Below are 67268 nucleotides of genomic sequence, written 5' to 3' on the forward strand. Positions count from 1 at the left end.
TCGGGCCCGACATAACAACGGGGTCAAAGGGCTGGGGAGCAAAGGGAGGGTGTGTGTGGTGATGAGGGGGGGGAAAGTAGGCGGGGTTCGGCGACGGTGGCCGCGGTGGGACACGGCGGGACCGCGACCGGAGGAGGCGGGACCGCGGGAGGCGCGCGCGGCGGGGCTTGGGCTTGGTTTGAAGGAAAACAAACCGCAAGGGCTGCCGGGAGTTGTAGTCCTTTCCCCCGCTCCCCCGCCCATGCCGAACTACAGCTCCCGGCGGGCCCCGCCTGCGCCGCGCGGCATGCCGGGACCGGCCGCTGCCTTCCCCCGCCCCTCATGGCCGCCGGGGCCGGGAGGCGGCTCCGTGAGCGGATTCCAGCAAACCGGGGCGGGGGGCGCAACGGCTGGGAGGAGCGGGAGGAGGGAAGATGTCGGCTCCCGCCGCGGCTCTTCGGGTTTCAGGGCCCTGAGGTTACTTCCCCGAACCGCCATGGGGTAGAGGTCAGGGGGATTATAGAATCATAGAATTTGGATTGGAAGGGACCTTAAAGATCATCCAGTTCCAGCCCCCCTGCCCTGGGCAGGGACACCTCCCACCAGACTGTTAAGAACCATGAATGTTTGCCCAAGATTAACTAGACAAGAATGAAGGCCTGTGTGATGGTTACGAAATATTTGCTTATCTGCTTTAAGAACAATCCACGTCTAACGACTTGCAAATAATGTGGTTTTGCTTATGGGAACATGAAGGGTAACTTCCTGGAAACTTACAAATACGGACAAGAGGTTATCTGTTGTGTAACTAGCCAATAGAATACAACCATATGAATTATAGACCATATATGGTATCCAGCAAGGTGAGGTCAAGAAGAGCGCAAAGAGGAAGACTACTTACTTCAACCCCTACGACCACCAGGAGGCAGAAGAAGACCCCCTAGCAACCGTCGGGTCATGCGCCGAGTACGGCTCAAACAGGAAGATGGAAAGTCACGTACGCGGAAGGACTGACCTAATAAAAAGCCCGTGCATCGGGTGAAAGGCGCGGCAGGCGGTAGACATAAGGTCCCCTGTTCGCCTCCTTGCTTCTAGCTTGCTTTATATGATCAATTGAATAAAACATATATATTCATACGACATAACGATTAGAGTCGTGGATGAATTAATAACAATCTGGTGCCATGACTCGGATGGGAAGAGGGACCGGGGTTCCGAGGGTCGGGGAGGCGCCCCGCCAGAAAACTGGCGGCCTCACTCTCGGTCCCCTACCGACGATCCGAAATTTAGAAACAGGGAGGCAAGGACTTTTATGCACAAAAGTCCGGACGAAGACGCAGGACGCGTAAGTAACTGCCGTAAGGCAGGGTTCATCCGTTCGGTCGGGGTCGGGTATCCCGGAGTGTGGCAAGTGTGTGTATGTGAGAGGGGGCCGGCAGCTCGGACCAACCCAAGCGAGTGTGGACCCTTTAGTAGTGCTGCGAAGTCGTGAGCCACGAACAAGGGGAAGCGATTGAAGCACACACGCGGTTAAGTGAAGGCACTCCGGAAGATGGGACAGGGGAAGAGCAAGACCTCTGGAACCATAAAACGCCCTCCCATCCCCAAGGACTCCCCCCCTGGCATTCATGTTAGAAATGTGGAAATATTATCCGGGGACTGGGAATAAGAGTAAGGGCAAGATGATTCATTATTGTGTAGAAGTGTGGGGAGACCAGAAAATTGGTCCAAATATTTGGTGGCCGAAATTCGGATCCAACGAGGATTGGGTACAACAAGAATTAAACCTTTGGGTTAATAATAAAACTCCCTTCAGCCAAGAAGAGAGTGAATACGCAGCTGTATGGGTTACACGCCCAGGGGGACCAGGGGTCTCAATTTTTAAATTATCAGAGGTAGATCAGAGACCCGAAAAACAGAAAACTCGGAAGGAGGAGGAAATTCCCGTAAGCCCCCCACCATATATCCCACCACCACCCGTAGCTCCTCCTCTCCCGCAACCTGAGGTAAATGAACAAAATAATCTGAATAACCAGGAAATAAATAATGATCTGGGTCCCCAGACTAGGAGGAGGACCCGACAACAAAATCTATATCCTCTACGAGAGGTCCCTATGGGGGGTCCTAACCTGCAGATGGGATTCATCTCAATACCCCTGAGCTCAGGAGATGTCAGAGAGTTCAAAAAGGAGATGGGTAAATTACTGGAAGACCCATTGGGAGTTGCGGAAAGAGTAGATCAATTTTTGGGGCCTAACATATATACCTGGGATGAAATACAATCTATTTTGAATATTTTATTTACGACTGAGGAGAAACATATGATTAGGACTGCAGGAATGAGGATTTGGGACGCTCAACATGCCCAAGGGCCTCGGGCAGATGCAAAATGGCCCCTACAAAGACCCCAGTGGGACCATCAAGACCCAAACCATCGGGTGGATATGCAAGATTTGCGAAACATAATCATCCAAGGAATTAGGGAAGCGGTCCCTAGAGGTCAAAATATCAATAAAGCATTTAATGAAAGACAAAAGAAGGAAGAGTCCCCTAACGAATGGCTAGAGAGGCTACGTAAAAATTTACAAATGTATTCGGGATTAGACACTGAAACCCCGTTGGGCCAAGCTCTTTTAAAAACGCAGTTCGTGGCCAAGTCTTGGGATGATATACGGAAAAAAGTTAGAAAAGATTGAGAATTGGCAAGAAAGGGGAATGGATGAACTACTTAGGGAAGCCCAGAAAATTTATGTTCGGAGAGATGATGAAAACCATAAGAGACAGATTAAAATGATGGTGGCTGCTGTCAGAGAAAGCCGAGAATTAGATAAACAGGAGAGGCGACCATTTCAGAGACCCCACCCAAATCAAGGGCAGGGCGAAAGGCCCAGAGAAAGAAAGGAGGAACGGAATTGTTTCTATTGCGGAAAAAAGGGTCATCTAAAGAAATACTGCAGAAACAGAATACAAGATGAAAGGATGTTCAAAGAAGATTAGGGAGGTCAGGGGCTTTACCTTTTGGGGACTCAGAAACACCGTGAGCCCTTGATAAAAATAAAAATAGGTCCCCAACGAGAAGCCGTAGAATTTTTAGTGGACTCAGGGGCTGAGAGATCCACGATACAACGGCTACCCTCTGGATGTAAATTATCCGGAGAAACCGCCCTAGTAGTAGGGGCAAAAGGGGAGCCCTTTAAAGTAGGAATTGTTAAAAATATAGAGATAGAAACAGAACATAAAATAGGATTGGGAAATTTCTTAGTGGTACCCGAAGCTGAATTTATTAGGAAGGGATTTAATGGTAGAATTAGGAATAAATTTAGAAGTAAAGAACAGGGAGATCAGAGTTAAACTTTGCGTATTGAACATAGAGGATGAAGAAAAAATAAATCCTGAGGTATGGTATTCGGATGAGACTGTGGGGCGTCTAGAGATACCCCCCTTTTTAGTAGAAATCAGAAACCCTGAACTTCCTGTTAAGATAAAACAATACCCAATTTCACTGGAAGGGAGAAGGGGCCTCAAGCCGGAGATAGAGAGACTCATAAAACAAGGGCTGTTGGAGCCTTGTATGTCTCCTTTTAACACCCCGATATTGCCAGTTAAGAAGCCTAATGGCACATACCGGTTAGTGCATGACCTGCGAGAAATAAACAAAAGAACAATATCTCGCTTCCCTGTAGTCGCTAACCCATACACACTATTGAGTAAATTAAGTCCTGAAAATTTATGGTATAGTGTCATCGACCTAAAAGATGCGTTCTGGGCCTGTCCCTTAGACAAATCTTGTCGGGACTATTTTGCCTTTGAATGGGAAGATCCGGACACCGGGAGGAAACAACAATTAAGATGGACAGTCTTGCCGCAGGGTTTCACGGAATCCCCCAACTTGTTCGGACAAGCCTTAGAACAAATACTACGGGAATACCGACCAAACCCAGAAATAACTCTCATTCAATATGTTGACGACCTCTTAGTAGCAGGAAAGGAAGAGGAACAAGTTAGAGAAGAGAGTATCAAACTCCTTAACTTCCTGGGGATAAAAGGCCTCAAAGTCTCAAAGACCAAATTGCAATTTGTAGAAGAGGAAGTTAAGTACCTGGGTCACTATATAAATAAAGGGGAAAAGAAAATAGATCCAGAAAGGATAAAAGGAATATTATCCCTACCACCCCCTCAAAATAAAAGACAGATAAGACAGATTCTAGGGCTAGTGGGATATTGCAGGCAGTGGATTGAGAACTATAGTAAAAGGGTCAAATTTCTATACCGAAAATTAACCTCGGAAGGGCGAGTAATCTGGGATAAGAATGACAAGGTAGAGTGGCGAGCTCTACAGGAAGCCTTGGTCAATGCCCCTGTCTTAAGCCTACCTGATCTCAAAAGACCCTTTTATCTATTTGTCAACATTGAGGATGGCACGGCATATGGCGTCCTAACTCAAGAATGGGCCGGGAAGAAGAAGCCTGTGGGGTATTTTTCAAAATTATTAGATCCAGTAAGTAGGGGATGGCCCACATGCCTGCAGGCAATAATAGGTTGCGCCCTACTAGTGGAAGAAGCTAGGAAAGTTACTTTTAATAGCGACATAAGAGTATTGTCCCCTCACAACATTCGCGGTGTTTTACAACAAAAAGCTGAAAGATGGATTTCAGATTCTCGATTATTGAAATACGAGGGCATCTTGTTAGAAGCCCCAAATTTAACTTTGGAAACTACTAATCTACAGAATCCCGCCCAATTTTTATATGGCCAATCTGAGGAGCCGCGACTACTGCATGACTGCTTCCAAACCATTGAAAGCCAAATAAAGATCAGACCAGATCTGGAGGAGGAAGAATTGGAAGAAGGAGACAAAATTTTTGTAGATGGATCTTCTAGAGTAATAGATGGGAAAAGGAAATCAGGGTATGCAGTGATAGATGGGAAGGCACTGGAAGTATTAGAATCCGGCCCACTAAACCCCTCTTGGTCCGCTCAAGCCTGCGAACTATGTGCGATTTTACAGGCCTTGAAACGATTAAAGGGAAAATCGGGAACGATATACACTGATTCTAAATATAGCTATGGAGTTGTGCATACCTTCGGAAAAATTTGGGAGGAAAGAGGATTAATAAACTCACAAGGAAAAGATTTGACCCATCAGGAATTGATAAGAGAAGTTCTACACGCATTAAGGGGACCGTTTAAGATAGCTGTGGTACATTTGAGGGGACACCAGAAAGGGACTGATTATAGAATACGGGGAAATAACTTAGCAGATCAGGAGGCTAAAAAGGCTGCACTACGCGTGTTGGTACTAACAAAGGATAAGGCACAGAATATAGAATCCAAAACAATTCCCCTCGTGTTCACTCCTAAAGAGGAACAAAAACTCTCCCAAATGAAAGTAACTAAAGACGAAAAAGGTAAATGGTATCTGCCGGATGGGAGGGAGGTTTTACCAAAATCAATAGCTTTTAACATTTTAACAAACCTACATAAACAAACACACTGGGGGAGCCAAGGCCTTGTAGACCATTTTGCCACCAAATATATGACAATAGGTGTGCATGATCTAGCAAAGCAAATTACCCAAGGATGTCCAACATGTCTAAGAGTAAACAAGGCTGTGCAAAGGCGATTGCCTATGGGTGGGAGACCTCTAGCAACAAGACCGTTCTCTAGGATCCAAATTGACTTTACAGAACTCCCTAAAGTAGGCCGCTACAAGTACGCTCTGGTCATCGTAGACCACCTCACTCATTTTATCGAAGCTTTCCCCACTACAAGGGCCACCGCTCAGACGGTAGCCAAAATTCTGTTGGAACATATCATCCCCAGATATGGAGTTACTGAAGTCATCGACTCAGACCAGGGCCCTCACTTTACATCTAAGATTATAAAGAACTTATCAGAAGCCCTAGGAATAAAATGGGAAGAACATACCTCTTGGCACCCCCAAAGCTCGGGGCGCGTAGAACGAATGAATGGGGAGCTAAAGAAACAACTATCAAAGTTAACCCTGGAAACCAAGCTTTCATGGGTAAAGTGCATTCCTTTAGCATTATTAAACATCAGAGCGCAACCTAGAGCTGATCTGGGAATCTCACCCTTCGAAATGTTATACGGAATGCCTTATGATGTAGGAACCCCTAAAGATCACCCCAACATCTTAGACAGGACCGTCAATATATATATCAGCGAATTAATGAAATATAGACAAAAGTTATGGGAAAAAGGACAAATAGTCCAGAGACCCCCTCTTGACATAATGCTACACCAAATCAAACCTGGAGATTGGGTTCTTATAAAGTCATGGAAAGAAACAACTTTGCAACCCCGTTGGGAAGGGCCTTATTTAGTCCTCCTAACCACAAATACGGCGGTCCGAACTGCGGAGAAAGGGTGGACACATGCTAGCCGTGTTAAAGGACCTGTGGACAATAACGAATGGGAAGTTGTAAGCCCCTCGGGGGACCTAAAGGTAAAGTTGACAAAGAAACAAAAGTAGAAAATTCTTTTCTTTTTCCTAGGCGTATAAGTAACGCGTATCATAGAGTAACTGTGGATGACACAGACTCGAGAGGGAGTGAGGAGAAGTTTATATAATTGGTTTCAAATATCTCCCGGAGACACCATACGGAAAGTCACCTTAGCTCCTTGGATTGTGGGGCGAATACCCAGACTGGAGGGAGTGGGTTGTACAGAATAACAGGAACCCCCCAAACTTACCCTTTTTGTTGTGAAGTGGAAGTAGGAATACCGCAACTCGACTGGACGGAAGACATCAGATATATCCCCTGTTTGAAACATCCTAATTTGGGACACTCGAGCTGGGTCACTTGTCAATGTTTAAAGTGTGATAAATCTTGGTCTTGTGTATCCTTTAACAGACAATCATACTGTATGAAATGTCGCGAAGACTTAGGATATAACTGGGGATCGAGAGATCAAGTAAAAATCAGTAAGCTATTCTGTGGATGGGAACTATCAATACCTGAATTGTGGGAAGTATATGAAACCGACTGGTATAAGATTTTAAGACACTGTACTATAAAATTTGCTTGGAAGCGGAAACAACGACTAAATAAGTGTAAAAATATTTAAAAGAAAGTTAATCCCTTGGTAAAGAGGCTCTTGTGGATAAGTGCTTTGGTAGTCCTAAGAAAATCTATTAGCAAATACAACAGACTCTGTAAAGGAGAGACTCGCCTTCAAACAGGCCGCCTGCTGCCGAGAAGATGAAAACCCCTGTAGCTGGCTGCAACCCAGTTGACAGGCGAGGCAAAGACGAGCCCCAGGGGAAGGAACGAGGTCTGATCCCAAGAGCAGTTGTCCTCATCTGCACATTTGTCCTACTCCCAAGGACGCAGGCCACTAATCCACATGAGCCTATGTTATGGGAACTATACAACATACAACAACCCGAATCCCCCTTAAGGAGCAGTAGAAATCAAACTCATGTAAGTTTTACTGTCTCTCTAAAGGACTTAATTACGGGACACCGTGTAGATAGAGCGGACAGATGTATGGGATTCTACATTTGTCCCGCCTCGAACAGAGGGAGGAATTATTGCAACCTTCCCAATCATTATTATTGTGGGTATTGGGGGTGTGAAACCTGGGCCTCAGAGTGGTCCGTAAACCTCAAAGATCCAGATATACAGATAGAGTGGTTCCCTCCACGGTGTAAGCGACCAACTATAGGAAGAGACGGGCATGTTTATGGACACTGTGAAGCAGAAGGATATTGTAAAGGGATTAATATAAAGATCCAAAATCCCATGAGTGAGGCTTGGCTGGTAGGGAGAATGTGGGGAATCAGATTCTGGGAGCCAGGACCGGATAGGGGAGGGATTTTCCGGATAGCCAAAAGGCACATGCCTCACGACCCACTGCCCGTGGGCCCAAATACGGTGCTAGCACCACCTCTCCCTACTCCCACGAATACCAGCCGAAGTCCACCCATCAGTAATATAAGCCCAGGCTATGAACCAGCTCAGCCCCCGCCTGCACTTAGAGATCCACTATAGGGAGTGATGCAAGCAGCATATGTCGCCTTAAATAAAACACAACCAAACTTAACCGATGAGTGCTGGTTGTGCCATAGTGTAAAACCCCCGTATTATGAAGCAGTAGGTGAATCAGATGAAATTACATGGAAGAATGGGTCGAACCCCCAGGAATGTCCATGGAACAATAATCTTACCCAAGGACTAACAATACAACATGTTACAGGAAAGGGAAAATGCGTTGGAACTGTGCCAACACAATATAAAAGCTTGTGTAATAACACAATCTCTAAGGAGGAAATAACTCGTAGGAAAAATATGTCGCTCAGTTGGATAATCCCTACAGGAGGTGCAAAGTGGGTATGTTCAGATACTGGAATGACGCCGTGTATATCTATGGAAGTATTCAATATATCTGAGTTTTGTATACAAGTTGTAATTATTCCTTGGCTAATGTCTCGCCCTGTCGAAGAAGTTATGTACTATTTTGAGGGGGACAGCCTGATCAGACAGAAAAGAGAGCCTATAACGGCAATTACCCTAGCGACCCTTTTAATTGCTGGGGGTGTGGGGGCTGGAACCGGCATCGCTTCGCTCGTCAAAAATAACGAGATACAAAGCTTACAGCAGGCTGTGGATGAAGATCTAGATAGGATAGAACAATCAATTAACAAATTGGCAACCTCCGTCAAATCATTATCAGAATTGGTCTTACAAAATCGGCGAGGATTAGACCTCCTATTCCTAAAGGAAGGGGGATTATGTGTGGCAATACAGGAAGAATGCTGCTCATTTGTTGATCACACCGGGGTAGTTAAAGATTCTATGAGTGAACTCCGCAAAAGATTAGAGCAGCGAAAAAGGGAAAGAGAAACGGGGAGATCTTGGTATGAAAGTTGGTTTAACGTATCACCATGGCTCACTACACTGCTGTCTGCTCTGGCTGGACCCCTAATTACAATTATTCTAGGACTAATATTTGGACCATGTATCATTAAAAGCTTATTACAATTAGTGAAGAACCGATTTGATACCACCAAATTATTAATCTTAACACAAATGAATACATTGAAAGAAATAGAGAAGGTATAAATGAGCAACGGGCAAACATTGAGGGAGAAAAGAAAAAGGAGGGATTGTTAGTAACCATGAATGTTTGCCCAAGATTAACTAGACAAGAATGAAGGCCTGTGTGATGGTTACGAAATATTTGCTTATCTGCTTTAAGAACAATCCATAGACCATATATGGTATCCAGCAAGGTGAGGTCAAGAAGAGCGCAAAGAGGAAGACTACTTACTTCAACCCCTACGACCACCAGGAGGCAGAAGAAGACCCCCTAGCAACCGTCGGGTCATGCGCTGAGTACGGCTCAAACAGGAAGATGGAAAGTCACGTACGCGGAAGGACTGACCTAATAAAAAGCCCGTGCATCGGGTGAAAGGCGCGGCAGGCGGTAGACATAAGGTCCCCTGTTCACCCAGCGCTGTATTGCCTCCTTGCTTCTAGCTTGCTTTATATGATCAGCGCCTCCTTGCTTCTAGCTTGCTTTATATGATCAATTGAATAAAACATATATATTCATACGACATAACGATTAGAGTCGTGGATGAATTAATAACAAGACCAGGTTGCTCCAAGCCCCTTCCAACCTGGCCTTGAACCCCTCCAGGGATGGGGCAGCCACAGCTTCTCTGGGCAACCTGGGCCAGGCTCTCACCACCCTCACAGGAAAGAATTTCTTCCTAATACCTCATCTCGATTTCCCCTCTTTCAGTTTAAGACCTTTCCACCTCATCCTATGGCTTCCCTCCCTGATCCAGAACCTTTCCACCTCATCCTATGGCTCCCCTCCCTGATCCAGAGTCCCTCCCCATCTCTCCTGCAGCCCCTTGTAGGGACTGGAAGGGGCTCTAAGGTCTCCCTGGAGCCTTCTCTTCTCCAGGCTGAACCCCCCCAGATCTCTCAGCCTGTCCTCCCAGCAGAGGGGCTCCAGCCCTCCCAGCATCTCCGTGGCCTCCTCTGGACCCACTCCAACAGGTCCATGTCCTTCTGATGCTGATGGCCCCACAGCTGGAGGCAGCACTGGGGAGGGTGTCTCCCCAGAGCGGAGCAGAGGGGCAGAATCCCCTGCTGGCCACGCTGCTGGGGAGGCAGCCCAGGATGTTGGGGGGCTTTCTGGGCTGTGAGCACACATCGCTGGCTCATCTTGAGCTTCTCATCAACCAGTCCTCCCAAGTCCTTCTCCTCAGGGCTGGTCTCAATCCATTCTCTGCCCAACCTGGAATTGCCCTGACCCAGTTATTTTAACTCAACAGGCACCAGGGGCTGCAGGCCCCTTTGGCTTTGTCCCCATCAGCTGGGGACCCCTGTCAGGGCTCCTGCAGCGCACGTTTCCTGTGATGCCACGCACCAGACAACACAGCATTAGGCAGTTCTACTCTTACATTTTACCACTTAACAATAATTTAGTTTGCCCCAATTTATTTTTTTTTATGGGGGAAGAAAAATAACGGAAGGATTTGTAAAACATGAAGTCAATGACCCCTGACGTTACTTACAAATTAAGAACGAAAACCAGGCACCTTTTGATAGATGCAATAAATCTTATTGACTTTATTACACATTGTATTTTAGGATCACTTTACATTCCTAGACAAAAGAGATGATACAAATAAATATAAGCTGTAAAACAATGGACAGAACTATTGACAGGTTCTTTGTCTACAGATGACCTAAGAGAAGGCGGAGACCAGTGTATCTCCAAGGAGCTGTGAGTTCTCATATGGACAGCTGTGCCCGTGGGGAGCACCTGGGGCACTCTGTTTTGAAAAGAAATGGGACTGAAGGAGGGATTAAGCGCCTGGACCACAGAGTTAAACCCACCACGGCGTGGGGCAGCGCAGGTGTTCTCTGTTCAGTCCCATCTCCGCATCTAATTATGGCTTTTGCAGGTTATCTTTTTTCCCATTAGTGTTTTAACACAGCACAAACAGACCCACAAGAGTCGCGCTGAACCCTTGAAAGGCTGGTGCACGTTAAGTGTTACGGACAGAAGAGAGGACAGATCCAGGCTGACGGGTGTCTCGCTGGCGCTCGGCCAAGCACTCTATGTTGAGTGGAGGCAGAACTTACTACACCTTTAAAAAAAAAACCAACTGAACGCAAGTCTGATCTGATCTGTATAATGCATCAGCGTAGCCCGAGATGCTATGACAGAGGTATGTGTTTTAGAAGATTCAAGCAGCATGCAAATAGTTTAAAAAAGGCGCCTAGACCTATGTTAAGGTTTTGAAGAAAGTGCTTTAATTCCTATGCTTCAGTGTCACGCAGTGCTTGCTCCCAGAGCCGAGGGCTGACTTGTGCTGCATGTCACTTTTTAAGAAAAAAAAGATCCCATTATACAGATCAGAGCAAAGATGAGAAGGACGTTAAACATTCCTATGAAGAAACTAGGACGGTGCACACTGTCCGAGGGCCTCTTCCAGGAGTCGGCTGGATTTCCTGTCTTTGGCCGTTAACCTGCAGGAAGCCCAGATGGTTCAGATAACACCCAGAGAGGGGCAAACTCAGCAGGAATGTTTCTTAAAAACTTCAACCCAGAGCTCAGCATGTTTTGTACAGCTTAAGACAATATATTTTATCTTAATATCAGTGCCACTGAGCATCTGGTCGAGGGTATGTCCATTGGAATGAGACTCTAAAAGCTTCTGTAACGATCTGAGATTGCCCATGAATACACTAAGCAAATCTCCAGCCACAGCTCCCGTTTCAATACAAAGACTAAATATGCAGTTTTATTCTTTTTTCCACCCACCTTGCTAATGAATTTCTACAGAATCAAAAAGCAGAGCCTTTCTGACATATTAACCAGCTAGCTTATCAACACTAAAACAAGAACAGTTTGGGTTTGCACGGCAATTTCCACTGTACCAGTCCTGCCACCAGGGGAGTTTCCAGCATGTGAGTTTAATATAGAATTCCCTATGGAATAGTAGTGACTGAGGAGGTGTGCGCATGTGCAGACACAGAGGTGCCTGTGTATCACATAAAACATAGGTGTACGTTGCTATGCACATATATGCCATCATGTATTTTGTTGCTATTTCAGGTTTTAAACCCCCTCCCCTTGTTTCATTTCAATTCTCTGAGTACTTACACCATACAATCACCTTTTAAAATGTCAATGTACAGAAGATTATGTGCTAGTGAGACAGAGCAAGGACAAAGAAGAGAAGGTGACATTATACTATGCAACAAGAGCCAATTAAAAGGCTCTCTGTCCATAAACAGTGCTTTATAAAAAGGAAGATTATGTCAGGTTTCCATGTTTAGGTTGAAAGAAGTTTGTCAGATGCCTGCTCTCTCAATTATAAGCAAACTCCTCTTTCCTCCACCACAACTAATATATATATAGGCATATGTGTGTATATATATATTGATCTTGTGGTCCAAAAAAGCACTCCATGAATCATAGCAGCCGAGTTAGTGTTTTAACCAGGCCCACTGGGCAGCTGGCTCACCGAGGCACCGTGCCTGCAAGATGCAGAGGTGAGCTGTGCTGAGCGATCGGTTCCTTCTGCTCACGGGGGTCAGAGAGGATGGAGTTCTCCAGCCTGGGTGAAGTCACTCAGTGGATACTTAACGAGACCACGCAAGGCAGTGTCCACACATCAGGGCATTTCTAAAACCAGGCAAGTCCTCATGCACTCACATGTGTCAGTCTGGATGGAGTCATCAGTGAGGGAGAGCAAATAAGTCAAAATGTTCATAGGATGACGGCCAACAGCAACCAGAAAAAGTAACATCCCAAGGCTCAATATACACTGAAATAAAACTTACAAATGAGCTGTGAGACACTAGACAGGGACACCTTACTCTGTCCTCAGCGTGGTGGCTGCACCTCCCTTTACCCATCCACACGAGCCTGCAGCGTTACAGGAACCTGCTTTAGTCATAGGGCAGCTTTGCAAAGAGACTGTCAAAAGCAGGGGTTCTTCCTCCCTTGTTTTTGAAGTAAAACCCCAGAATTAATACCAGTCTCCTTCACCCAGACTCAGTTACATGTGCTTTCACTCCTGCATGGGCTGGGAGGTGCAAAGGGAAAGCTTCTAACGTGGAACAGGTGAGGCACAAAAAGGTACCGATCGCTGAACCTCCAAGAGAAGGGACAATACTTACAGGAAGAGTGCACTCAAAGGCAGCTCCACGTTAGGGTGCTCTACCCTCTACCCAGCTCACAGGGGAGCGCAGAGCCAGCCCTCTGAGCTGCAGGGGAGACAGTGCTGAGCCAATGCTACGTTTCCCGTGAGCAGTGGGAGACACAAGAGAATGGCCATATGATATCCCACGGGTTTAAAGACTTTGTATGGACACTGGTTTCAAACGCCAGGGGTAAAGACGGAGGCAAGAGAGAGGAAGAAAGCTGTGGAGCTGGCACTGGGATGCAGATGAATTCTTTGACAAGGTGGTTCCTGTTGGTAGGGGTGAGGTCTGTAGGAGGTCAGTTTAGAGGAGCTCTTACTTATGCCTGTAAACAAGGAAAGGACTTCAGTTTCTATTGCTTCCTTTCTGGAGAGCGCAAAGTTGCTTGCGAGACCCCTTTTTTTGTCCTACAGTTCTAAAGGGAGGCACAGCTATCTGGTGGTGAGGAACACGCTGACCGCTGCCATCCTGCCTGCTCAGACCAGCTCCTTAACCCCAAACGATGACGCCGGTCTTTCAAGCAGGAAGAGGAAAAACTATGCACCTAATCAAGTTTGAGCAGATCCTCTGCTTTTTAACCTCATTCGGTTCTCACTAAGGAGGCTCTGGAGCGGTGGTTCTGTTGAGATGACTTTCAACTCTGTCTTCTTATTGCCCAACAGCAAAAAAAAACCCAAAACAAACAACAAACAACCCAGTGCAGCAAAAGGGCTAGTGCAGAAGGAGAGACGGTGATGCTGTGAGGTGATCCCCATGCTTCCCATTGCTTCTAATAACACTTTAACGTACCTCATGCATTTCTGATTTCCTAACTAAAAATCTGTTTCTCACAGAGGCCAAATGCTGCCTTGCAAGCGCGCATTTTCCTGTGGCTCAGTGCACCCGGACTGGCTCAAGTCAGTTTAAACGGCAAAGAGGCCACCTCCAGGGGAAAGGAGCTGGAGTCTGGCTGGGAGTTCTCTCTGCAGGTTTTTACTTGTCTCTGCTCTCAGAAGGCAAAGGCTGTTCGCGCCCCGGCGAGGAACTGCTGGTTTTACTTTGGAACCAGCCCTCGGGACTGCGGGTAGAGCTGAGAACTATGGGTGCCTGCTGAAGAGGATCCCCCTGATTTCCTTCCAGTTTTAGGCCTGAAGAAGTAAAAATGAAAAAAAAAATAAAAATAAACAAAAAGCCCCAACAACGTCACCTGTTACTCATCAAAAATAATCCTCCAAAAGCTAATTTTTACTGGATCTATTCTCTTACCAGTCTCAGCTTTCTCTTCTATCCTATGTTCCTTTCTCTCTCTTAACTTCACTGACGAGAACTGCTGACAAATAGCAGCTGTACTTGTACCTCTGCTGTTGGCTGCTCTGCTAAAAATCCAACTCACCTGGGTTTTGTTTTTTTATTTGAAGTGCTCTCAAAGGTTGAAGCGTCCACCTGTATCTCATCTTCATCCTGCAGAGCTGCTTCTAGAGCTGCCTGAACTTTGGGAGCGATGGCTGGGCCTTCGTAGTCTCTCGTCGTTCGGCTGGGCATGTCGAGCTCCAGTAATACAATATTCTCTGCCTGCGACAGTAAAAGCAGAATCAAAGATGGCACATTTTCATACAAATAGTTTCTTTTCCAACCAGAAGCTTATTCTGAAGTACTTTATAAATGTATGCAGGATACTGTAAAAATTTACATCCCGTTGAAAAACTAATAACCCTCTGAAATTCACATTCCCCCAGTCAGGAGGGTGAACACACGAAGGTTGTACCCACATCTGGGCTTACCCTGTACCGAGCTTCTGGACGAATCATCATGGACGTCCTGGCGTGTTGGCTCAGTGGCCTTTTGTATCCTACAGCAGACACCGGTCGTTTCATCATCTGCTGGTTCCTAGAGAAAAATGGATACTTGTGTCTATTATACACCAAAACCAAAGACTCCTCTTGGAGTTTACGAGCTAAAAATCTGCAAATTACACACAGAACTACTTTTTAAGGCAGCAGAAACTACCCAGGCTGCGTTTGCAGGAACAGTTCTGTACAGGCAGTGAAAAGAAAATCAGATTGTTATCCTGTGTCATCTCTTCCCTGCACAAAGGGGAGGATTTCTACATATTTCTACTCTACAGAGCACAGATGCACTCAGCTGCATCCAGCTTTCTAAATCTGCTGTACAGAACTTTCTGTGTAGAAAGGCAGGATCAAGCCACAGCTCTCACAATAACAATCATTTTTAAGAGCTTTCTTATCTAAACCAGGAAAGACATATGATAGGAATTTACTGCTATTTTAATGAGGAATGCACTATTACACATATTTTACATATAATTATTGGGCTTATCTAGAAGAAAAATCCTAATCTTCCAAAAGTTTTCCTAACTGTACATTCCTATTCAACCTACCAAGAGGAATAATTTTTTTTATTTTATTGTGTAGCAAGAAGCTACAAACTCTAGAGGGCCAATTTAAATGCCCAATTCAATTCCCCTTTTGGGGTATCTTATTTTTGACAGCTAGAGGGTTTTCTGTGACCTAAAATTCCATTCCAAGAAAAGATCAGAAGTATACTCACTCCAGACGGGTTATGGGATGCAGTTTCCACTGGTCTTCCTCTTCATCAAAGAATGATCTGTTCATTATCTTATTCTTTTCTTCCAAGGGAATAAAATTTTCGATAATCAGGTGCCTACACGCAACCACAAAAATGAGAAATACACACACAAAAAAAATTAACAGATGACTTTCTTCACTGCTCCTCTCCCAACTGCCTTAATACAGCCCTGGAAAAGGAGGAATGCTTTAGTTTTCTCATGTTTAAATCTTGTCCCACAAGCGTGTGCAATGCAGTCCCTCCACTCCCCACCCAAAGAAACCACCTCTGTTACAGTTAGTAGCAGGCAATGAAGTGATGGGAGTTACTTTAGCTTTAGTTCCCTGGTAAGTTCATTCTGGGTCTGTTCCAGTTCTTGGCGCTCCTTGATGTGCTCTTCTTGGAGATCATGGATCTCTGCCTTCACAGCTTGCAGCTTAGAAAATAGCTGGAACAGACAACACGAGCCAAAGTCATAACTTGCCAATGTTCCTCTCACTTTCACACACAAGCTGATTTTATTCCTAACCCATGAGACATGGAATCATTTCCTTTTTACCTTTTTGAGTTTTTTGGTCTTTATGTCCACCTCTTGCTGAAGAGAACTATAGGTCTCCTTCAGCTCTAGTGTCTCCTCGTCCCGACTTTCCATCTGTTGCTGGATTTCTCTCTCCCGCCGTTTCTGAAGAAGATGACATACAATATTAAAGACCACAACTAATTGCCACCCCCAGGCTGACATACATGAAACCAAAGCTCAGGGTGTTTTCACATCCCTGGGTTCCAGGGCATTTGCTTTTGCTTCTAGTTCTTCCTATCTCTTGCCTTAGAAATACGAGAAGCATTAATTCTTCTTTGTCTTTGTTTTGCTACTAAAATCAGGTAGTGTGAATAAATACTCAAGTTTCAATTAAAGGAATCAAACGTCATGTTTAGATTCTTTTCTTTTTTCATCAATTCATACTAGCCACTGCACTTAAATAATCACCAACAGGAAACACACAACAGAAAATAAACTTTTAGCACACAGTAAACATCTTTCCCTTGAGCTAATGCATGAACTGTCTCTCTGAGGATTTCTAATTACTTCTTCACTTACAGACAGCTCAAATCAAGATAGGACATAAATCTTTAACGTGAAAAGCTGGAAGAAAACTATTATAAACCTTTTTACATACTTCATACAATGACAAATAGGACACCAGCCCTTCCCCTGTCTGTTGAGATTAATGATTGTCATTAAACCAATTTTAGGATTAACCCTGGGCAAATTTCTTATAGTTTCTCCTGATACAATGTTTTAGAAAAGTTCTACAGGGGTTTTTATTCAAAATAATAAATGTTTTTCCTTGTACCTGTTCTGCAATTTCCTGTCGTTTCTGCTCCAAGATTTTCTGCTGTTCGTTTGTGTGATCCACAATATTTTTCCCTCCTACCAGAAGCTTGCTTTCCATTGCCTGGAAGGAAAAACCAAGGTCAGATGTTTTTCCCAGTGACCATCTAAATGGTCTTTTCCACAGAACTTAACTTTCTCTTGTACGGACACAGCTCCTTCAGCACAGCTCCCTTATCTAATGTTCTCAATTCAGCTGCTACAAGAATTACTATTTCTTAAAATTCCTATAAAACTGTGGGATTAGTGAAAGGGTAACTTGCTTAGAATTAAACATTGTTGCAATGTGTGGCAAAGCTGGAGAGCCAAAATGGGTGCTCTCCTGTAAACAACTTGTTAATGGTTTGTGGCAGAATGAAGCATTTTGGTGCTACAGTTTGTGAAAAGATGTATCATCCCATTTTATTGTGCTGATTGCTTAAGATCCTACAAGATCAGCACATAAGAACAATGCAACAACTCATGAATATTGAAATATGTAATTAATAGTGGAAATTTCAACTTCTGTCCAGAAATAGTTTATTACAAAATCTTCCAATCTAAACGCAAATCACTATCCTGGAAACATATTGTGAAATATCTTTCCAAATTGGGAAACCCTCTGTTCTTCCTGCAGCCTAAATAAATTGCTGTCAAAAAGTATGACAAGGAAGAATTCTACCTTGATTTTAGCACTCAACATTTCTGTTGCTTCCTTCTCTCGCCTCAGGTCCTCCATTTTCTTCTCCTTCTCTTTCAGCAGTCTCATCTTTTCTTCTGCTACCAAGCTGTGATCCTCAACTATAGCTTTCTTCTCAATCTCCAGCTTTTCTTGTTGTTCCCTCCAATAGTCATCTTTGTCATCTCCTTCATCCTCACCCTCTTCGGTGTCCTCTTCCTCTTCCCCTCCATCTCTCCTCCTTTCCCTCCTCTTTCTTTTGCCAATGGACCGTTTTTCCAACTGTGCCTTGAGCCGAGCAATCTCTTCCTGGAATTCTCGTAGCAGAGCATCCTTAGGATCCTCATTCACTCGTGGCTTGTTCTTTATGTTTTTGGCACGATTGGCGTATCTCAGCGTTGTGAGAGTCTCCTCTACGTTGTAAGAGGCAGGTCCTATATTGGCCACCATCACAGTTTTGGCATTGCCACCTAATGAGTCTTGAAGTAACCTAGTCAGCTTTGAGTCCCGGTATGGAATGTGTGTGCTTTTGCCATCTACTAGGGCAGAGATAACATTGCCCAGAGCTGAAAGAGAGAGATTGATTTTAGTAGCTTCCTTTAACCTTTCCCCCTGTGCTCCAGTCTTAGCTTGTCGCTCGCTGCCCGCAAGGTCTACCAGGTTGAGTTTCCCAACACGGATGTGATTCTCTCCGTCGAGTCCTAACTCGCTGCATTCGATAGTGATCACAAAAATGGCATGAGACCGAGAGCTGTGTTCATTCATGTTGGTGGCACCAACGGAGCGGTTTTGGTTTCCCACGTTCATGACATGCTCTATCTCTTTGACACTTTTCGTAACAAAGGAGGACAAATCCTTAACGTATACCCCTGTGTCCGGTCTCTCCTTTAACTCCAACCGCTTGGACTGATCCTTTGATAACAAGTCTCTGATTTCTTCTTGGTATATTTCCAAATAAGATGCTCTAACTAGATATTGCTGATTTTGAGATCTAGAGATGTGGGTGAAGATGTGATCGAATGAATTGGGGATGACCCCTCTTTTTTCAGGATCACCACGCACTCCCTCCATCGTATATGTTTTCCCTGTCCCAGTCTGCCCATAGGCAAAGATTGTCCCATTAAACCCTTGCAGAACAGAGTCCACAAGAGGTCTGAAGGTTTCATCATACAGTTCAACCTGTTTGGAATTCCAGTCATATACAGCATCAAAGGTGAAAGTTTTAGGCAGTTCATGAGATGTTCCCCGTGGATTCTTCACTGAGACCTGCCCTAACTTGACATCCACGTTGACAACTTTCTCATAGGAAGCTGTCTTCTCTTTGCTATTCATTGGCCGGCATCGTACCACCACCCTCACAGACTCTGAGCTCTTTAACTTAGACATGATGGCAGGTCTGTGGCTGGCGTGACCCGATCGATGGATGATCCCGTGCTAGAAACCTAAAACAGAAACAAAGGAGGAATACGTGAAGGCAGTTTTCTGCAGGTGACCATTTTGCACAAAGCCAAAGATTCGACTCATCTATTCGAGCAGCATTTTGCATTCATTAATTTGCGAGGGACTTTGGAAAATAATGCACAACATGGAAACTTTAAAAAGGCCTGAACCCAAACAGTGTTATTTTACCAAAGCCTGTCCATCAATCAGTATCGTTTCTACAAATTCTGCTTCAAAAAAATTTCCACCACATCACATCTTTAGAGTTAGTACGGATCCTTTTCTTGACCATTAAAAGTAATCATAATGCTTTAAAACTATTTATAAAAATACTACAATGCTTTGCCATTGATTCCCTTTGCAGTCAGGCTTTTTGTTTTAAATCTCCTACTTGGAAAATCCAGTATAGGCTTGCTTTCCACATATTGTTCAGCTCTTGAAAGGGAATCAGTCAAGTGCTTTGATTAACTGCTTCACCTACTCACCAAAATTTGAGAGACTGTAAATTATAAATACAGTATTTTCAGAGTTGCCTCTTCATACACCTCCTATGTATTGACAAAACCTTCTCATTTTTATTGGACATTTATATTACAGTCCCCTCACATGTGATGTGATGTCTCATCAGGACCATTCTGCCAGAAAAGTTTTAAAACTTATGCCTGGGTTTTCTTAAATGATTGCAATTCTCTGGAATGCCACCCAAATGCTTTTTTCCTCTTGTGTATTACACTTCTAAAGTCACTTTCTAGAAGCCTCCTTACAGAATAATAGATCTTTAATTGGGCTGCAGCAGCTGCCAGCCTTCAAGATAAAATCATGTAATAGTTTGTGCATTTCCAGGCATTACATCCTCTGAATATTCTGCATTTCCACACTTGGCAAAACTGTTGTTTCCTTTCTGTCAAGAATCAAGTGAAAATAATTGTTGCAGCAGTGACATCATCCAGTCTTGCAATCCAGCTCACTACAAAGGAAATCACTAAAGCAGCCAAACTGTAGCAGTCTTCCAACGGTTGCAAATATGGTGAAACAAACCAGTAAGGGGAGGGAATTACCCAGTGAGGTGGGCTCTGGAATCAGTGGGCAATAAAGAGGAATATTCCCACCTCCCAGCTGCACTGAGGAGAAGGTGCACGCTGCTGTAGGATGCTTTCATTGTGTCCCCACCGAGGGCACTGCCACAGCCCTGTAAATTCAGGCCCTTCACACCTCAACATTCAAAATCACTTCTGGTCCTGCTCTCAGCATACCCACAGCCCCAGAATTCCTCGTCTTTCTGTTCCACTTCCAAACTGCCCAGTCAATGCCAATCTTATATTCATATTTTTTTGCCCAAGTACCTTCAGCACACTTAAAAGAGAGAGCAGTATTCCCTGCTCGCGTTCAGCTGGGAGCAGAAGGGAAAGCTATAAAGGTGGAGTTATCTACATTATGCCTCGTCTAATGCTCAAGCAACCAGAGGACATCGGGGTGTGAAGTGGACACCTGCCAGGATTTGCCCTTCCCAGGCTTTTGAAGGTGAGTTTGAGCTCCTTTCGCATCACTTCTTCTAAAAATTTCATAAAGTGCTCAGTCCTTCGAGGCCACCCTCCTCTTTCTGTAATGTGATTGCCCTCAGTGAAAGGATCCTGCAAAGCAGCGTTAGCGTCTTCCTCGGCTAGAACTCACACATCTGTTTTTACAGGGAAACTGAAGACAAACGCACTGGCTTTAGATACTCCAAGCACAACTGTTCACACAGATCTATGCTATTATTTTTCCTTTGGGCATTATACTTTTACTGGGATTTTCCATAAAACCCAGCTCTGCCCAAGCACACCGACCTACTGAAATGCACTCCCCGCTCCTGCTCTGGTCTTCCAACTGAATGGGGGTTACCAGATTCAGCATCAGTCTGAAGTCAGGCTACATAAACCCAGTTCACAGATCTGAGTCCTTCATGACTCTGGGTAGAGAGGAAGAAACACGCTGTTGCACCCCCCAAGTCATTAGCACAATGAGCTGCCATTTAAAACAGAACAAAAAGACTGTGTTACCGCTAAAACGACAGCCTTACATGGAAGATCTAAATGGCACAGCTTGGGGAACTCACTGTAATTTCTAATAAGCTTTTTTTTTTTAAAAAAAATAATCTTTCAGGAAAAGCTCCGAGATGCTTCTGCCAATTGGAACCGAATGTAAAACTAAAATACACTGGAAACCCCAGGTAGCGCTGGCACAAGTTCAGTCTGGCCTCCTCAGGCCGTTCTCACTGTTCCACTACCAGCTGGATCTGCAGCAACCCATGGATTTTGTCTAATTGTTTTTTTACTCGATAATTGCATGTCTCAGAAGAGCTTCTCAAACAAAGTGACAGAGAACTTCAGGAGCAGAGCTAGAGGATTGAGAAAGGGAGCAAAACATTTCTAGCCCAATATCCCGACTGTCAATCTGCGCTACAAAAAAAACAACCCAAGAGAGACAAATAAATGAGTTTCAGAATTGTACAGAAACCTCGATATGGCCTTTGGAATTTCCATGGTTTTGTGAGGGGAAACTCCTTGCTCCTCACTATTCCCATGAAAGCCCATGGTAGTTTCCAGGAGGAAGATGAGGAACATGCACTGAATTCACCAAACTGAACAATCACCCCAAAGAAGCACTTGACAACCAGCACAGTGAATTCAAACTACTACAGGAATGTTGGATTGCTACTGAATAAAAACATTTCCCTCCTAACTGACAACTCCAAATAAAGACGACCTCACTGTCAGGCTCAGAAGGAACGTGTATTCCAGAATACCAGCCGAGGAAGAATATGTGAAACGGGGACAAGTCTTGCAGAAACATAAAAAGCAACACTCCTAATCATCACAAGTAGTTGTATATACAAACAGACACTTCTCCTTCTACACCTTCCCGAGACATTTCTATAGTTCAAGTTCAGAGATTTATTTTTCTGACAAGCTCACAAAACAACTCCCACTTCCTTTATCTGCATTATTACAGTGAATGTTCATGTCATCAAATACTCAAATTAGGCATGAATCCAGACAGACCATTGATTTATTCTACACGATTAATATCCAAAATACTATTTTGGAACTGAGATACTAAATAAATAGTAGTAATAATAGTGCCAAATACTATTTAGCACTGAGAAGTGCCACTTTGTAAGGGTTACTGACTAATATTAAATGTTCAGAATCAAGCTAAACATAACAGACTGTTTTTTACAAGAGCATACATTGCCGTCCACGGGCAAAAGCGAAATACCCAGCCTGTGCCCTCTGCGACAGCTTTGGCAGAGATTTACAATGAACAAAAATTATGTTGCATATTTGCTGTTCCTCTGGGTATATCTCACCAACGTAAGCTTGATAATCTTTTGACACCTTTCCCCATTTTACTTGCAAGTCTCCTTTTATAGTCACAGATAAATTATTTTATCCCCGATTAGGGCTATTTTCACAACAACCTGTCAGGATTATCTCCAATTATTTTAGCTACTGCTGTGAAGTTTACTGGAAGCATAACAAATGATGTTTCTTCTCAAACTTACCCACGTGTGTAATTGAAAAATAAAACCAAGTAGTTGGCAGCATCTGTGTTCCCCAGAAACTCCACAGCAACGTTTGAGCTGCCTGGAGCAGCCACGCAGGGATGGCCAGAAGAGCTGGGAAGGCGGCCATGCCACCCGCTCTCCTGCCATGGGGAGGGGGCTTCCTTCATGAAATTAGTTCAGCCCGAAGCGACCTGCACCAGGTCCCTGAGAATCAAGGTTAAGGTTAAGGTTGGGATGAAAGCATTGGAAGATGTGCTTCAGATAACCAAGAGGGGAACATGAGCGGGCAGAAACCCAAACATTTGTGGTTATTTCAGTCAACATAAGGTTGTGTCTGAAAAAATAAGCAATGCCACAACCTGAGTGTAAGCTGAAGTAACCACTTCTCCTCAGAAACTTTCAGAAGTCGGGACAGAGCTCTCTGCCAGCTGTGTCCAAGGAATGCCATGCTCTTACCAGCACCATTCCTTATCCCATCTGCCCCTGGCAGGATGAAGTCCTGAGGCCTCTCTGTTTCCTGGCTTCAGTTTAAAGACCCCAGGAAGATTTTCTTGGTACACTGGCTAAACCCTTCCCTCGCGTCCCTCTGCACATCCCCAGGTGCCACTTAAACAATTCCGTCACCTTCTTACACTTGAAATTCATAATGATTGATTCATAATGTCTCGGGTTAATTGCTTTACTCCTTCCTAAGCCAACTCTCTCTTCCGCAACAACGCTCTCCTCCATCCTCCCTGCCCAATGAAACATGGACTAAACCAGACATCCCCAGTGCCACTGGTGGAGCTGGGTGGCTCTGCGACAGCGTGTCCCCTGCTGCCGGGGACCTGCTTTCACTTAGTGCCCGTGGTCACCTCCCTCTGCCTCAGCATGGCCCCCCACGGGTGTCCCCCTCCCCGGGGGGAGGTGGGGGGTACAGGACCCCAGCTCCAGCTGGAACCCTGAGCATCACCCACCGCCCTCGCAGCCGTGACACCAGGTACAGCAGGGAAGGGGGCCCGGGGACACCCTGGACCCCCAGGCCAAGGGATGGGGGACAACGGGCCGTGCCCGAAGGGGGAGCGCGGACAGGGGGACACCCACCCGCGGCCTCGCCACCGGGCAGGGCCTGCCGCCTCCCGGTCAGCACAGTGAATTCAAACTACTACAGGAATGTTGGATTGCTACTGAATAAAAACATTTCCCTCCTAACTGACAACTCCAAATAAAGACGACCTCACTGTCAGGCTCAGAAGGAACGTGTATTCCAGAATACCAGCCGAGGAAGAATATGTGAAACGGGGACAAGTCTTGCAGAAACATAAAAAGCAACACTCCTAATCATCACAAGTAGTTGTATATACAAATAGACACTTCTCCTTCTACACCTTCCCGAGACATTTCTATAGTTCAAGTTCAGAGATTTATTTTTCTGACAAGCTCACAAAACAACTCCCACTTCCTTTATCTGCATTATTACAGTGAATGTTCATGTCATCAAATACTCAAATTAGGCATGAATCCAGACAGAGCATTGATTTATTCTACACGATTAATATCCAAAATACTATTTTGGAACTGAGATACTAAATAAATAGTAGTAATAATAGTGCCAAATACTATTTAGCACTGAGAAGTGCCACTTTGTAAGGGTTACTGACTAATATTAAATGTTCAGAATCAAGCTAAACATAACAGACTGTTTTTTACAAGAGCATACATTGCCGTCCACGGGCAAAAGCGAAATACCCAGCCTGTGCCCTCTGCGACAGCTTTGGCAGAGATTTACAATGAACAAAAATTATGTTGCATATTTGCTGTTCCTCTGGGTATATCTCACCAACGTAAGCTTGATAATCTTTTGACACCTTTCCCCATTTTACTTGCAAGTCTCCTTTTATAGTCACAGATAAATTATTTTATCCCCGATTAGGGCTATTTTCACAACAACCTGTCAGGATTATCTCCAATTATTTTAGCTACTGCTGTGAAGTTTACTGGAAGCATAACAAATGATGTTTCTTCTCAAACTTACCCACGTGTGTAATTGAAAAATAAAACCCCAAGTAGTTGGCAGCGTCTGTGTTCCCCAGAAACTCCACAGCAACGTTTGAGCTGCCTGGAGCAGCCACGCAGGGATGGCCAGAAGAGCTGGGAAGGCGGCCATGCCACCCGCTCTCCTGCCATGGGGAGGGGGCTTCCTTCATGAAATTAGTTCAGCCTGAAGCGACCTGTGCCAGGTCCCTGAGAGTCAAGGTCAAGGTTGCAATGAAAGCATTGGAAGATGTGCTTCAGATGACCAAGAGGGGAACATGAGCGGGCAGAAATACAAACATTTGTGGTTATTTCAGTCAACATAAGGTTGTGTCTGAAAAAATAAGCAATGCCACAACCTGAGTGTAAGCTGAAGTAACCACTTCTCCTCAGAAACTTTCAGAAGTCGGGACAGAGCTCTCTGCCAGCTGTGTCCAAGGAATGCCATGCTCTTACCAGCACCATTCCTTATCCCATCTGCCCCTGGCAGGATGAAGTCCTGAGGCCTCTCTGTTTCCTGGCTTCAGTTTAAAGACCCCAGGAAGATTTTCTTGGTACACTGGCTAAACCCTTCCCTCGCGCCTCTCTGCACATCCCCAGGTACCACTTAAACAATTCCATCACTTTCTTGCAGTTGAAATCTTTCAAATATTGGTGGATTCATAATGTCTCGGGTTAATTGCTTTACTCCCTCTGCACATCCCCAGGTGCCACTTAAACAATTCCGTCACCTTCTTACACTTGAAATTCATAATGATTGATTCATAATGTCTCGGGTTAATTGCTTTACTCCTTCCTAAGCCAACTCTCTCTTCCGCAACAACGCTCTCCTCCATCCTCCCTGCCCAATGAAACATGGACTAAACCAGACATCCCCAGTGCCACTGGTGGAGCTGGGTGGCTCTGCGACAGCGTGTCCCCTGCTGCCGGGGACCTGCTTTCACTTAGTGCCCGTGGTCACCTCCCTCTGCCTCAGCATGGCCCCCCACGGGTGTCCCCCTCCCCGGGGGGAGGTGGGGGGTACAGGACCCCAGCTCCAGCTGGAACCCTGAGCATCACCCACCGCCCTCGCAGCCGTGACACCAGGTACAGCAGGGAAGGGGGCCCGGGGACACCCTGGACCCCCAGGCCAAGGGATGGGGGACAACGGGCCGTGCCCGAAGGGGGAGCGCGGACAGGGGGACACCCACCCGCGGCCTCGCCACCGGGCAGGGCCTGCCGCCTCCCGGTCCACCCCGCCACCGGTGAGGCCGTGCCCACGCGTGCAAAGGCGGGGAGGCCACACAAGCAACGGGCGCCCCGGGCTGTCACCCCCGCGCGGCACCGGGGGAGCGGCGGGTCGGTCTTCGGGGGAAGAGTGTGACAACCCAGGGACGGTCCCCGCCGCAGCCGCGGGGGTGTCGGGGTGTCGGCGGGGCCCACGGGGGCGCGGGCCGGGCCGGACTCACCTGCGCCGTCACCATGGAGCCGCGCGGCCGCCTCCTCCCGCGGCACCGGAAGCGGCGAAGAGGCCCCGCCCATGACGCACTTCCTTAGCAACGCGCGCGCCCGCCCCCACGCCGCCATTTCCTTAGCGACCGGCCCCGCCGGGGCCCGGATGGAGCCGGGACAAAGGGGCCACCGCCCCCCTCGCCAAAACCCCCTGCACCGCAGCCACCGCCAGGCCTGGCGGTACCAGGACACACCTTGCCTTCCACCAACCCCTAAAGTTGCATTTTTTGCCCCAGCCGGGGAGCCCCGTGCTGCTGCTCCCTCCCCTCAGGCCCGGGAAGGGCCCCGCTTCAGGGGGCGCTCACTCAGGAAAGGAATGTCTGTGCAACGCAATTTAATACAAAAGCAGGTTTTTATTCTTACAAAAAAAATACCTTTTTCTTTAAAAAACCCCCCACATTTTCTTTTAATACACTGTTTAATACAATACTGTGCGGAAAGATTACAAAAAAAAACCCCCTTTTTCTTTAAAAAAACCCCCACATTTTCTTTTAATACACTGTTTAATACAATACTGTGCGGAAAGGCTGCCCTTGCCCTGCAGTGAGACAAGGCCACCCTAATGGCGTCATCCAACATCACCAAGGGAGGAGCGTGCAGGTGCCCAGCTGCCCTAGGATGTGGCCAGAGGTCCCAAAACTGCCAAATCCCACAAATTTCTGGAAGCCAGCACTGAGGAAACAAGACATGAGTCTTTGCCGCCCTGACACTTCAGGTACCGTCTCATTTAGCTCCCTCTTGTGCCCTCCCTTGAGCCTTCAAACTCCTTCAAAGCTGAGAAACATTTCCAAGGAGGGAAAAACCCCCCACCAAAAAGATATTTAGAGCGAAATCCCAGTAACTGCTCAGAGAAAGCAGCATTTAGACCGCAGCAGCACACTGAAGGCAGCCAGCCCCAGTATGACAGATTGACCTAAAAGGTGTTTTTAAAAAAGAAACAGTAAGTTCTGTACTCAGTCTTTGGGAAAAAATTAATAAAATGACAGGAGTACCAAAAGGCATTGGTCAAGTTGAATCTCACCACACTGGGATTATCGGTGTTAGCAGTGCAAAACTAAGAGGTTTTCAGCTGCTGTTTCACCATCAGTGAACGCTTCCAACAGTTCTCTCCTCAGTTATCTACCCTCACAGACAGGGGTCTGTTGTCAGAGGGGTTATTTCACAAAGTACAAAAACTGACAAAAAAACCACAAAAAAACAACACAAGAACCAGAAACAACATTAACATAGACCTAGGTACAACATACACCAAACCCACTACAGCTACGTTAAAAATCTTAGCTTAAAATCAGTTTCATTTCTACCACAGACCTCCACCTGACGTCACCAGCTACAAGCCCTACATCTCCAACTCTCGACTGGCTATGGAAAATCTCCTGCCTGTGGCCCTGCAAGCACCTTCTCCCCCAGTTCCACACAAAGATGGGCTGAAGAGACAGCTGCCACATCAAAACATGTCCCCGCTGCGCTTCAGTAGCACCGCTGGAGATGAAACCTCTTTTGACAGGGGAATGAAAACCGAGGCACTGAGGTGACACAGCTCTAGTAAGGCAACAGTGGTACATGATAAAACCTAGATCTTTCATTTTTTGTCCTGAGGTTTATCTTGCAGTCCTTTCCAGGGAATGTGATATTCCTGGCAATAGTTTGCACTTATGGTCAGTTTTGGACAAGAAGCTTCGCAGCTCCAGGTAAAACTTAAGATTTAACGGAAATAAAAAATGGAAAAAGAGGAAATCCAAGCAGCTACTTCATCATGATTGCTGGCAACCCCCAAATAGTGAGAATGGAGAACTAAGTAAACTACGTCTTAAAAAAGTATACGTAGTTCATAGCTTCCTATAAACTACATGATTTAAAATTACTTTTCTGTCTGACCTCATGCTGGAAACATAGAAGTCAGACAGAACAGTAAGTGAGGAGCACCACAGGCAGCTCTGCGGCAGCCCGGCAACGTGCTCTTCAGGCAGGAGAGCACCATTAGCACCAAGCGGTCCCTCAGTGAGGTAACCAAGCTCAGAGCCCTGAAAACTATGGAGCTTGTCCCTCTTTTGGTCAGAATTCATCCCGTAATCTTGGTGGGTGGTCCATGCCAAAAAACGAAGAGGGTTTTCCATGCACGTCACGCTCTCTTTTCACAAAGGCAGTAAACGAAGAGACGCAGTTCCCGATAAAATGATCGGACTGGCCAAGAATATATAAATCAATCTGAGGCACTTCTGGCTGCAAGTTAACAACCTTGATCTGCAGGGAAACAAGGAAAGAAATTATTCCAGTCATCTATTATTACAATCCAAATGCTTTGGCATAATATTAGAAATGGGAATAGACAACAAAAAGGGAGTGGGTTCCGTCTTAAATTGTGCTATAATTCATTTATGGATAGATAAATGTCAAAACATTTTTGAAAATCACTTAGGTTTATTTAATTGAAGTCTTGTTTCAAGGAGAAATTTACTACCATGCAGGATAATGCTCCTCAACCTCTAGGAAAGGAAAAGTTTTACAGTATAATCTTTATTGCTATGAGCAAAATTTATTTTGAGATGCCAATATTTGTCTGTGAATAAAGTATTGCACAACTGCCTGCCTGCTGTCTGTGGCAGCAACTGGCCAGAATCCAGAGAAGGTTTTTATTAAAGCACTCCTGTCAGAACAGGTTCCTGAAAGACTTACCTTTCCTTGGAAGAACTGCCGTATTTCTGTCGTGTAGGGCTCAGAATCAGTAGCAATAAAAATAGATTTAGCTTCTGTCTTTTTCACCCACAGCTTGAGAGCACGCTTGATCTCTTTGAGGTCTGGCAGGCACATGTCCATGGTGAGAGGGACCGCGGCGCTTCGGTCGTAGCCCACACACTGAGGTGAAGCCATGAAGTGTGGTCCAGCCGTCCCATCCTTTAACATATTGCAAGCATTTTTCTGTTGGAAGAAGAAAAGAGAAAATAATCATGTTTGAATGGCAAGTGTGAGAAAACACTACCATGTCCCCCACCTCTGCCAGCAGCGTTACAGCCCGTTGCAAAGAGAAATCTTGATGGCATTTCTAACACACAGTGAGTTATCAAATGCCAGCAGGGCTTGGGCTGCCACCCCAGAAGCACAGCTCCTCTTTGGGCAGCTTCTTTCACAAGCATTGGTGACCCACCTACAGCAACCAGCAGCACACAGGAGCCATACCCAGTCTGAGCCAATCCTCAGGTGAATTCCTACGTAGGGCCTGACCAGCAGAGAATGAATATAGGCTTCTCCTTTCTTCACCATTTCATCAGACCACACCATGTACTTCTGGAGGGGCCGGTGCTCCTCTAAGACTGGAAACTGGGCTGGAGCTCCAGGTAAGGCAAGTACAGGGTGCTCAGATGGTGAAAACCTAGAGGAAAAAAAACCCAGCAGACTGAAACACAGTGTAACCTTGTATGCTTCGTATTCAGCAGGAATTTCCTGAAGTTTCTGTTCCATTAGAATGGAAATTAGAATTACAATTCCCATTAGAATGGAAACTAATGCTAAAATAGGCAGCATCTATTGCTCCAAATTTACCCAAGACCAATCCTAACCATTTTGCCATGTGGACAGAACACTGAAGCAAAACTCAGGTACCACATTTTACCTCAGACCTGGCAACAAATCAATTAGTATTATTTAACAGATAAAAGATAAGAATCTCATACACATATAGCACTGAGCTACGAAGCAATGAGAGCTTATATTTCCACCACGGACTAGAGCCATTCTGTCACCCAAACTTACTGATACAACTGAAGTAGCTCTGAAAACATGAGGTAACCAGTAAAATATAGTTCATGATTAGCAACTGAGAACCATATTATTTTTGATGAATAATTATATGTAATCAATAAATACTTTAACTAAATATTACTTGCTCAGAAATCAATCAGCCTAACAGAGTTCGCATCTAATACTGCCCACAGGAAGAGTTTGCTCAGTGACTATTTAATGGAAAAAGTATTAAGATTTTTAATTATACTGCTAACTAACCACTTCAATCTCTTCCCAAAATGCAAAGGCTTTGCACAGTGACTCGCACAACTGTTTTCATGAGTTACTTTAAATGCCTACAGTGCCATGCCAGCACTTTTCCATCTTCTTACTACCTTTGGATCCAATGGTCTTTGTATGCAGAACTGAAGGAAATTCCCTTGAAGAGCTCAGACTTATCAAAATCCACCTGGAACTGATCCCAGAAGGGACCAAATGGATTTCCATCCTGTGAAGGAAAGACAAGTGTTCATTCAGCGCATACGCAGAGCCTGAAAGGCAGATCTAGCAAGATCCTGGGGTGCAGTTGAAGTTTTTCTGTTACAGGAGGAAAGCAGACCAAATACATTATCAGCTCCAATTTCACAGATCAGCTCCACAAGGAGAAAGTTCTTTAAAACCAGGAGGATAACTGTATCACAGAGGAGAAAAAGGCAGAGACCAGAAAGCTTTGTTGTTATAGATCAGCGCTCCTCACAGGCACAATAAAGTCTGAAGCGATAAAACCTATTTACACAAACCATCTTCCTGAACCCCAAGGATCTGCTGGCAAAGAAAGGCATGTGAAGCTGGTGAAGGGCCTGGTGCACAAGTCTAGGAGGAGAGGGTGAGGGAAATGGGGGTGTTCAGCCTGGAGAAAAGGAGACTGAGGGGAGACCACCTCGCTCTCTCCAACTCCCTGCAAGGAGGGTGTAGCCAGGGGGGTTGGTCTCTTCTCCCAAGGAACAGGCAACAAGACAATAGGAAACGGCCTCAAGTTGCTCCAGGGGAGGTTCAGGTTGGATATTAGGAAAAATGTTTCCACTGAAAGGGTTATTGGGCATTGGAATGGGCTGCCCAGGGAAGGGGTTGAGGCACCATCCCTGGAGGGATTTAAAAGACCAGTCGACATAGTGCTTAAAGACACGTCTAGTGATGTTTTTTTTATCAGAGTTAGGTTGATGGTTGGACTAGATGATCTTAAAGTGACAGATTTGGGGTAGATAACTCCTAAGTTTGAGGATTTGAGGTGGACAACACCTACATTTGCAAATCAAACACTTAAGTTTGCAAATCAATAGCGACCTGAGTGAGTCAGTCCTTCCCTTTGGAACAGCAGCGGAATTCAAGCGATTTAATCCCACAGGGGGGATGCAGGAGGAACTCACCTTCATGGGACAAGTGCTTTTGTCCGCACTCCTCTGAGCCGCCGCTTCGAAGCAGTAAGCCACTCGCTTGCCAGGAGGCCAGTGAACGGGCGCCAGCTTCTCCATGAACTCCTCCAGGCTGATAACGCGGTGATACCGCAGGAGCGGCTCCAGCTTGAAGTGCTCCGCGTAGGGGACGTGCAGCTGGGGAGGACAGGGACCGCCTCACTCACACAGCCCCGGGATCCCCACCTCACCCCACCGAGAGAGGCCACAGCCCTGCCCGCCCCCTCCCCACCAGGTCCCCCGGGGGGGGCTTACGTTGGTGTAGGGCGGGCGGTGGTGACGGTACTCAATCCACGGCGGCACGGCCAGGGTCCGGTTGAGGGCGCGGGCGAAGGCGAGGGCTCCCAAGAAATGTTCGGCCTGGTTCCCGAACCGGCCTGCAAAGAGGGAGCGAGAGCGGGGCTCAGCCGTGGCCCACACCGGGGGCTCGGGCGGCGGCTCCGCCACGGCGGGAGGGCCTCACCCATGCAGGGACAGTAGAGCAGGTAACCGGCCGCGTCCCAGGCGGGCCCCACGCCGCCTCCCGCCGCCGCCATCGCCACCAGGAGAAGGATGAGGAGAACCGGCGGCGCCGCCATGGCTGCCGGGCGGAGACCAACGAGAGGCGGCCCTATCCCAGCATGCCCCGGGGCCCGCCGGAACGGCCTCTGGAAGCGGGAAGCGGCCACCATCGAGGCGGAAGCGGGAGAGCGACGTCACTCCCATAATGCCCCGCACAATGGGGCCGCCGGGGCCTGGGCCGGAGCCGCGCCTGGCGGGGCCCGGGGGAACGGGGTGAGTGCGGGGAGGGGGGGCGGAAAGAGGGGCGGTGTCATGGCGGCCCCCTCCCCTCGGCGGCGGGGTCCCCTCAGGGGAGAGGGGGGCGTGTGAGGAGGAGGAGGAGGAGGAGGAAGCGGGGGGCGTAGGCCGGGCCCGCCTCTCCCCCTCCCTCCCCCCAGGGCTGCGCCATGGTAACGGGGGGGGGCGGCACGTGTGTGCCCCCTGGCACTAGCCCGGTCGCATTCACAGACCCTTCCCCGAGGGGTGGGGGGACTCCGTTTCCCTCACGGTACAACTGGCGGAGGTGCCGGGGAGGGTCCAGGTTACCGGCACGGCCGCACTCAGTCCTGGGAGCTTTACAGCCACTTTGGGGCTGAGTGAGTTTAAAAAAATTTAATTTTTTGGTAGCATAAATAAACCATTCCGGAGCCATATCCATGTTTGGGGCTTTCCTGGTTTTGCAGGGAAGGGGTTTGGGCTTTTAAAAATCCCGTCTGTTGGCACGTCAGGGAAGTAGAGTGTGAAAAGGCTGCTTTTCCTGTCTGAAAATCATCCTCTAGGAACGGTGTGACTGGTTACATCCCATGGGAAAGGTGCAGCAGCTTTTCCCCGGGCTTTGAAAATAAATGCAAACTTTACGCAGAATGTTTCCAAAATCTGTAAGTGATCCAGTGCAGGAAACTGATACTGAGGCTCAAGCAGCTCAACTAGAAAAATGAGCCTGTTTACATGTAAAAGCTTCTGAATCTAGAAACAGCCGAAGTCACTCACTGCAAGAAAATAATGGTTTTCGTAGGGGAAATCAGGGAATCATGATGACATGTGAGTTGGTGTTTGTGACTGTAGGAAAATTGTAAAAAAAGGGGTCAATACAAGGTGTGTAGGGGGGTAGGAAAGTGATTTTTAGATCCAGGTGTGGCATTGGCAAGGCTGGTACTGTGCATCTAGGTCTGGTGTCTGCTTTTCCTTCCTTATAATTAATGAACCAATACTGGAAAATGACAGAGGATGTAGAAAAGTCATGAAGTGGTCTGAGGTCTGGTAGCAGAGCCTCGCAGTCAGCGGCTGGAGCTAGACTTGATTAGAACACTGTAAAGAAAAGTAAGGGGTGATTTTCTTAGGCTGCTTGGGGGCTTTGGAAGACCAGCTCTGGAGGATGTTGCTGCAGCAGTTTAAGGTGTTAAGGTCGCTGGTCGTTGTGTAGGAAATTTAATAAGGCATGAGTGCACCCGTGCCCTGGCCAGGCTGGTGCAAGGCACTGCGGCTGGGATCGCTGCAGACCCTGGGCTGAGGCTGAGTGCCCACCGTGGATTTTAGTCTCCGCTTTCTGCCATGTAGCTGGTACCTTCAGCTTTGGCAACTTTGAGCTTTAACAACTTAAAAGAGCTTAGCAAACCTGAGTTTGGGGACTGATCTGGCTAGGGGAGGGAAAATTTAAAAAATAAGTTACTTTTCAGCTAGGTAAGTTCCTTCAGCCACACCAGCATGCAGCTATAAGACAGCTGGGGCAGTACAGTGCAGAAGTGGGTGGTGAGGACTGAGGGGACGGAGGGGTCCCTACGCCAACTTCTCTGTCCCTTCAGGATGAAAAGTGACAGTGCTGGAGCAGCTCCTTAGCAAAGGCAGAGCGGGACTCGACAGGTAGAAGCCAAGGACAGCCAGATGGAAATCAGACAGAAGAGATGCCCTTTAGAAAAGAGAAACTGCAGCTCCACAACCCAGGGGCTGGTCAGGCCCCCTGTCCCTGCCTCCCGCTGCTGCTGCACACCCGCTCCAGCCAGGTCAGCACAGCTTTGCTGTTGGTCTGGTCAGAGAACTCATCCAGGCTCCTTTTTATTTTTAGCCTGGGCAGTTCCCTGATCTGGTTGCCAGCCTGGATCACAAGGTTTTCCCAGCCAGCCTAGGAACGGTGCCCTGTCTCACAGGAGCAACTTCGAGGAGCAGAAACCATGCAGAAATTCTGTATCGTTGAACCAGACTTTGCGAAGGATTAGACTGGGACAAACTGTCAAAGCAGGGGGTGGACTCTATCCCAGGGACTTTCTCTGAACAACGAGAATTTATTTATACTATTTACCAATTCATTGTTGTCTGTGCACTGACAAGTGGCTGGAATCTCATACACAGTGTACGATATGAGCTCTTCTAGCTTGAATTTGCACAAACCTGATGACTGCAGTAATGAGTATTTCGTAGAAGTTTGCAGCAAGTGGGAATCCAGCTCTTGGGTGGATCATATTTTTTTTCAGCTCCGTGTTCAACCCACCAAGCTCTTAACCTCTGTAGAACTGAAGCAGAACAAGATTCATCTGGTGATGGGAGTTTTCTGTAACCAACTTTCCTGAGACTTCTGGAGCTGCAAAGGCTAGACATATTTTTCCAAGACTAGCACAAATCTGTCTAAGATAACCAGGTTTCCCAGATGTACAAGATGTTCCCTGAGTAAATGTAGGTGAAGTGTTTGCAGACAGCGGTGACTGCTTCTCTCTGGTGGCTACAGACTTATAGTATAGTGAACAGAGAGCGCATTGGAAACACTCTTTGGAGAAATGGTACTAAAAAACTAATAGAGTTTTTTAAAAACCTAAATATCTACATCACACAGAGGGTTTTCTAGCCAAGCATGAATTACGTTGTTAATCTTCTGTGGCTACCGTATTTCACTGATACTATGCAAGACCCTTATCTTGGTTTTTCTTTCTTATTCCACAGCTGTCAGAGTGTCCCAGGACATGCATTTAGACTTAGAAACAGACCCAAATAGGTAGAGTCCTTTTTCTTGGTAGCTTTTAAGGAACCTACAGATTAAATTTTACAATAATCAATTACAGAATTACCATATCTTAATTCATTTGTATTTGGGCTTCTGCTCTGAAGGTGACAGTTTACGTGCCTTACTCTTACAGATAGCAAAATTCAAACTCTGTTTTCTTTCAGGTAGCTTTGAAACTGGCACAGATGGCTGAGCTTATTCAGAGGGAAAGAAGCAACTACCTGGTGAAAGCGGCAGAGGCTCCCGTAACGTGTGTGCAGCTCTGAAGCAGGAGGTAGAGAACAGTGATCTTTTCTGGCACACATCTCATACAGAGGTGAAATAACCATGGTTGTAGACACCTAGAAAGGAAGACTGCTCTGAACCATGGGACTCCTGCACCCTGAGGAGTAGGAACAGCCGTCACATCACCAGGAGTTGTACCAAAGTGGCACCTCAGCAGTTCTAGTCCTTTATTGTTCTGCTCTGCCTTGACTAGAGTCAACCTGCACAAAACTGAATTCTGTTCTTAATGGACATTTCTAAACCTCACACTGACACATTTTCTTGGTGTCGTTCCATTTCCTGCTGTTTTCCATCCTGAGGGAACTGCTCTCAGTTTTGTGAGTAATGGTGCAGTTACAGTTGCTGTTGTTTCAGCTATTCATAACGTTCAATCTGCACTTTCTTAATGGGGGTTGGTTAGTTCCCTCGTAGTTGCACATCCTGCCCACAACTGGCACTGGTGTTGATGTGCAGGCAGGAAGTTCCTCCTTCTGAAGCAATCATGGAGTGTGAAAGAACTTGAGGGTTTGATGCTATTTTAAGAAGAGTTTCTCAGGCAGCTAAATTCAGTGAAAGAGATCTGTTCTGAGGTTTTTATTTCAACTAACTGTTTACCAGTTTAGGTGTTGGAAGAACTGTATAAAAATGCAGTATTTTACCAACAAGACAAACACAACTCAAGAACAGCCTGCTAAGAGAGATCAATGTAGATTTTCATCAACATGAAAGCCAGCAGAGCATACAGGAGATATATTTTGTTGAACAGGAAACAGTTTGAGCTTCCTTTATCAATGGATAAGTGTGTAAAGACAAAAAAGATAATTAAAAATTGCTCATTATTGTAGAAAACTTGCTAATACAGAGAGGCAGAACCTGCCCCACAGTAGAAAAGTGAAAATACAATGACTAATCACACCATGAAGAGAAGCAGCATCTATTGCCTTCCAGAAAAAGGTGCAATGTTGCTGATAATAGCAAGTTTTCTTCCCCAGCCCTGTTGACCTATGTTTGGTAATTCAGACTGGTTTCCTAGGAGATGGTTTTACTAGTGCACCAGGCTGGTAGCAGAGTGGACAAAAAAAAAAAACAACCAAGAGAACCTTAGTTTCTCTAAAAAGCTCTTGAAGGGAATTCCATGTAAGCAAAGAGCAAGAGCAAGTGAGAACAGACCATGAAGAATACGAAAAAGGGGGATGAGAAGTGATCCACAAAACACATAGGGAAAGCTGAGGTATTCAGTGCTACCAAGAGACTCTATAATATTTCAGGAGAAAATGCATGTAATGGGTTGAGAACAGATCATGAAGAATATGAAAAAGGGGGATGAGAAGTGATCCACAAAACACATAGGGAAAGCTGAGGTATTCAGTGCTACCAAGAGACTCTATAATATTTCAGGAGAAAATGCATGTAATGGGTAACGCTGGCTCTTAATAGTTGCAAAATTGTAATTCTGAAAAAGTTTTAACATCTTTTTTTTCAGGCAACAGGGGTTAAGGGAGAAAAGAAGGAAATGCATTCTGGAGATGGGAGTTTACTATGAACACGTGTCTTCACACATTTGTAATGCTTGTTGAATGCTCACACACGTTTGTGTGACACATTCTGGAGATGGGAGTTTCCTGTGAACACGTGTCTTCACACGTTTGTAATGGCTTGTTGAATGCTCACACACGTTTGTGTGAACGGGTGAAAGATGCAGTGTCCTAACACCAACCCTTCTGTGATTCCAGATGAAGATGTTTTGCTGTTAAACCAGTTTGGTCACAGAGGATTCCAACAGAAAACTGCACCAGGACAACATCCCAGCAAGATGCCTGCAGGCTCGAGTTCTGCTTGACATGGCCACGTTCTACTAGACCTGCCATGACGGCATTTTTTCCTAGTGTTCCCAACTGGATGCAAGATGCAAAGCAGGAGGAGGAAGAGACAGGCTGGAAATTAGTCCCCAGACAGAGAGGTGAAGAGACCGAAAGTCAGGGAAAATGCCAATGTGAAATATCAGAGACCTCCTTCACTAACGTGGACAAGCTGAGAACTCACACGCTTTCTCATACCGAGCAGAGACCCTACAACTGCCCTCAGCTGCACTGTGGCAAAGCCTTTGCTTCTAAGTACAAGCTGTATAGGTAGGTGACTGCCAAACAGTTCTCCCCTACCAGAAGAGAGGGGAAAACCCCTCCATCGTGTTTTTTTTGCTTTAATTTCTGAGAAGGTGGAGGAGGGGAAATGCCCCTGTTACCTTGCAAAGCAGTTGAGTCCCAGACGTTACCATACTTGGCATCTCTTTAAGCACCTTTCAGAGAACCTCAGATAGTACTTTATTCTGAGCTCAGGCTGTTTTCTATTTTACTAAGGAGGAAATTGAATCAGAAAGTGAAGTTCACTGATTAAAAAACAAAATGAAAAGCAATAGCATTCACGTTTCATAAACCCTACCTCTAACTTTAATCACAGGAATATTTCTATGGCAGCTATTGTTCTAGCATGAAATAGGGTTCCTATTTATGTACTGAAATATGGCAGGGAATAATTAAACTACACGATTGCTAGGAACTTGAAACTAGGTGAACCACAGTGTCAGAGAGTGTCAGATACAAGGTGAAATCAGCCCACAGTGGCTGACAACAGACATTGCCAGTCTGATGCCTCCTGGTGAAGCCATCTCACCAGCTGACAAGCATTTCTTGTCATATACCACCAAGGTTTTCTTTGTCATTTTCCCCTTTGATGGCTTCAACAGAGGGAACAGGAGCCAAATAGATGATGAAATACACCTGTGCAGAGGTGGTGCATTCTAGGGAGGACGGGCACCGCTGACACAGACTCTGTAACTGTTGCTTGAAACGTTGTGCTTCTGTGCCTGGAGAGTCCCCGCTGTGCTGGCTGTTGGGGCAGCATCCTTTAGTGGTGGTAAAATGCCATCTGGGATTTTTGTGGCATAAAGTGTAGAACACAAGGTAAATTTCGAAAAAGTAGGGTGTGTTGTCTTAGGGGTTGGACGTTTTGGACGCTAGTCTAAACTTTCCTGCTTTTCTCCCAAAAGGCATATGGCCACGCACTCTGCTCAGAAGCCTCATCAGTGTATGTACTGTGAGAAGATGTTTCACCGGAAAGATCACCTTCGCAACCACCTCCAGACCCACGATCCCAACAAGGAGGCCCTCCACTGTCCTGAGTGTGGCAAGAACTACAACACGAAACTCGGCTTCAGGCGGCATCTGGCCATGCACGCGGCTGCCAGCGGTGATCTCAGCTGCAAGGTGTGCCTCCAGACGTTTGAAAGTACCCAAGTCCTGCTGGAGCACCTCAAAGCTCATTCTAGGCGGGCTTCTGGTGGAGCAAAGGAGAAGAAGCATCCGTGTGACCACTGTGACAGGCGCTTCTACACCCGGAAAGATGTGCGGAGGCACTTGGTGGTGCACACAGGACGGAAGGACTTCTTGTGCCAGTACTGTGCTCAGAGGTTTGGGAGGAAAGATCATCTGACCAGGCACATGAAGAAAAGCCACTCCCAGGAACTGCTGAAGATTAAGACAGAGCCAGTTGACATGCTGGGTCTCCTAAGCTGCAGCTCATCTGTTGCAGTGAAAGAAGAGCTGAGTCCCGTCCTGTGTATGGCATCCAGAGACATGATAGGTGGTAAGAGCTTCCCTGGCATGTTGCCTGTGGGCATGTACAGCACGCATCTCCAAACCATGCCAAGCTCAGGGATGCCCCATTCTTTGGTTCCTAATTCTCTTCCAATGGGAATGAGCTATCCTCTGGAGTCTTCTTCTCCCATCTCCTCCCCACCGCAACCTCCTCCAAAGTATCAGCTTGGATCTACCTCATATTTGCCTGAGAAACTACCCAAAGTAGAGGTGGACAGCTTTTTGTCAGACTTTCCTGGCAGCCTGTCTCTCTCATCTGGTGAGCCTCAGTCCTCTTCGCCTCAGCCACCCCCCCTGGATGAGGCTTTGCTTTCCAAGAGCCCTGCTAACCTTTCAGAGGCTCTCTGTGCTGCTAACATGGACTTTTCTCATCTTCTTGGCTTCCTCCCCCTAAATCTTCCTCCTTGCAATCCACCTGTATCATCAGGGGGTTTGGTCATGGGCTACTCACAGGGGGAGACACAGCCACTGCTTACCACTTTGCAACATCAACCTCAAGAATCTCCTGGAGCCGGGGCCTCGCTGAACTTTGGACCCCTTCATTCGTTGCCCCCTGTCTTCACCTCCAGCTTGAGCACAACCACGCTGCCACGTTTCCACCAGGCGTTCCAATAAGCTGAAAAATAGCACTGGAGAACAGATCTTTTCAGTCACCCTTTTGTGGAGAGCCTTAAAAACGCACAACTCTTACTTCCCTTTGGGGTGTGAAAGCTTTGCAAAGCTGTTTCAGACAGGAGGTTTCTGATCTGTGGAGGGAGCACTTGTAGACTGGAACAGCGGATACCCCCATGCAAGTCCCAGTCCTGTACAGCTAAAAGATTTCAGTGAATAGACTGGATATATTTTATCTAATTTTTAATCTGTGAATCAGGAGCCGCGCTTAGCACTGACCTTCCCTGAGATCCCGGAGCTATGTTCCTCTTTGGGAAGGGACTGTCCCTGAGAAGGAGTTGAGACTCTTTCATCTTGGGCTAAACTTTTGAAGAGTCCAGCTTCCATTTCATGTTATCACACTGCAATTCTGGCAAAAGAGCCAACACCTCCACATGGAGAAGGAGGAGAAGTCAGGATACCTGCTCTCTATGAAGCCAACAGGGAAGAGGCCGTCCTTCCCCACTACCTCTCATCCCAGCACCTAGCACAGCTTACTCCACCAGCCACAGCTTACTCCACATCAGTGTTAAGCAACAAGACCGTTTACATAATGAATTCAGAGACGTCACCTCATTCTTCTTTGCGGAGCCGTTGGGTTAAACTCATTACAGTGAACATTGTTTACACAAACACAAATCTCTTCCCGCCATTACATAAATAGGAGGCACCAGAATACACTGGGTTTATCTCTGGTGTAGCTAGAACACTGTTTACACAATGAAGTCAGGTTGCACTGATTTCTCTTCACTTATCATGTTCTTCCCCCATGGGGAAATACACTGCTTTTTGGACCACTTTCAACCTCTGCCAGTGCAGGCAGCAGCTTCCCGCGTTTTTCTCTCTGGCTATCCATGTGTCAAGGGGATGGAGCAGCTCTCACAGCTTAGCTTGGTTTTGTGGTGTATGGATAGAGCCCTTTTAAATATCTCCCAGAGGCAAACAGATCGTGCATCTGTTCTGGAAAACCAAAGCATGTGGAAAAGCTGGGTTAGGAGCTCGGGGCCAGCAGCACTGAGTACTGTGGTACCAGGCACAGATGAGAACAGGCTGCAGCCCCTGCTCCGTAGGTTCCCTTGAGATGAGGAACAGAGTACAAGCTTCTAGGTTGTTTTTTGGTTTGTTTTTTTTTTTTTTACTGTAACAATTCAGTGAGGTCAGTACCCTTTTGGCTTATCCATGAAGCAGTCTCAAGAGATGATACATTTTTCCCTCAGTCCTAGGGTGATAACATCCAGGAATCAGGAGGAAAAATTGGTCCCAGCTTCATGTACACTCTGTCGGTGCACGCGAAGCGTTTTCCCCAACACTAATAGCTCTAACAAACGCTGAGGGCTTGGGCCTGTGGTCACCCTTTCACTTAGGATTTGATTCTACTGGCCTTTTTGTTCTCTCCTTCTCGAGCCTTCTGAAGTTAAAGTCCTGCTTCCCTCGCTCCCTGCCTGACCTTTTAAATTCTTCCCTGGACTGTCTACCTACTGAGGGCAGAAGGGTGACACCGGGAAGTGGCAGCCAGCTGCTGGTGTCACTTAGCATCTGTGCCATCTCCTGCTCTCATTTTCCTTGGCACGTCCTGCCGATGGTAACATACGGAGGTCGATCTCACTAGACGTGCAGATCTTCATACCTCAGTGTGGAGGAACCGTTGTAGGCCAATAGAAACTGGGAAACCTGTCAATATTGATCTCCATAAATCTAGGAAATGCAAAATCTACCTCTACTCTGTGATCTCAGCTCCTTCAGTGAAGCCAGATACCGGCTTCCCTCACCTCCCCAGAGCACATCCATTTTAGTTGATGCAGCTGAGTTTCTGCTGAGCCATCGATCCCACAGCGTGACATTAGCCGTGCCTCGTTTGTTCATAGGCTTTGTCCCCCTTCCGTTTTACTCCAGAATTTTATTTTTAATTTAGCTTAGTAATTCTTCCCAGAATGACTGTTTAGTGATCCATTGATTCTCCAAAACATAGATCAGTCGTTTTTAGGTTAGCCAGCAATGCTGCAAATAATACTTTTGTATCAAAATGTAATATAAGATTTATTTACCTCAGCAATATCCTGTGGCAATGATCTCCCCGAGTGAAATGCAGTACTTCCTTTTCTCCACTGTAAAATGTTGCCTTTCGAAGTTCAACGAGTGCCTTCTTGTTCTCTAACATAGAAAAGGTAAATAGGGCATTTCAGCTAGTCTTCTGTTTACCGTCATTGAATACCTCAGGCCTGTCTTCTATTGCTTTTCTCTTTGCAAATTAAAAGAGTTTCACACTGTTAGCAATTATATGCAAGCCTTATCCCTGCCTTCAGTTGAAAGGATTTTTTTTTTTTTTTTTTGTTTCTTAGAAATAAATGGTCAGAACTGATCACTTACTTCCTGGCAGTGAGGATTATCAGATTTATGCAATGCCATCGTACACCACCTTCCATTTCAGGACATTCAGCTTTCTTGCTTTTTGCCTGCATTGTACTCTGAACAGATGTCATCACTGGAATTCCTTTAGCAGTGGTAGCTAAACTTAGAGCCAGGCATCTTTTTTCCTACCAGTAGTCTGTCAAAGAATAAATGGAATTCGTTTTGCTATTATTTGCACGTGTGATTTGCTTTTCACAGCCATTCTAACAAGCAGAATTGCAATAAGGTTTGTCAATGAAAGGAAGGTCTAAATTCACAAATGGAGTGTGTTCAGAGACTGTGCTGGAGCTGATACCAGGTATTTGCACTGGAAAATGGATTCAGAGTTCCACAACAAGAGTTTATAACCTGCAAGTATTTTGTCAGCCAGTCTAAAAGTAATGAGTTTTGGGCCCCTTCCCACAAAAAAGGCATTGAGGGGGGGGAGTGGGTCCAGAGAAGGGCAACAACGCTGGTGAGGGGTCTGGAGAGTAAGTCTGATGAGGAGAGGCTGAGGGAGCTGGGGGTGTTCAGCCTAGAGAAAAGGAGGCTGAGGGGAGACCTTCTCGCTCTCTCCAACTCCCTGAAAGGAGGGGGTAGCCAGGGGGGGTCGGTCTCTTCTCCCAAGTCACAGGGGATGGGACAAGAGGAAATGGCCGCAAGTTGCTCCAAGGGAGGTTCAGGTTGGATATTAGGAAAAATGTTTCCACTGAAAGGGTTATTATACCTTGGAATGGGCTGCCCAGGGAAGGGGTTGAGGCACCATCCCTGGAGGGATTTAAAAGACGGGTTGACATGGTGCTTAGAGACATGGTCTAGTGATGTTTTTTTATCAGAGTTAGGTTGATGGTTGGACTAGCTGATCTTAAAGGACCCTTCCAACCTGGACAATTCTATGATTCCATGACCTTGGCACAGGAGGAAGTTACCCTAGTTATGTGATATAAAAAAAATGAGCTCAATGACCTTGGCACAGGAGGGAACGGCAGCCGTTACGCTAGTTATGTGATATAAAAAAAATGAGCTCACTCATTTCATCCCAGGAGGGGTTTGGTTTTGTTTTTAAAATCAAGGTTTATGGATGTTTAAGTCAACGTGCTACTTTCTCACCTAAAATGATTATTAACTTGGGGAATATGAGGCTGCAGGGAAGGATGGTGAATATGAAACGGAGACACAATAACATCAGTGTCCATGACCAGAGAGTAAAGCGTTACAGTTAGAGCCACCCTTTGGCCCATCACAGGAGCTGGGGGCTCCAGGTGCAGGATAACGCTGTGAGTCACCAGGACAAACCCAGATTAAGCCATTTTGGGAGGCACAAAATACTTCTGAGGGAAGAGAGGAATTTTTAAAGCGGTATTTTCAAAGAGGCTCAATGAGTACAGGAGGCAGGAAGCCAGGCGGGACCTTACACCCAGACAGGGCAGCAGAGAAGGGCTGGGATTCAAAACACTAAGTGCCAGCTGTACAAAAGCAGGAGAACTGGGAGGATGAACCTGCCAGAAGTGATGAAACTCACCTGTAATAAATATTATGGCAGTAGAAGTCTCACACTCTTACCCTGCGAATGGGGTACAAGGCACCTGCTAAAGAGGTGGAGCATTTTAAGTGCTAAATGAAGGACTTCAGTGGCAGGGCCCTGTGACCCAGCCAGGTACAATATCTTTATTCCAGGCACATCTGTACCAGAAAGGTGCGTTAGATTGAGCCCAAGGGGAGCAACTACAGCAGGTAATTGGTCAGGAGGGTTTAGTTAAGAAGTATTTTAAAGTGTGTTCAAGTCCAATAGGAAGAGTGCAGACAACTGAGATATAAAATCATAGAGCTTGGGTCTGTGATAACAGGACGTGAACATGCCACCCATTATAAATCAGACCGTGGTCTGTGATAACAGGACATGAACATGCCACCCATTATAAATCAGACCGTAGGTTCTCAAAAAGGCAAGGACATATTGTCCTACTAGAGACAGGTATGACCCCAGCTCCCTCATTAAAAAATACACGAGACAAGCCATTTCCACAGCAGCAGAGGGTTAACTCACCCAGTCCTGCCAGTCCTTCCCAGGCTCTGATTTCTAGAGCTGTGTGAAAGCCTGAAGATCTTTTTTCCCCGTAGGATTACAGCTGGCTCAAAATCCATTTGTATGAAGGAACAACATGTTAACTTGTGTTTGCTTCCACAGGATTTCACTTGACAGAATATCCACAGACAGCATTTTGACAGACCCTGTTCTGCTGTCTCACAATAGTGCCTGCTCTTTAGCCTCAGTGTTGAAAAATCTTGTCACTTCAATGGGAATCCCTTTTTTTTTTTTTTTCTTTTTCCCCTCCAGTAGATTGATGATTTCAGTACTTTTGTTGGGAGCTCAGCTCTTTGTTCTTTAATTCCTTCCTTGCTGACAGGTGAATAGCAGCTGCTTGGAAGATTTCCTGCAGTTCACTGAAAAATCCCCATTTCCTTTCTCTACCTTTGCTATCTGGAAAGAATAACCCCGCAGAGGCGTTTTCTACTGCTGGCAATTAAAATTTTTACAAAGAAATCTTCAAAGATGCTCTCCCCATCACCCTACCTTCTTGCTTATCCTCTCTAATCCTGGTTACCCAGGCTCACTGAATTCTCCCTCGGGTGCCTATTTTTAGTTAATTGCCTGCCCAAGCCGATACCCTGCTACCGAAGCAGATAAAGGGCTCAAACAGAACCACTTCATTAAAACTTTACGGGTTTCCATCTTTATCCAAAAAATTCCTTTTTTTCCATAACTTATTTCTTGTATTTTTCCCAGTACTCAGAGATAGAAATCTCCATCTGAAGCTCTGAATCCAATCCTACCTGACACCCGCCTGGTAGGAGAAGGCAGTTTGGGTGACCCTGATTTGCTGGACCAGGACTTGGGTAAACCCTGACTGTTTTCACTCGTGTCACTGACCCTGGCCCCTCTCACCCTTCCTGTGCCTGTTTCCCTGTAACAGGCCACAGCAACAACGAGCCTTCCTTGTGGCTGAAAGCTGCCCACGCTGTTACCACTGACACAGGACCATTATTTCCCATTCCTCACCCATTTTCCCCTCCCAGCAACAACGAGCCTTCCTTGTGGCTGAAAGCTGCCCACGCTGTTACCACTGACACAGGACCATTATTTCCCATTCCTCACCCATTTTCCCCTCCCATCACTATCACCACCACATCCCTGGTGGCAGTAGGTTCCTCTCAGGTTCTGCTGTCCACCACAATTGACACACACTCACATTGAGCTCACCTTGGTACGATTCCCCCCACCCAGCAACGTACTCACTTCATTCTGGTCAGTAACCAGGATCCTTCAGGAATCGTTCCACAGGTTTCAGCCACTCTGTAGCTCCCAGTAAGTTTTCTCCCAGAGAGCTTCCTCAGCAGGCTCCTGTGTGATCCTGGAGCTGTCTCCACAGTTTCACAGCCCAGTCATCACTAAATACTTCATTAGAAACAGGTCAAGCAAAAATCGTCGATCAGAAAACACTCATATTCTGCTTCTCACAAATCAACACCGTGAGATTAGCTCAGCTTTGCTATCAAAAGCAGGTTTTATTTCTTACGTGCACAGGTAGGCTCGCGGGAAGAGCCTGAAGAATCTTCCTCGCCGTGTGCTCGTCGCTCACAGCAGGTCTGCGGTGCCCAAATATCACAGGCACAAAGGACATACATGACACAGAGGCAGCTTCTCTATCGGGAGATCACAGCAACAAGGAAAGCTCAAGGCATTGCAGAAGATAAAGAATGAGGAATTTAGAATCCGTTTTTCTTTATCGCTATGAAATAGGTCAGCTCTTCATTTTCAGTTGGGGAAAAAAATCCCCAACATTTAAGTGTCTTGTTAAAAAACAACCGTCCCTCATTTCAACAGCCATCTTCACCTTCATTCTCACATACCCTGTCTTTCTCCAATCCCCAAACGTTAAAGAGTCTTGTTAAAAAATAACTGTCCCTCATTTCAGCAGCCATCTTCGCCTTCATTCTCACATACCCTGTCTTTCTCCAAAACTTCCATGTGAGTGGGGACCAGCTCCAAAGCAGGATGTACCGAGATGACAGAGCCCAGCTCTGCGTGAAGCTGCAGGGCAGGCTCAGCTCCAGCATCCCCCGCTCAGCGCAGGAGTCCTGGCTGGTGGAGTGTCCAGGAGAAGGGAGCACGTACCAATATCTACAGTTTGGTGTCTTCCTCTTGAAGGTGACACACAAGCATCTGCTCACAGGACTCACCAGCACAGCCTGCTTCAAACGGTGCAAAACCCACATATTCCAGCATCGGGAACGGGCACATTCCCTAACTTCTGCTGGAAGCCTGTCCTGAGTTTATGACCTCTCCCTGCCCTACTGAGTGCCTCAGGTTTGACTGCTTTGTGGGATTCCCCCCCCCCTCTAGTGATCCCTAATATCTAGAAACTATTTTTAGAAAGGTTGGTTTGTAATATTTGTACTGATATTTTCCTTAAATGAGGATGTTGAACAAAAAAAACCTCAAGATGTTTGCCTTTGAGGTGTCTGACAGCTGCAAGAAGGAGGGCAGTGGGAACCTGGGGAAGCTGTGAAGACTCATCCCAGGAGCAGTCAAGCTCCAAAACTGCTGCTGGAGAAGCAGTTACTGAGTGGCCTTTGCAAGAGCCCCCCTGAGAACCCTCTCCTGGGCAGGACGGCCCCGGCACGAGCTCTGCCGCCCATCGCAGGCCGGGGGAGGCTGAACGAGGGCAGCCTTGGATCCAGAGCCCACAACCATCCCGTTTTATGGGAAAGGGTCTGGGATTTCTCAGCCCTGGGACAGATTGGGCATCTCTCCCTGGGGCTGCAGTTCATGCTGCCTCCTCTCCTGCTGGCTCTCGGCAGGTCCAGTGCCTGACCTCCCTTCCTGCAGCCACCACTGCCCAACCCAGAAGCTTCCCATTGTTACAGCTCCGCTGGTTTTCTAAAAAAACCCAAACTTTCTAGCACTTTTACACACAGTGAATAACCTCTCTTAATGGAGTATTTGGGGGGCTGTAAACAAGGTTTTTAAACTGCAAAAATAACAAGTGCCATTAGGAAATGTACAGTTCATCACTAAAATTAGCTCTTTCATTGCCTTGCAAAATGAAGTTTGAATGGAAAGCATTTTTATAATGAAGTTGATTATTAAAAGCATTTGAATTATCTGCCCCAGGTGTCGTCTTAGAGGGGAATGGGGGTTTCGGGTTTGTTTGATTTTAAGACACAAAGATGCTTGGGGCAAATCAACGACCCAATTCCCTACATGAATTCACAGATTTTGAAGTCTCTTTCAAGCTAAGAATTAGACACTCCCCCCTCCTCCCCTGTTCAAAAAAAAAGGACATGGGGCTCTATTGGGGATGTAGTGACAGCTTATACTGATCTCTTCTGTCAAGGAGAATAAAGTTTGTTAGAAAGTTGTGGTCACTCGGTTTCACTAAGATTACCAGCCCACGTGGAAGCATCTCAGACGAGCACAGCCCACTCCCCCCCTCCAATAACCCCACCACATCCAGCTCCCCGGGGCTGTGCCCTGCACGAAGGCAGCAGAACCAGAACCAAACCTTAAAGCTTAAGCTACGACCCTCTGCTGACACCAGCCACGTCTTTTGACAGAGGTGAGTAAGCGCAAAGAACATCCTCTCCTCTTTGGAATCTCTCTTCAGAACAATGTTTAAAAGCTGACAACCATTTTCAGTGGTCAGATACTTTTCTAGGCACGATTTAGTTTTCATTTTTAATGCAGCCACTGGTAGAAGGTGCTGTTTCCTCAGCAGCACTTTCCCCAGAGCAGGGCTATGACAGGACCTGACTACGGCAGTGCTGCTCCTCTAGGCTGCCTGCAAATGAAAAACCAGCACAGATCATCCTGTTGGTGGAGCTGAAGCCTTCCTTCACCCTTTTTAAGGGTAGAAAGGACTATTCTGATGATTGCTGAGTTTTAATTAAAGTATCTGCCTGCTGTGGTCTGGGCAGGGTCACAGATCTTCACCAACCCCTAAAGCTGGCAGCCCCATAATCCATTACCAGCCACGGCTCTGCACATCCACCGCTCTGCTGGGCAAAATCACAGAATGATATGGGGTTGGAAGGGACCTCTGGAGATCATCTCATCTAACACCCTGCCAGAGCAGGTCCACCCAGAGCAGGTTGCACAGGAACGTGTCCAGGAGGGTTTTGAATGTCTCCAGAGAAGGAGACTCCACCACCTCTCTGGGCAGCCTCTGCCAGGACTCTGCCACCCTCACAGGAAAGACGATCCTCATGTTTAGGTAGAACTTCTTATGTTCAAGTTTGTGCCCGTTACCTCTTTGTCCTGTCACTGGGCACCGCTGAACATCACAAAAGAAAACATGACAAGAAACGTGAATTCATGATCCCCCCCTCAGCCAGCTTCTTGAAGGGACACTCGCTGCTCTCCTGCCACACACACCTCCCAGCAGAGGGACACAGGCACTGGGAAAGAACACCAAGCTGGAAGCTAATGATGGAGCTTCCACAGCACCAACAAACCTCCAAAATACTACTCGGAGGAAGGAAACGGCAAGTCCCTTCTTCCTCTCACCTCTGCTGCTCTGCCCACCTATAACAACTCTTTGCACACAAGACACGAGTTGTTTCAGTGCTCTGACCATGCAGCACACAAGAGCAGCTCAGATCCAAATGCCTCGACCGGGTGACGTTTTAATTTCAATATACGGCAGTGACCTGGACACGCCACACTGAGAGAAACCCACTGCTCAGTCAAGTTTACCAGAAGAAAAATGCTATAAGGAAAACCAGAGTATGTTCCAAGCTGTGCTTCTGACTGAAGCAACGTGTCAAAAGCCACACAGGTGTCCAACAGACAGTGTTACGAAAAGAAAATCCCAAGAGATGGCTTAGGAGAACCCAGGAGAGCAGAACAACAGGACAATGGCAGATTTATTTACAATAGGACACAAAGAATACATACATTAATTAAAAATTACAAAGAATACAGAGAAAACACTTCAGGGAAGGGAGAGAAATCAATGCTGGCTGAGCCTCTCCACTGGGGAGGGGGCAGGAGAGAGGAAAAAAAAATAAAAAATAAATCAACCAAAATCTCAGAGAGGGATCTCAAATCAGAAGTGACGCAGGACTCCACAGCACAGTTGGCTTGCGCATCCCCTGCTCCCTTTTTCCATCCTTGATTCCTGGCTGATTAGACTTTGGCATGATGGGCTGCTGAAGGAGCTATTGGCCAAGGCTGGAAAGACTCAGTGCCGAGGAGTCAAGCCACCTGGGAAGCTCCCCACGGGGGGCAAGGCCACCGGTAAGAGACACAGGTTCTTGCGTGGACCTGGTGGAAACCCTTATGGCAACTGGGGTTAAAAAAAGCCCAGAACCCCTCAAGGGTGCACGTCAGTGCTGGTGACAGGGAGGGCTTTGGACAGTTCTAGGTTGGAACGGTGTTACCTGTGGCAGTTGGTCATTTGGAGACCTTACTGCCTACTACAGCAAGAAACTAAAGCAATATTTTCACAGATTTCACCAAAAAAACCCCCCACCAAACCCTCTCCCCTATAGTCCTGACTGAATCCAGCTAGTCTGGGGGACGGAATGATTCTTCACTGTAATGTGGAGCCTTTTTACTGGTAAACATCATTGAAGTGACCAAAATAAAAAAAACAACTTTAACCTCTTTTAGAAAGAGCTTCCCATGGGCTGATTCAGGAATCAAGCCATGGAAGAAGAGGAGCGCGCTGCAGAAGAGCCCACAGGGGCTGTCCCAGAGGGCTCGGACCGTTCTGCGGAGAAGAACAAAATACAGCTGTGGGGGGTACACTTTTTCTGTTCCCTGGAGGTAGAGAATCTAAGAGAAGGAGAAGAGAGCAGCAAGAGCAGCTGGAGCACAAGGCAGGTAGTGAGACAGCCCGCTCCTGGCAATGGGAGACCTCCCTGGGGCCACTACCTCTGTCCCCAGCCCCTTCTGCACGACCCGCACAGGCCCCCGTGGCCCAATACTGCATCAGATTTCTTGGCACTAAAGCAGCGGCGTCGCAGCCTTCTCTCTGCAGGGCTCTGCGCAATCCCGGCGGGGCTCCCAGGAAGGAAACCTGCCTCATCTCCTCACGCAGCTGGAGCGGAGCTATCGACACAACAAACTCTTTTAGTTACCTCACGTTTCCTTCCAGTCACACAGATTCTAGCACCAGCACAACCGCCGCTTCCACCAGAACGGTATGTCCTGCTGCATCCGGCTGCACCTCCCCAAAGAGAGGAGAATCCCACCCTCCCTCAGCCCTTCCAGTGGAGGCATCCAAAGTAGCCCGCGCTGTCCGAGGCCGGAGGGAGGGAGAAGTGATGCCAAGGGTTGCAGTTCTCAAGCTCTCAGGATGAAATTGCACTTCCCAGGCTCCGAATGGCACCTCCATCAAATTGTAAACAAGCCGAAGCCAGGACTCCCGTGGTCAGAGCTCATGCTGGGCAAACCTTGAGGCTCCCTTTATTTTGCCGTAGTCAAGCTCCCTCTTCCGTGTAGACATGAAGGCAGGAAAGAAACCCAGTCTGATATTTGTCTGAAGAGTCTCCCTGAATCCTAGAGCACCCTAGGGGCTGGAAGAAAACATTTTCACAAGTGTTTCCACTGCTGTCTCAAATCCATTCGTCATCAACGTAAAAAAAAAAAAAAAAAGGATGAATTAGCAAAAAAGGGGGTTTACTTATACAGAGGGATATTTCTCTGCTAAAAAAAACTCCCTCAAATATGGAACAGGATAATAAAGTTAAAATGTAAGGTATCTACAGACCCCTTTTCCCCCCAGAAGTAGCCCAGAATCCATGTACACTGTGCCAAAGTTACATTCCAAAATGAGGAGTTATTTATTTCTCTTGTCGCTCTCCCACTGGATTTTGATTCCTTAAAAGAGTTGGGAGAAGATGTCCCCTTCGCTCCCAGGAGGACACGCACTCAGAGGTGTCTACTTTCTGCTGGGTTTGTGCATCTTCAGTCTATTTTCACTGCGGCGTAGATCTTCCGGACAAACATGTAGGCTGCATAGAAGCCAATGGTGCCAGTGAGGAGCCAGAAGGAGAGGACCATAAGGGCAGTGTAGCCAAAGTATAGTAAGGAGGGAATGAACTCCACAATATCCAGCTAAAAGAGAAAAAGAGGAAAAAAACAAGCAAAATCAAGCACAGAGGTAATAAGAGTCAGCTCCCCAAAGCAGCCAGTGCCCTCGACATGGCGGCATTTGACAAAGGGAGGAAACACTCCACTTGATTAATTTTTTTCCAGCTGAAAAGAGATGCTCTTTGAGGTGGGGCTGGGAACCCTGCTCCCCACAGGTAATGTGGGCAGGGGCCTCGGGCACTCACAACCTTCTATTCCCTCTGGAAGAACCATCTGCACCCTTGGTGGGTAAACTGCCTGGGGCTGGCACGGGGACAGACTAGGACCTGGCTGTCCCAACCACTTCCCTTCCCATATCCAACAATCTCCTCTAGAAAGGTGGCATTTTCATACAAGAGAAATGACAATACCTTGTTCACAAAGTAGAAGATGGCATAGATGAGCACATAGAAGGCAGATCCTCCAGACACCAAGAAGGTCCTCCACCACCAGCGGTAATCCTGACAAGGCAAAAAGCTTCGTTATCCCTCAGGCTTCTTTTTCCTGGGTCACTGTCTCAGGGAAGCTGTGAACTTTCTGGGACAGGGAGAAAAACACCCATTTTCCTTCCATGGAAAACCACAGTTTGGGCCTGGGGAACTATTTTGTAACAGAAGTGTTTCCAAACAAAGAGGTGACAGTGAAGCAAAGCCAGGTCAGTATCACAGAACTTGCTACCAAAGAACACGGCTCAGCCTCTGGCCCTGTGTTTCATTTTGTACATGGATGGAATGAAATTGTTTCTTTGGGAAGAGACGTCAGCTCAAAACACCCTCCCAACATAATATCTGTTATGAAACTACAGTTCCCAGCCCGGCAGATAATCAAGGAGCTTCAATTCTCCTTGAAGTCAAGAGGTGTTGAGAGCAATCACACTCCTGAAGCTGGGCCATGCTAGATTTCTGCTGAGCACCAGCAATAACGTGACCTGTGCTTTTCCAGGAGCAAGTACCCTGAGCTACCCACACTACCAATGTGGAAATCTCACCTCAGCACAAAGCTGGAAGTAGACCATGACAATGCTGATTTGGGAGCATGATACCACCAGGATTATAAACACCAGGAAGAGAAAGCCGAAGAGGTAATAGAACTGGTTCTCCCAGATTGCCTGAAACAAAGACACAGCAGAAATTTGTTTCCACGCTACTGGCATCAATCAGAGAAGGTGAGACAAACTTCTAGCCCCTAATCCAAGGAAAAAATGAGGAGCCCCTCAGCCTCATAAAGATGAAACCACAGATATAATGCATTTCACGCTGCTGCTTCAGAGAAATCAGGTTGCAAAAAGGTGCCCAAAGACAGCTCTGAGGTACCTTGTTCTTTCCCCTCCATCTCTTTAGCAATGGAACAGCAAATTCCTCCCCGATCATAGAAGGTGAAAAGTGGGCAGCAGCTGGAATGGCTCAGTGAATGCCTTAAAACCAGGACCCCCTCCTTGACATAATGTTACAGTGAGCTTTCATTTTTACCACCATCCTTCAAATCACCAAGGAGCTTCCCAAAGGCATCTCCAGGTGTCTTCAGCAAAAGGACAGACTGAAGAGACCCACAGCCCAGCTCTCTCTGGCACCAATACTGAATGCCTGGAGGGAACCTGCTGCCCCTTCAGTAAGTACAGGAACAGGAGACTGCTCCAGTGGAAGCCCTCTCCCTTTCAAAAGCTTTGGCACAAGAGGAATCCTACTCAGGAGCAAAGTGGGTTAAACACTTACACTGAAAATGAAGAACAGTTCAATGAACATGGCTCCAAAAGGCAGAATACCAGCCATGAGAATCCTACAGAGGGAGAAAGAAAAATTATAAGCAGCACAATATAACTGTCTGGCCATTAAAAGTCCCCTGTAACCACACAAAGCACTCCCAGCAAAAGCTCTACACTTCCAGATTACTAGAATAAATTTTGCACACTAAATGGCACAGCTGCTCCCATTGTTGAGCACGTCTCACTTTCATAAGCACCAGTCACACCACATCAAAATTGTCAAGATTGTCTCTGATACCGCATTACTCAAGGAAATACATCTGCCACGTCTGTCTGTGCCCACAGACCAGCAGAAAGAGATGTTCAGAAGCCCAAGGAGACTGAGAGGAGGGGGCTAACTCACCGTATTTCCTAGACACTCATTACTCACCCAACAAATTTATTCATGTACCACCTCTGCTCTGGGATCTGCCTGGGAATCTGATTTGTCCGCACAGGATTGTCATACGGCTGTTTGCGAAATCCAAAGTAGTAACCCAGGTAGACCAAGGGCAAGGAGATCCCAAACCACATGCAGAGCAAGGCCACCATGGTAGGGAAAGGCACCTGGAATCAAACCAAGAGTCACAGAAGTGAGACTGACAGGTCTGCCCTGTAGACTGAAGTCACCAGCCAGACCAACTCTCATCAACCACCACATTCACACCCGCATTCAGAAAGATACTCTGAAACTCTGCAAGTCCCTGACAGCCCAGTCACCCCCCTCCCACCCTGCAGGCTCCAGGATGAAGGTGGTACCTACCGCTCCAGAGGAGTGTTTCCCCCAGATGAAACAGTTCAGGACAAAGCAGATACCAAAGACGACACCCGGGTACAGGGTAGCTGTCTGCAAGAGCAAACACAGGTTAAGAGAAAACAAATGACTAATCAAGCAGATGTTTCACTTTAATGAGTCCATTGCTGGGGCAAAGCAGAGGTGGAGGAAGCATCCCTTTTGTTGCAGCACTAACACAGCAGGGAGGATCTCAGATGACCCTCTTGCTTTACTATAGTACGTGCTCTGGTGTTTGCCCTTTCATGTAAAGCTACAAGGACTCAAAATCCACACCCAATCTCTCCAGTACAGCCAGGCTTTGTCCAGCCACCCACAAATACCCGTGGAGCTTATCCACACATCTTGCCATCAGCAAACCTGGCTAAACAGCACAGAACACCACAAGACTCACACAAAAGGCTCCCTTCTTCCATCGATGTCCTTTCAGAGTCCGGTATAAGCGGCCAGCAAAGAATCCACCAAAAACCCTGGAGAGAAACAAGCAGAGATGAAGAAAATTAGCTTTCATGGATGGGGAGAGGGAGGGTGGGCAGGACAGCACTGCTGTGGGAAGCGGTGGAGACACCTACCCCATGAACATGAAGAGAAAGCAGGCGGTAGTCATCAACGCACCCCGGCTAGAAGGCGACAGCATCCCCAGCATAGCAACAACTGGGAAAAAAAAAGGAGAAAGCAGAGCAGCTCTGATGTAGGTGTGTCAGCCAGCATCTGGAGAACAGGGGCCCATCCCATGTGCAGACCCCAGCTGCCTACAATCTCTCCCTTCTGCACAGACCTCATTTCCTTCAAAGCAAAACATATCCACAGCCTCCAGCACTGGCCAGAGAGAGGAAGCCACAGCTTTGATCTCAAGCTATAGATCATGCTTTAGCCTCAATTTCCCCAGAGATTTGAGCAGGTGCAGCTCAGAAGGCAAGGCCCACGTGTGCAAAAGGTTCTCAGCCCCCTATCACCCAGGGCTTGTATCTTGATAACAGGCAACATAAACACAAAAAGATGCCTTCAGCTGGGAAATGCTACCTCGAAACCCAGAAAGACTGAGCACAGGCCTATTGCCTTGGTCAGCCCCGCGACAGGGAGCATCCTTATGTGACTTCACTCAAGCTAAGGTGAGCACAGCTTGAAGGCAATGGGAGCTACAAATGCCCTTGAGCATTGTTCCTCTTCTTGTTACAGCCACCACATCAAACATGTGCCACTTACAGATGACAATCAGGATCATACAGAAGAGCTGAATTCCAGAACCTAGGAGTGAGCTGAGGATCATCGGATACTGCGGAGGCCTGAAGACATCTCCATGCACAAGTTTCCAACCAGATTCCTCCATAGTATCTTCCTGCAGCAACAACAGGAAAAGGCGGCATTTAGCTACAGTCTAACGATGGAAATTAATGTCCTACCACAGCCAGCCTAAGAGGTTCATTTCCCTGCATCCAGTTCTTCTACAGAACTTCATCACTCCAGCTAAACTTCTTTACTCTGGGGCTTAAAACAGCTCAGACCTGAACCCCCCGTGTCAGGGCACACATTTATGGAGCTGTTTTCAGTCATTACTTAGGTCTGAAAACATCTGAACCAGTAATTTGCCATCGTACAGAGAGCCAAAGGTGTTGTGACAACATATGACAGAACCGTCCCTCCCATCTTCAGAGCTTGAAGCAAAACAGGGGCAAGGACAGAGACAACACATCCAAGTCTTCAGTCTAGACCCCTTCTCATCTGTGCTTCCCTCCCTCTCTGATCCCAGCTCCAAGAACAACCACATACAATGTCATCTTCCTTGTTGTAGTTGGCGATGTCTTTCCGGAGAGTCCGGATGATGATCATGCTGAGAATACCTGAAAACAAGCACAAACTTGAATTTAGCTCAGAGGGCCCTACATGGCTGTGCTGCTCTCACACTATGCAACTACACAGCCCCCACCATTAGCTATCTCCCCCAGCCTTCAGCAAAGACAGAAACAAAACCCCAGGAAATAGGGAAGGCAGTATTCCAGCAGGAAAAGTTTTTTTCCCTTAAATATGGACGTGCAAGGCATGCATTAACCACATTCTATTCCCTCAGCTACCCCAGACAGAGAGCAGAAGTGGATAACTGTCTGACCCCATGAGGGACTGCCTGAACCAGGAGATTTTATGTGCTAATGCTTGTTTCCTGCCGCTTCCGATCAGGTTCAGACACGGCCATACCCTCACTGAGCCACCTGCAGCTGAGGCTCAAAGAAAGTTCCCTGCAGATTAACGGTAAAACTGCCTTCACCCCACACCTCACTCACCTGAAAGGAAAAAGACGACCACCACGGAGTTAATGATAGAAAACCAATGAATCTGCACGTCACTCATGGTCAGGTAGGTGTCCCAGCGGGAAGCCCATTTAATGTCACTTTCCTGAAAGAACAGTAAAGTTCTTTTCATACCAGCACATTCCCAGTGTCTTCCATAACACCTCTGGGACAGACACTTGGAGCACCCACTGCCAGCAGGTCAGGGGTAGTCAGCTGGCAGCCCACTTCCCATTAATCCCTTACCTCCCAGTGGACAGAGTAGGTGAAGAGCAACTTGTTCTCTTTAGAAGGATCTATTTCCTGAGGAGCAGAGCTGGTAGCTTCAGGGAGGGTGCACATACTCTTCTCATCAGCCTTCAAGTCTGTAAGGGAAAACATGGGACATGCTGGGTGAGCCCTTCCCTTCAGGCACCACCTCTCCCACTGATCATCCTGGCTCCTTAAGGCTCTGGGCTGCAGTTACTGCGGGGGAAGCCTTCATCCCTTTCTCACCTGCTTTGCAGTTTGCAAAACTATTCTCCTGATCAGAAGTGGAGCACCATTAACAAACTAGGGGGAAGCCTTCATGCCTTTCTCACCTACTTTGCAGTTTGCAAAACTATTCTTCTGATCAGAAGTGGAGCACCATTAACAAACTTTAAGGAAAGCTATGCATAAGGCTGGAAGGGTAAAAGCCAGAGGCCCTGAAGCTGAGGATCTAGATCATGAACAAATCCTCTGTTCCACACAACACACTGAGAAAAAAATGCTCTCCAACAAAGCCTGCTGCTGCCAGAGGAGTTGCACAGGATGATACACACAATGAGCAACTTCCCTTCAAGACACCTGTGTCATGTTGGGCTCACTGAGGTAGGAGTGTTTTCCCCAAACCATTATTTTTAACATTCAGTCCCCCTAGAACAGTTCCAAACATTCTGTGGGTCTCAGGACTAGCACGTAATGCCCCAGAGGGGGACATCTGAGCCCAAATAAGAGCTAGATGCCATGCATACTTCATGGTTCCACACAACACACTGAGAAAAAAATGCTCTCCAACAAAGCCTGCTGCTGCCAGAGGAGTTGCACAGGATGATACACACAATGAGCAGCTTCCCTTCAAGACACCTGTGTCATGTTGGGCTCACTGAGGTAGGAGTGTTTTCCCCAAACCATTATTTTTAACATTCAGTCCCCCTAGAACAGTTCCAAACATTCTGTGGGTCTCAGGACTAGCACGTAATGCCCCAGAGGGGGACATCTGAGCCCAAATAAGAGCTAGATGCCATGCATACTTCATGCTAGATGACACAGTGCAAAAAAACCCAACCCCTAAACCCCAAACTCCAATCTTTGATACACATGATGAGCAACTTCCCTTCAAGACACCTGTGTCACATTGGGCTCACTGAGGTAGGAGTGTTTTCCCCAAACCATTATTTTTAACATTCAGTCCCCCTAGAACAGTTCTAAACATTCTGTGGGTCTCTGGACTAGCACGTAGTGCCCCAGAGGGGGACATCTGAGCCACAATAAGAGCTAGATGCCATGCATACTTCATGACACAGTGCAAAAACCCCCAACCCCTAAACCCCAAACTCCAATCTTTTTACATGAAACAATTTTCCATGGATCGCATTTCAAGATATCTCTCTATTTTCGGTAATTCCTTAATAGCAAAGGGGTTTATTGCTCTTATAATTCAGATTCCCTTATTTCTGTGCCTGGAGACCATAATGGAAGCAACAACTTGCACCGCGACACATCAGCTATTGGCTCTGCAGAGATTCTTCTCCTTTGCTCCCCTCCCTGATGCGACACATCAGTGGCATTCAGCTATTGGCTCTGCAGAGATTCTTCTCCTTTGCTCCCCTCCCTGAGAGTCTCTCACCTTCTAGTTTAATACTTTGGGGAATCACTTCAAAGCGCACAACCCTGTAGGTGGGCTCCTGGTTCTCTTCCACATCCTCTCTGTGGTAGTAAAGGATGAAGGAGAGGTGGTTGTGCAGGTAGAACTAAAACAGATTGACATTAAAGAAAACGTTAGGACCCCAAGGGACGAACAGGCAAAGTTTAAAAGCAACAACTGCAGAAAGCAGCTTCAAGTGTAAAAAACTAAAGACTCCAACTGTTCCCAGGTGCATTATGCTACAGAGCAAGATCAGGCTAACACTTCCAAGGCTAAAAGAGGAGAGAACAGAGATGTTGAAAAGGTAACTCCTCAACCACTCCAGGCACTGGGGACAATGTCTAGGTCTATTTCTGGCCTGGAAAATATCATCATATTTCACATCTCAATCATACATTCAGCGGCAGCAGAATCACCAAATTTAGGTTGGAAAGACGTCAGTAGCTGCAACTCTGAGTTTCCTGCCTGCTTTTTCTACCAGGCAGTTATGTTACCCAGACCCCGTGGGTACCCACAGCTGCTAAGCTTGTGCTTTCAAAAGGCTCTTACATCACCTATTACATGACCAAAGTACAGTGACCCCAACTGCCACAGCAGGGCCATTCACCTGCAAGAACTGAGGCTCGAGCGTTCAGAGCTGCGTGTGCAACTGAACTCTGGAGTGTGATAAACAGATACATCTGTTAAGTCACACAGATCATCTTAGGGCACACAATCATGGAAAATATCTGCAGGAATACACATGCTAAATTTCTATTTGCAAACTTAAGCAGCTTTTCCTTCAATGAACATTTGAATTAATTCTTTTTTTTTTTTTTTTAAATATGAGATACTCCAAGACTGCCAAAGATTAGCCAGCCTGTGGGGTACGTTGCCTTTGATCTGCTGAAGGGGAACCAGTGCGTGACTATGTCCAACGTTACACAGTGAGTCAAAGCTAGGACTCCTGGCTACTGTACCAGTAGTTTGGCACCCACCCCTTTCTTCCAGTAAGAGACATTTCTCTTATATTTCCACTCGTTATAAAACCTTTTGGTTGCATTTCCAATTCTGATAGTCTCTGGTAGACTTCTAACCCCTCCAAGACTGCCAAAGATTAGCCAGCCTGTGGGGTACTTTGTCTCTGATCTGCTGAAGGGGAACCAGTGCATGACTATGTCCAATGTCACACAGCGAGTCAAAGCTAAGACTCCTGGCTACTGTACCAGTAGTCTGGCACCCACCCCTCTCTTCCAGTAAGAGACATTTCTCTTATATTTCCACTCGTTATAAAACCTTTTGGTTGCATTTCCAATTCTGATAGTCTCTGGTAGACTTCTAACCCCCCCTGACAGACACCCAGATCTCCTCCAGGCACCCCTCAGACAGCATTTGGGTTCTCTACCTTGTTACCATCCATAAACCCGAGCCTGTATCCGTGCTCAAACTGCACATCCTTCTCCTTCTTCTTCTCCTCTTCCTCACGATTGGAATAAAACTCCAGCCGTGTTGCCACAGGGAGGTTATCAGCAATGCTGAAAATAGAGATTTCAGATCAAATTTGTCCACAACACAAAACCCCCACTGACACAAACCCCTGCTCGAGGTGACTCACAGATGGACATAGTAATCTTCCCTGATGCGCTCAGCGATCAGCTTGCTCTCCTCCACCTTCAGGATGACTGGCATATTGGGAGCGTTGCACAAAACTTCACATTTCTTCTCCACGTTCATGGAAACCTGGAAAGGTGTATTTACAATCCGGTCCCCCCGAAGAACCTCACCTGGAAAAGAGGAAAATAAGGGCAGGGTTGAAGACTGCCAGGCTCCTCGCCGCTCATCCTGCCACTGGGCTGGCAGCGTATTGTACAGCTGAAACGATGACATCAAGACTCCTTTGCAGACACAAGGATAAGACTGAAGGACAGTTTAGCCATTTTATTAGAAGCATCAAGCACTACTTCTGAAGCAGGTTACACACCCTCCTTCAGGAGAGGCACTTCCTCTTTCCAATATATATTTTCCAATACATACAGTTTGCAAACAGCCAGCATATAACAAATTCGAGGAAGCAGGCTCTCCACAAGCAGTTTATTAGAGATGGCATTTGCAATTGCTTTGACTCCTGTAAACATACCCTCACGCAGCTCATAGATGGCAGCCCACTTACTGCGGGGGAACGTGCTGTTCAACAGATACATACCAAGATTCTCAGCCTTGTATGTTATCTTGGTGGGCTGGCAGAAGGGCAGCGAGTAGTACTCGTACGGCAGCTGGGTTCGGGAGCTGGTGAGCTTCACAGCCTGGAGGAAGAAAGGAAGGACTATTTCCATGAAAGAATTCAGTTTCCTATCGTCTCAGCACCAGCCAGAAGCTGAAGCTTCATTCAAGCTACCTCCCATCAAGCTCACTTTTGGAAGCTGTTAAATAACATAAATAAATTTAAAAAAAAAAAAAAAAAAAAAAAAAAAAAAATGTCCAACCCTCACGCAGCTCATAGATGGCAGCCCACTTACTGCGGGGGAACGTGCTGTTCAACAGATACATACCAAGATTCTCAGCCTTGTATGTTATCTTGGTGGGCTGGCAGAAGGGCAGCGAGTAGTACTCGTACGGCAGCTGGGTTCGGGAGCTGGTGAGCTTCACAGCCTGGAGGAAGAAAGGAAGGGCTATTCCCATGAAAGAACTCAGTTTCCTATCGTCTCAGCACCAGCCAGAAGCTGAAGCTTCCTTCAAGCTACCTCCCATCAAGCTCACTTGTGGAAGCTGTTAAATAATATAAATAAAATTAAGAAAAAAAAAAAAAAAGCAGAGACAGATGTTCCTGGGAGAGCTCCAGCTTTCTTTACTTTTTGCACAATTCCCAGCTGTACATTCTCTACACTATGATTTAGTAGCAATTCATTCACAAACAGAGAAACACTTGAAGAAAGAAGCGTGGTGGGATTGGTTTCACAAATTTATGACTCAGTGGAGCCCTAAGAAACAACAAAGAGCTCAAAAGAAATTCAAGAGTCACATTTCATACAAGACTGCGGTTACTTCCTAAAAAAAAAATAAAAAGTAATCACGTCACACTGATCTAGACGTCTGGCCTTCAGTGATACGAAGAGTTCAGCAACTTTTATCTCCGTAAGGAAAGCCAGAGCACCATCAGATCGAGAAGATAATGGACGGTGACAAAACCCAAAGATTTCTGGACAGTTCCCACAAATGACATGGCACAAGGGAAGTGCAGAGCCGTACCATGATAGTCAAGGCCAGAGTTGCTCAAAAAAACAGAAGTGTTTTGTAACTCAGCCAAGCTCATTTATTGGAAGAGCACTGGCAAACACGCTGACTTGCCTTATCACTTGAGGAAGCATTTGGCTCATGAAATCCCTTTGAGAACAGCCATTCCAATATCCCCTTCTTCTGGGAAGCTTACTGTAGCCACAGGCAAGTCTCATTTGCTTAAAAATAGCCTATGTCTGGCAGCCTGTGGCCAGAGAGAAAATTGTGTTGTGCTTCACAGGGGAGCAGCCAACCTCAGCATCCCCAAGGGTGCTGGGTTTTGCTGAGACAGAGGCCACAGCTTTAGAAAAATAAATGAAATGAGCTATAAATTGCTGATGTCTAGAAACAAAGCCTGGCTTCCTCCTGTAGGGGTGAAGCAGTTCCATCATTCACTACCAGCAACACTGTGCAGAACAGCTCTTCAGCAAGCCTGGGCTTTAAGATCTGCAACAGTCAAGGACAAATGCCTGCACTTGGAAAGAGCTTATCACAGATTTCACTTGACTTGAAGACACAACATGAGCAAACCTGGTAGAGAAGAAAATGGAAAAGGTCTGATTCAAACCACTTCTTTATTCTACCATTACCTACCACCTAAAGGCACAGCCTCTAAGCACTTTGAGAGTCAATATAAAGCTGGAGAAAAATCTTTGATTAAATGCACTTCAAAGCTACATTGACAAAGAGGGATCTTCTCCCAAATAGAGTAACATCTTGAGGACTTTGGTACAACCATGGAATGAATTTGGTAGAAGACATCAGAAGGAAGAAAGTGCAACCATGGAATTAATTTGGTAGAAGACATCAGAAGGAAGAAAGGGAACCAGATCAGGAACCACAGGGTAAGATGACAACAGTGACCACTTGAGGGCTGCTTACTCCCAACACCCTACATGAATGTGAAAAAGAGAAAATATCTGCCCCAGAATTTTAGTAATAGGATCCACAAATTTGACTTTCTAGACCCAATTACCTGCTATGATATAAAGAGGGAAAAACCAAACCACAAGAAACCCAAAACAGACCAACAACTCCATCTAAGTTCATCCTACCTTTATTTCTACAGGATCATTACGGTGGAAGTTGATAGGAGCCACACCGGGTACATAGAAAGAGTCTGTACCGTGCAGCAACAACAGCAAGAGCAGCACGTATCTTAGCCTTTCCTGCAAAAAGGAGAAGAAACATTAATACAAGAGAAACCTGGGAACAACATTAGAGATGGGCAACAACACTGAAAGAGTTCATCCCAGACATTAGAAAGGCTGCAGTGTCAGGTGCTTAAACACAACTTAAATTCAGAAAAGCTATTCTTTAACTTTGTTTTGTGACTCATCAAGTCACTTTCAACTCCATGTGTCTCCGTCTCTTCATCTGCAATTAGGAAAACAACAGCTTTTCTCAACCACAAGAAAAAAGCACTTCTTATCTGTAACACGCTTTATCTAGCAGGCTGTCATTTGACTTTTCTCCTGCCACCCGTCTGTGTTGGAAAACCCCAAGGATTACTGGAGAAGAGGGCTGTAGCCCTGGCAGTGGATTTCTGTCAACTCTGCACGTCAGGAGTTACCCTGTAGCTGTTCACGTATTGATGCTCACGCTCAACCACATGCGGTGGAGTAGTTAGTGCAGGGTAAGGTCTGACACCAGACTAACCACTCGCTGCATCCACAGGGATGGTCACATCACAGCTCCCTCCTAACCCACTCTGCTTTCCTCACCGTGCACAACTCCAGGTCAAGAAAAACTCAGCTGCACGTAGGTAGAAATAATTCCATTGACTGTGCCTTATTATTTTACTTTATGCATATATGCAGACACACATGCAAAGGACCCTTTCTTAGGAGGATATGACACAAATGACAGAGTAATCTCTTTCTCCTCGGGAACACCTGGCAGGGTGCAGGCAGGGCACTGCCAGCCCCGCTGTGACCACAGAAGCACCAACCACCCCTGGGAGCAGCCGCTCTCCCCATTGCCACAAAACCTGGCACACCCATCCTCTAAAGGAACCAGCAACTATCCCAAAGACTGTGGGATCTCTCTTGAAAGATTTTTTGAAAATCTATTCCTATAAATAACTGTAAAACGAAGCACTTGGCTGTAAGAATAAATTAACTCAAACCTTCCTTGCAGCCATTCTAACATGGTACTTCTTGCCCCATGTGCAGCAAGAAGAAATTCACACAAAAACCCTTTCCAGGAAGATACTTCTGGATAATTATCACTGGACTTGCTATTCGCAAACAAGTCCAGGACAGTTTCTCTGATTTATCTCATTTAGAAAGATTTAAACAACATCGCCATTTTCTGTGAATTCACAAAAGGTTTACACAACATGCTGCCAAAGAGAGGAACTGCTGAGCTAAATCCCAGCCTGCCTAAGAGTGAAGAGACCCTACAACTCACATTTATGCCACTACCACACACAAGTGTGTGCATGTGGCTCCGCTACAGCTTGCGGTCCCTGAAGCTACTGCTGCCAGGGTCTGAACTCCAACATTTATTTAAGGGAAGGGGGAAACGGAAGCTGACAAGAAGCTTTTCCCTGTGGCACTCTGCCAACGCGCTCTAACGTCACCCAAAGGCCCCTGACTCACATCCAGGACATCCCTGCCCAGGTCCCCAGCAAACATTTTCTATAGACTGACAACTTGAAGCAGCAGTAATTTCAAGCGTTCTGCAAGTATTTTAATAGGGCTGGTACTGTATCAGGGCTGGTTTAGGTCTTACAGTTCCACAATCCACATATGAACTTAAACACACAACATTGTATTTGCTCAAAGAGGTGAAAAGGAAGCAGGAAGTGACAACGGTGGCAACCATATGAATGAAACGATGGACATTGTCCCATTTCTCTTCCACAGAGGGACATAAAACAGCCATAATCAAAAGCTTTTCACTTTCAAAGATGGTTTCAAAGAAAGCCAGGGAAAACAAAATCTATGAAAGAGTCTGATTCACAAAGCTCTGATATCCTGCTCAACTTATTGAAACTTTAATATGGGGACAGAAAGGAAGGAAAAACAGAATCCACTACTTTGTGGAAGGAAAAAATCCACACAGAACAAACTGAAGCTCTCTCCCACATGTAATATTTATTCTACCCTCAGGCACATTCACAGGACACACACAGCACTAAGGGCACCTGCTCTTCACCCCCTCTGAGGTGCCAGCCTGACACTTGCCCTCCTTTTCTGAGGGTTGCCTCGTTAGATGCTCTTGAGAACTGTTTGGACAAGCTCATCTTTATTGCATCTCTGCCCAGCTCACCCTTGCACTCAGCGGAATCACTGAAAGCCTTTCGAAAGGAGACAAGTGCTGCATTCACATTGATTTCAGAGAGCTCCTTTGGAAGGAGCTCAGGAGACATGCAAGCACGTAGAAGATGAACATTTTGATGACACCTTTGGCAGAAACCAGGCTCTTTGCATACAGATGATGATGACTCAGGCAGCACCAGGCAACAGAAGAGACAAGAGGGGGACTATGGAAAGCCTTGCCAGGAAAAAACATTTGGTAGCAAGAAATGGGAACGCTGCTATGCAACAAGTGGGGGGAGCTTTGGAAGTGAAATTTGCCCAGTGCAGGTTCCTATCCCAGCAGCTCACGCCTGGCAGAGCACATGCAGGCTGAAGCCAGGGGCCTTTAACCAATTATTTATGCTTCAAAACACATGCACAAAAAAAAAATATGTCTGATGACATTCTTGCATCTGAGGTGCCAGGAAATTGTACAGCAAAACAACAAGTAGCACAACAAATAAGCACAACTCCAGCTCAAGAAAAACTCAGCTGCACGTAGACAGAAATAATTCCATTGACTGTGCCTTATTATTTTACTTTATGTGTATATGCAGACACACATGCAAAGGACCCTTTCTTAGGAGGATATGACACAAATGACAGAAGTAATCTCTTTCTCTCCTAAAAAGAAAAGAAAATATATTTCCAACGTCACTCTATTCCTTCTGCACACAGGACCCTGGCAGAAGTCACACTCGGATTTCTCTCTTGCATGGGGAAATCAGGGCAGGAGAGCAGGCAGAGCATCACCTCGGGAACACCTGGCAGGGTGCAGGCAGGGCACTGCCAGCCCCGCTGTGACCACAGAAGCACCAACCACCCCTGGGAGCAGCCGCTCTCCCCATTGCCACAAAACCTGGCACACCCATCCTCTAAAGGAACCAGCAACTATCCCAAAGACTGTGGGATCTCTCTTGAAAGATTTTTTGAAAATCTATTCCTATAAATAACTGTAAAACGAAGCACTTGGCTGTAAGAATAAATTAACTCAAACCTTCCTTGCAGCCATTCTAACATGGTACTTCTTGCCCCATGTGCAGCAAGAAGAAATTCACACAAAAACCCTTTCCAGGAAGATACTTCTGGATAATTATCACTGGACTTGCTATTCGCAAACAAGTCCAGGACAGTTTCTCTGATTTATCTCATTTAGAAAGATTTAAACAACATCGCCATTTTCTGTGAATTCACAAAAGGTTTACACAACATGCTGCCAAAGAGAGGAACTGCTGAGCTAAATCCCAGCCTGCCTAAGAGTGAAGAGACCCTACAACTCACATTTATGCCACTACCACACACAAGTGTGTGCATGTGGCTCCGCTACAGCTTGCGGTCCCTGAAGCTACTGCTGCCAGGGTCTGAACTCCAACATTTATTTAAGGGAAGGGGGAAACGGAAGCTGACAAGAAGCTTTTCCCTGTGGCACTCTGCCAACGCGCTCTAACGTCACCCAAAGGCCCCTGACTCACATCCAGGACATCCCTGCCCAGGTCCCCAGCAAACATTTTCTATAGACTGACAACTTGAAGCAGCAGTAATTTCAAGCGTTCTGCAAGTATTTTAATAGGGCTGGTACTGTATCAGGGCTGGTTTAGGTCTTACAGTTCCACAATCCACATATGAACTTAAACACACAACATTGTATTTGCTCAAAGAGGTGAAAAGGAAGCAGGAAGTGACAACGGTGGCAACCATATGAATGAAACGATGGACATTGTCCCATTTCTCTTCCACAGAGGGACATAAAACAGCCATAATCAAAAGCTTTTCACTTTCAAAGATGGTTTCAAAGAAAGCCAGGGAAAACAAAATCTATGAAAGAGTCTGATTCACAAAGCTCTGATATCCTGCTCAACTTATTGAAACTTTAATATGGGGACAGAAAGGAAGGAAAAACAGAATCCACTACTTTGTGGAAGGAAAAAATCCACACAGAACAAACTGAAGCTCTCTCCCACATGTAATATTTATTCTACCCTCAGGCACATTCACAGGACACACACAGCACTAAGGGCACCTGCTCTTCACCCCCTCTGAGGTGCCAGCCTGACACTTGCCCTCCTTTTCTGAGGGTTGCCTCGTTAGATGCTCTTGAGAACTGTTTGGACAAGCTCATCTTTATTGCATCTCTGCCCAGCTCACCCTTGCACTCAGCGGAATCACTGAAAGCCTTTCGAAAGGAGACAAGTGCTGCATTCACATTGATTTCAGAGAGCTCCTTTGACACCAGGAGAGCTGTTAGCAGTCTCCTCTGCCCTTCATAAAAGGGAATGCTACAAGGAAATTCCCAGTAGGACCATCTTCAGCTCTCAAAGCCAGCTCAGACACTCCCTCCTCCCTGCCTGGGAGAAAGCCAGCAGAGTATGAAGATGCTTAAGGCAAAATAAATTAAAACCTCCGCTCTTCCAATCTCCCTTCCAGTTTCTGCCAATCTTTATGCTACATGAGTCACCTCACATCCCACACCCTGGCCAACATCAAACCTTTGTATCAGCACACATCATTTATTCATACAGCTATTCTTACACCACATTATCAAGGAAATATCCTTCTATGAAAGCAAGGAGGAAAATCCATTTTTTTTACTACAAGACTTCAGGCAGCTAATTAATGTCCCGGCAGCTCATTTTCTCCCCCATTGGGTAGCATCGACGCTCCCCTAACACAGCAAATTCCCACCAGAAACATCCTTCAGCCCTCCAAAGGTTTAGGGAATAACTCAGTAATAACAACAGAGATGCCGGGGAGGTAAAGTGGCTGCTCGCACCCCAAGTGGACAATCGCTGCCGGACACTTGTGACAACCCCACACCACGCAAAAAAAGCCTCTTGAGGTGCTGCAAGCACCTGCGTCGGGCCAATGCCCCCTTCGAGGGAACCGCACGGGGACAAAGAGGA

At 46.4% G+C, this 67268-nt stretch overlaps 4 protein-coding genes across 6 annotated transcripts; 1 reads left to right on the forward strand and 3 right to left on the reverse strand.

Annotated features, from left to right (window-relative positions):
* Window positions 1–12257: 12257 nt before the first annotated feature.
* On the reverse strand, window positions 12258–26300 carry KIF3B (kinesin family member 3B). Of its 2 annotated transcripts, none has more exons than XM_014956792.1 (9): window positions 26243–26300; window positions 17798–19236; window positions 17099–17200; window positions 16303–16425; window positions 16073–16191; window positions 15726–15839; window positions 14939–15044; window positions 14551–14729; window positions 12258–13503 (listed from the first exon to the last, which is right to left on the reverse strand). In XM_014956792.1, the coding sequence occupies exons 2-9, from the start codon at window positions 19178–19180 to the stop codon at window positions 13494–13496; spliced, it is 2136 nt and encodes a 711-aa protein (XP_014812278.1). In that variant the 5' UTR covers window positions 19181–19236; window positions 26243–26300; the 3' UTR covers window positions 12258–13493. The 2 variants fall into 2 exon arrangements, with proteins under 2 accessions (XP_014812278.1, XP_014812269.1); XM_014956783.1 differs by having other exon boundaries at window positions 12258–14305.
* A 449-nt stretch (window positions 26301–26749) lies between these two features.
* Window positions 26750–32163, reverse strand: POFUT1 (protein O-fucosyltransferase 1). The gene is made up of 7 exons (XM_014956624.1): window positions 31941–32163; window positions 31733–31854; window positions 31433–31615; window positions 30401–30513; window positions 29463–29655; window positions 28962–29204; window positions 26750–28529 (listed from the first exon to the last, which is right to left on the reverse strand). Exons 1-7 carry the CDS (start codon window positions 32146–32148, stop codon window positions 28341–28343), a joined length of 1251 nt encoding a protein of 416 aa, XP_014812110.1. The 5' UTR covers window positions 32149–32163; the 3' UTR covers window positions 26750–28340.
* A 4781-nt stretch (window positions 32164–36944) lies between these two features.
* PLAGL2 (pleiomorphic adenoma gene-like 2) lies at window positions 36945–42157 on the forward strand. 2 transcript variants are annotated; one of them, XM_014956644.1, is made up of 3 exons: window positions 36945–37402; window positions 38320–38915; window positions 41917–42157. In XM_014956644.1, exons 1-3 carry the CDS (start codon window positions 37140–37142, stop codon window positions 41934–41936), a joined length of 879 nt encoding a protein of 292 aa, XP_014812130.1. In that variant the 5' UTR covers window positions 36945–37139; the 3' UTR covers window positions 41937–42157. The 2 variants fall into 2 exon arrangements, with proteins under 2 accessions (XP_014812130.1, XP_014812121.1); XM_014956635.1 differs by having other exon boundaries at window positions 36949–37402; window positions 38320–42157.
* Window positions 42158–48874: 6717 nt separating this feature from the next.
* Window positions 48875–60123, reverse strand: TM9SF4 (transmembrane 9 superfamily protein member 4). Its single transcript, XM_014954712.1, has 16 exons — window positions 59994–60123; window positions 59406–59574; window positions 59196–59325; window positions 57794–57917; window positions 56170–56288; window positions 55918–56029; window positions 55409–55479; window positions 54845–54977; window positions 54211–54292; window positions 54033–54108; window positions 53609–53692; window positions 53237–53412; window positions 52817–52880; window positions 52093–52212; window positions 51476–51565; window positions 48875–51089 (listed from the first exon to the last, which is right to left on the reverse strand). The coding sequence occupies exons 1-16, from the start codon at window positions 60121–60123 to the stop codon at window positions 50940–50942; spliced, it is 1830 nt and encodes a 609-aa protein (XP_014810198.1). The 3' UTR covers window positions 48875–50939.
* Between the last annotated feature and the right edge of the window lie 7145 nt (window positions 60124–67268).

Source organism: Calidris pugnax, unplaced genomic scaffold (assembly GCF_001431845.1).
Source record: "Calidris pugnax isolate Ruff unplaced genomic scaffold, ASM143184v1 scaffold50, whole genome shotgun sequence".
Lineage (NCBI taxonomy): Eukaryota > Metazoa > Chordata > Aves > Charadriiformes > Scolopacidae > Calidris > Calidris pugnax.

Coding starts and splice junctions, on each gene's coding strand:
- KIF3B (XM_014956783.1), bottom strand. CDS start 19,180: ATGTCTAAGTTAAAGAGCTCAGAGTCTGTGAGGGTGGTGGTACGATGC. Junction 16,192..16,302: donor AGACCAAAAAACTCAAAAAG/GTAAAAAGGAAA, acceptor TGTCTGTTCCAG/CTATTTTCTAAGCTGCAAGC. Junction 15,045..15,725: donor CATCCCATAACCCGTCTGGA/GTGAGTATACTT, acceptor ATTTTTCTCTAG/GAACCAGCAGATGATGAAAC.
- POFUT1 (XM_014956624.1), bottom strand. CDS start 32,148: ATGGTGGCCGCTTCCCGCTTCCAGAGGCCGTTCCGGCGGGCCCCGGGG. Junction 31,616..31,732: donor ACCGCCCGCCCTACACCAAC/GTAAGCCCCCCC, acceptor TGTCCTCCCCAG/CTGCACGTCCCCTACGCGGA. Junction 29,656..30,400: donor AAAGACCATTGGATCCAAAG/GTAGTAAGAAGA, acceptor TTTTTCCTCTAG/GTTTTCACCATCTGAGCACC.
- PLAGL2 (XM_014956635.1), top strand. CDS start 37,140: ATGACGGCATTTTTTCCTAGTGTTCCCAACTGGATGCAAGATGCAAAG. Junction 37,403..38,319: donor TCTAAGTACAAGCTGTATAG/GTAGGTGACTGC, acceptor TTCTCCCAAAAG/GCATATGGCCACGCACTCTG.
- TM9SF4 (XM_014954712.1), bottom strand. CDS start 60,123: ATGGAAATAGTCCTTCCTTTCTTCCTCCAGGCTGTGAAGCTCACCAGC. Junction 59,575..59,993: donor ATACAAGGCTGAGAATCTTG/GTATGTATCTGT, acceptor CCTCTTTTCCAG/GTGAGGTTCTTCGGGGGGAC. Junction 56,289..57,793: donor CCAAAGTATTAAACTAGAAG/GTGAGAGACTCT, acceptor TTTCCCTTACAG/ACTTGAAGGCTGATGAGAAG.